Source organism: Photinus pyralis, unplaced genomic scaffold, assembly GCF_008802855.1.
Source record: "Photinus pyralis isolate 1611_PpyrPB1 unplaced genomic scaffold, Ppyr1.3 Ppyr1.4_LG9, whole genome shotgun sequence".
Classification (NCBI taxonomy): Eukaryota; Metazoa; Arthropoda; class Insecta; order Coleoptera; family Lampyridae; genus Photinus; species Photinus pyralis.
The window spans coordinates 11778482-11845450 of NW_022170878.1; the positions used below are offsets into that span (position 1 = coordinate 11778482).

A 66969-nucleotide genomic window follows, 5' to 3' on the forward strand; every position below is an offset into this window, starting at 1 on the left:
AGGATTAATCGACTGCGAAACACCAGCTATTGCTGCTCACCTTGATCAAGCTACAGTGAAACCGTCCAATACTGAAGGCCAATCTTTCCTTTGTAAATTTACGTTAATTATAAATGACCACCGGTTGGGAAAAGTTGATGTCACTTCGGAGTTTGGTAAAGGCAACGCCATTAGCGTTACCCGAACATCAATTAACGTAATGACATTTGAGCTTTTAATCCGCTTACGGATTCCGCCGTTCAAAAAACGGAATCGCGCGCGGACTTCACTGATGTGAGAAAGTGCGAAATAAGCTACAGAGAAGTAGAGCATTTAGTGCCGGTCCCTAACGACTCTTGGGGTGTTTGCGGTGCAAATAGAAATGGGCCGTGTAAAAGGGAGCCGCTGAACTCGTAGGACGTTCGGGGAATTGGGGAAATTGGAAATGTTTCCGGAGACGTCGACGTTTGGGAATAACTCGTAAGACAACACTTACCACTGATTTTCGGCCGGCACCTACCTTTTATCGCAAGTCGAGAGGCCCCCAGGACGTTAAATTTTAATTACGTAAATGAACTTGATAATTAAAATTCGCCGATTATTTTTAATTATACGCAATTATCCTTGCACGAGTGAATTGTGCGCTTAACCGAAAAAGTTTTAATTTAAGCACCTTTTGGGTTTATAATTCTGTTCTCGAGCACGAAAATTTCTAAGCCTCAATCATTGTTTGCTTCGAGTAAACCTTTCGGCCCAATTTCATTAAATCTCGACCAGTTTGGACACCTTAAAATAAATGAGTCATTTGCACGGCCGAAAGTTTGACATTATCGAAGGCCTGTCAACAATCGTTCACTAATTAAGTCCAAAGGGCTCAATTGTTTGATTAACTGAGTTTAAATACAGGGCATTCATCGCTTGGAATCTAAAACTTAAAAGATAAATTCGAATATGATTGCGATTGGGATCTAATCGAAATTTGGTTATGTATTCACCCATTAACGGCTATGTTGGAAAGTATGGAGACTAATTTTGCAACTGCGTCACCTCAACTCGCTTCTACACCAAAATTCATGAATTGGACGCTATGTATGCAGTGTAGTTCAGGATGCCCAACGGGAAATTTGCCATATTTTTTTGTAAATTCCATATCCAAAGACAAATACCACCCAGATTCAAAATTAAAACTTAACTCATAACTGTGGAGAGAGAGGAGTTCGTACGTCAACTTAGAAAGGGTACAAGATAAATGCTGAAGGTGGGAGGAGAATTATATGCAACTGGGGAGAAGAGTGCCCAGAAACCGAAGAAAAGCAGAAGGTTGCGGCAATCCTTAAGGAAAGTGTGAGAATGCTTCAGGAGAGGGGAAGTTAAGTACAAGAAACTAGAGGAGAGGGTTGGAGAAATTGACAGCTGCAGGAAGAGGAACGGACGCTGAGGATGCTGGGGAAGCTGACAAAAGTCCCTTCGGCTGGGGAAAGAACTGGAATGTGGATGTGTACGTCGGGGAAGCCCACGCAAGGAAAGGAGAGGCGGCTAAAGCAGCTAGAGTGACCTTCCCGGAATTGTCCGCGCCCGATGAGTGGGAATACTCAGGCGTGAGGTAGTGAGCCCACATCACTAGGGAACGTACATACCCAAAAATGGCATAGAGATAAAAAACAGTCATTCGGTATAAATCCGTGAGGGATGGTACGAGGCCATGAAGGAGTTTTCAGAGGTCTCCAGTACGAGTGACCGCAAGAAGATCCTGATAACAGTCTGCGACAAGGAAGACATAAATATTCTACGGAAGGCGGCGATCTATGTAATAGTGAACCGAGCCGAGATAACGATAACAGCGTTTACTGGAGGTGGAGGGCAGAGGCGAGTAGAAATCCCCCACTGAGAGACCCTCAAGGCCAGAGGATGATGTGTAATAATAATAATTATTATTAATAATTTATTAGACCTTAGCTATTTTACAATAGATAATAGTAGAATCCATAATTTGAAACAGTTCCAAGATTGGGCTACTACTTCAAAAGTTACAGCCCTTTGAATTTTTTTTCGAAATTGGTTTCCAGTCTACAAATTTAAATTGAGAAGTCTAATCGAAAAAGTACGAATTGTTTTGGATTCTACGCACCAAAATTAATCAGAAAAAGTGTTTTCCCGAGAAATTTTGGTGTAGTCGATTTTTGGTAAAAAAGGAAGGTTATACACTGCCTTTTTTTGAGGCCCGAAAAAAAAATTGTCTCAAATCGACCCGGAAAAAAATTTTTCTTATAGAATGTGGCCTGTAGTATCCATAATTTCAAATAGTTCCAAGATTGGGCTACTAGATCAAAAGTTACAGCCCTTTTAAATTTTCTTTCGAACTTGGTTTCTAGTCCATAACCTTTGATTGAGAAGTCTAATCGAAAAAGTACGAATTGTTTTGGATTCTACGCACCAAAATTAATCAGAAAAAATGTTTTCCCGAGAAATTTTGGTGTAGTCGATTTTTAGTAAAACAGGAAGGTTATACACTGCCTTTTTTGAGGCCCGAAAAAAAAATTGTCTCAAATCGACCCGGAAAGAAAATTTTCTTATAGAATGTGGCCTGTAGTATCCATAATTTCAAATAGTTCCAAGGTTGGGCTACTAGATCAAAAGTTACAGCCCTTTTAAATTTTCTTTCGAAATTGGTTTCTAGTCCATAACTATTGATTGAGAAGTCTAATCGAAAAAGTACGAATTGTTTTGGATTCTAAACACCAAAATTAATAAGAAAAAGTGTTTTCCCGAGAAATTTAGTTGTAGTCGATTTTTGGTAAAAAAGGAAGGTTATACACTGCCTTTTTTTGGGGCTCGAAAAAAAATTGTCTGAGATTGACCGGAAAACAACATTTTCTTATAGAATGTGGCCTGTAGAATCCATAATTTCAAACAGTTCCAAGATCGGGCTACTAGATCAAAAGTTACAGCCTTTTAAATTTTCTTTCAAAATTGGTTTCTAGTATAACTTTTGATTGAGAAGTGTAATCGAAAAAGTACGAATTGTTTTGGATTCTACGCACCAAAATTAATAAGAAAAAGTGTTTTCCCGAGAAATTTTGGTGCAGTCGATTTTTGGCAAAAAAGGAAGGTTGTACGCTGCCTTTTTTGAGGCCCCAAAAAAAAATTGTCTCAGAACGACCGGAAAAAAAAACATTTTCTTATAGAATGTGGCCTGTAGAATCCATAATTTCAAACAGTTTGAAGATTGGGCTACTAGTTCAAAAGTTACAGGCCCTTTGAATTTTTTTTCGAAATTGGTTTCTAGTCTATAACTTTTGATTGAGAAGTCTGATCGAGAAAGTACGAATTGTTTTGGATTCTACGCACCAAAATTAATAGGAAAAAGTGTTTTCCCGGGAAATTTTGGTGCAGACGATTTTTGGCAAAAAAGGAAGGTTATACTATGCCTTTTTTTTGAGGCCCGAAAGAAAATTGTCTCAGATCGACCCGGAAAAAAAATTTTCTTATAGAATGTGGCCTGTAGAATCCATAATTTCAAACAGTTCCAAGATTGGGCTACTAGTTCAAAAGTTACAGCCCTTTGAATTTTCTTTCGAAATTGGTTTCTAGTCTATAACTTTTGATTGAGAAGTCTATCGAAAAAGTACGAATTGTTTTGGATTCTACGCACCAAAATTAATAAGAAAAAGTGTTTTCCCGAGAAATTTTGGTGTAGTCGATTTTTGGTAAAAAAGGAAGGTTATACACTGCCTTTTTTTGAGGCCCGAAAAAAAATTGTCTCAGATCGACCCGGAAAAAAATTTTCTTATAGAATGTGGCCTGTAGAATCCATAATTTCAAACAGTTCCAAGATTGGGCTACTAGATCAAAAGTTACAGCCCTTTGAATTTTTCTTTCGAAATTGGTTTCTAGTCATAACTTTTGATTGAGAAGTCTAATCGAAAAAGTACGAATTGTTTTGGATTCTACGCACCAAAATTAATAAGAAAAAGTGTTTTCCCGAGAAATTTTGGTGCAGTCGATTTTTGGTAAAAAAGGAAGGTTATACACTGCCTTTTTTTGAGCCCCGAAAAAAAAATTGTCTCAGATCGACCCGGAAAAAAAATTTTCTTATAGAATGTGGCCTGTAGAATCCATAATTTCAAACAGTTCCAAGATTGGGCTACTAGTTCAAAAGTTACAGCCCTTTGAATTTTCTTTCGAAATTGGTTTCTAGTCTATAACTTTTGATTGAGAAGTCTGATCGAAAAAGTACGAATAGTTTTGGATTCTACGCACCAAAATTAATAAGAAAAAGTGTTTTCCCGAGAAATTTTGGTGTAGTCGATTTTTGGTAAAAAAGGAAGGTTATACATTGCCTTTTTTTGAGCCCCGAAAAAAAAATTGTCTCAGATCGACCCGGAAAAAAATTTTCTTATAGAATGTGGCCTGTAGAATCCATAATTTCAAACAGTTCCAAGTTTGGGCTACTAGTTCAAAAGTTACAGCCCTTTGAATTTTCTTTCGAAATTGGTTTCTAGTCTATAACTTTTGATTGAGAAGTCTGATCGAAAAAGTACGAATTGTTTTTGATTCTACGCACCAAAATTAATAAGAAAAAGTGTTTTCCCGAGAAATTTTGGTGTAGTCGATTTTTGGTAAAAAAGGAAGGTTATACACTGCCTTTTTTTGAGCCCCGAACAAAAAATTGTCTCAGATCGACCCGGAAAAAAATTTTCTTATAGAATGTGGCCTGTAGAATCCATAATTTCAAACAGTTCCAAGATTGGGCTACTAGTTCAAAAGTTACGCCCTTTGAATTTTTATTCGAAATTGGTTTCTAGTCTATAACTTTTGATTGAGAAGTCTGATCGAAAAAGTACGAATTGTTTTGGATTCTACGCACCAAAATTAATAAGGAAAAGTGTTTTCCCGAGAAATTTTGGTGCAGTCGATTTTTGGTAAAAAAGGAAGGTTGTACACTGCCTTTTTTTGAGGCCCCCAAAAAAAATTGTCTCAGATCGACCGGGAAAAAACATTTTCTTATAGAATGTGGCCTGTAGAATCCATAATTTCAAACAGTTCCCAGATTGGGCTACTAGTTCAAAAGTTACAGCCCTTTGAATTTTCTTTCGAAATTGGTTTCTAGTCTATAACTTTTGATTGAGAAGTCTGATCGAAAAAGTACGAATTGTTTTGGATTTTACGCACCAAAATTAATAAGAAAAAGTGTTTTCCCGAGAAATTTTGGTGCAGTCGATTTTTGGTAAAAAAGGAAGGTTATACATGCCTTTTTTTGAGCCCCGAAAAAAAAATTGTCTCAGATCGACCCGGAAAAAAAATTTTCTTATAGAATGTGGCCTGTAGAATCCATAATTTCAAACAGTTCCAAAATTGGGCTACTAGTTCAAAAGTTACAGCCCTTTGAATTTTCTTTCGAAATTGGTTTCTAGTCTATAACTTTTGATTGAGAAGTCTGATCGAAAAAATACGAATTGTTTTGGATTCTACGCACCAAAATTAATAAGAAAAAGTGTTTTCCCGAGAAATTTTGGTGTAGTCGATTTTTGGTAAAAAAGGAAGGTTAATAACTGCCTTTTTCTGAGGTCCTCAAGAAAAATTGTCTCAGATCGACCCGGAAAAATAATTTTCTTATAGAATGTGGCCTGTAGAATCCATAATTTCAAACAGTTCCAAGATTGGGCTACTAGTTCAAAAGTTACAGCATTTTGAATTTTCTTTCGAAATTGGTTTCTAGTCTATAACTTTATAATGTAATTTAATGATTGGCAAGCATAAGAGTTAGCAAAAGGCCCATCCCGAATCTCACTCTTGAAAATTCTCTAGATTGCAGATCCTTCTCACCCTTTCTCTTACTCACTTGTTTCGTTTGGTCTTGTTCTCCTTATTCCTTTTCTTGCTCTCATTGCGATGGGTCCCTCTTCTCTTCTTTTGTATCATCTTCTCGTCTTCGTCCTTATTTTCAACTTACTCCCTCCGCCCCTTCTCCCATTTTTTCATCCCATCCTTCTCCTTCGCGGCCTTTCTGCTATATATGGCGGCGGGAAGAGTATGGGACAAACGAATACGAAAACACTTCCCACGAATAGCACATTAACCCTAATCACGGTAATAATTCTGTTCCTATTCCTGTCGCTGTTCTTTTTCCTGCTCCGTTTCTCGTTCCTGTTGCTGCCCATGTTCCTATAGCGGTTTCTACTTACTTGCGTATGTTTCTGTTCCTGTTTCCATTCTCGTTCATGTACTTGCTCTTGTTCTCGAGTTCGTTCTCACTCTCGGATTTCGTCTCTGCGACTGTTGCTGATTTGTTCTTGGTCTGGTTCCGGTTCCTGTTCCTGCTTCTTCCCTTTCTCTTGTTCTGGTTCCTATTCTTGTTCATCACCTTGTTCCTGTTCCTCTACGGTTTCGGCTGGTTCGGTTTATTAACAAGTTCTTGTTGCCGCCTTTCCTGTTGCTTTTTCAAGCTGATATTCTGGGCACGTTCTCATTCCCGCCCCTCATTCCCTATCTTTCGTGCTCTGTCCTTGTTCATAATCTTCTTCTCTGTGTTTGTGTTAAAGGCCGATACTGAATATCGACTTTTATCGGTGTTTTTGTCTCCATGGCTGTCTCTGTTTCTCTTCACATTTCGTGTTCGCCACCTGCTTCTTATTTGTGCTCCAGTTGCTTCTTCTAAACTCATGTTATTCATTTTCCTATCTCTATGTTCCTGTTCCAACTCATGTTGATATTTACGTGTCTGCTCCCGAGCCTGTTCATGTTCCGGTTCCGGTTTCTGTTTCTATTACAGCTCTCATCCACAAATTTCACCCCCCGAAATACTTCCGGACTTGCAATCGAACAAATTTATAGCAGCCTCGGTTATGAAATTACGTCGCTTAGGAGAAAACATTGCCGTTTCCTGCACCCGCACTTTAATTATTCTGATGCAACAAACTTAGCCGGGTCGGCGATGACAAAGCGTTAAGAAACGAACCCTATGACTAAGACATTCCGATTGCCTCACGGAGTTACCAAGAATTGCGCCCCTGGAACGACAAGGTTTCTATAAACGATTTTTTGGACCCACAATCTTTGAATACCTAGTCCATCCGCAGACTGCTTGGTTTTAAACATTTAGAGTCATACTTTGCCTCGCGCACTCACTAAGCATTGGGGGGACATTCCTACATCAAGAACATGACCCGCACGGTTGTAAATTAAGATACGTTTATGCGGTGTCGACAACCCCTCTGGTGCATTGCACGCCCGTATAAGTTAGTGTAGTCAAAATAATGAGCTATCTTACTTTACATATGGGGAAAGTCTTGCAGACGACCCTAATAGCTAAAATTGACTGACAAACCGATAACCTCGAAACCCCCGTCATGGTAATTAATCCTCCTCAATCACATTAACCGACCTAAGGCTGATACAAAATTAAACCGGATTTATTAAAATATAGGCGCTTCCGATATTGTAATTGGAGAGTAGGGCATTGATTATGTATACGAAATATATACAGTCACGCTCCAACTTTGTTGCCGCAACGGTATTTTTGTCTTTATTTATCGGGGCGCGCGTTTGCTCGCAACCGCAGCTACTAAATCAACCCCCCGCCCCGTTCCCGAATTTCGTATTGCTATATTTGTACACCGGATAAGCAGCCAAAGTTCGGCGCTTTCCGAATAATCCAGCGAGGATGCGGGTACGAAATTATCAAATCGTCCAAGTCGACGAAAGAAATTAGGCCCGATCGGAGATTGCGAGATAAGAAAAGTTTAATGTGACAGTTTTGTTTTCGGTCCCCCGAGCGACCGACGGCAAAATATCGCCGAAACTGAAAGTAAAAAACGATGTTTTACTTGTAGCCGAAACTAAACTTTTGTTTCGTACGTTTTCTGGTGATGAACGATAACATTATCCGGAAAAAACAGCTCGGGAGAGGTTTAGCTCTATCGTATTGCACCAGGCGCATTATTACAACGGGCAACAAGAGTTGCGTCGAAAGATTACGGCCCGAGATTTATACGCCACATTTGAGCTGAATCTACCTGTACCTTCCATCACGATCTACAATTTATCTTCCAAAACTGTACGAGAAAAAGGCACATCATTTGAGGACATTTTTAAAATGGTGACCAGGACTACACCTTGTGTTCAGTAGAATCGGAAATCGCTCGCTTAAGAGAATAAAATAAGGATCAGTCTCAGTATCCGCTTTTGCAATACTTTGTTTATTGGTTTTTCAAAGATTCACAGAGCTCACCTAACTCTGAAAGGACCCGGAAACCTCTTAGAAGCTCTTCTAAACGTTTATTCACTACTTTCTTTTGTCTCGTTTCGCTTTCATCAGATTTATCAAATTAAACACATTCATTACATTAATAAGATTCGTCAAATTAATCAGATTTAATTAAATTCTCCAGTCATCAGAATCATTAGATTCATAAGCCCCATAAGATTCATAAGAATAATCAGATTAATCAAATTAAACATTCATAAAATTAATCAAATTTAATCAGACTCGTCAAATTCATAAGAATCATAAGATCCATAAGAGTCATCAGATTCATAAGCCTCATCAGATTCATAAGAAACAGCAGATTTATCAAATTAGGCACAATCATCAGATTAATGAGATTCGTCAAATTAATCAGATTTAATTAAATTCTCTAGTCATCAGAATCATTAGATTCATAAGCCCCATCAGATTCATAAGAATTATCAGATTTACCAAATTAAACCATCAAATTAATCAAATTTAATCAGATTCATCAGATTCTTCAGATTCACAAGAATCATCAGATCCATAAGAGTCATCAGATCCATAAAAATCATCAGATTCATAAGAAATTAGATTCACAAGAATCATCAGATCCATAAAAATCATCAGATTCATTAAATTAAGCATATTCATCATATTAATGAGATTCCTCAGATTCATCAAATTAATCAGATTTAATCAGATTCATGAGAATCATCACATTCATAACAATCATCGATTCATAAGAATCATCAGCTTTATAAGCCTCATCAGATTCATACGAATCAGTAGATTTATCAAATTAGGCACAATCATCAGATTAATCAAATTTAATCAGATTCATAAGAATCATCGAATTCATAAGAATCATCAGATCCATAAGAATTATCAAATCCATAAGAATCATCAGATCCATAAAAATCATCAGATTGATCAAATTAAGCATATTCATCAGATTAATGATTTCTCAGATTCATTAAATTAATCAGATTTAATTAGATTCCTAAGAATCATCAGATTCATAACAATCAATCAGATCCATGAAAATCATCAGATCGATAAGAAATTAGACCCATAAAATTCGTCATTCGTTGATTCATAAGGATCATCGATTCATAAGCCTCATCAGATTCATAAAAATCAGCAGATTTTATCAAATTAGGCACAATCATCAGATTAATGAGATTCCTCAAATGAATCAGATTTAATTAAATTCTCCAGTCATCAGAATCATTAGATTCATAAGCCTCATCAGATTCATAAGAACCATCAGATTTATCAAATTAAATATTCATCAAATTAATCAAATTTAATCAGACTCGTCAGATTCATAAGAATCATAAGATCCATAAGAGTCATAAGATCCATAAGAATCATCAGATCCATGAGAACCATCGATTCATAAGAATCTTTAGATTTATAAGAATCATTAGATTGATAAGAATCATCAGATTCATAAGCCTCATTAGATTCATAAGAATCAGCAGATTTATAAGAATCACCAGATTCATAAGAATCATCACTAGGCACCACTAAGCAGAGAAACTTCTCTCTAACAGAAGTAATAGGTGCATTAGAAAGGACCGGCAAAATATTGGGAGCAATTTCCAAACCTTCAACAATATCAGTACCGTAGAGAAAGCGAAAATAGTTTGAAAATGAAGAAGTTAAACATCAATTAAATCAATAAATCTTCCTTCTGGCTATTGCAGTATGTTTCATGATCGCGTCCGTTATAAAAATCCGCAAAAATGTATAAAAATTCAAATTAAAATCGATTAAACCTAGCAAAAATTTAAACACATCTTAAAATATGCAAAATACGCAGATTTATAATGTAAATGTAAAGAATATCAAAATATGCAAGATATGCAAAATCTCATACGAGTACAACGAAAAATAAACAATATGCATTTTTCATATATTCACAGCTTCGATTATCAAATTCATAAGAATCATCAGCTTCCTAAAAATCAGATTCCTAATCCACAGAATCATCAGATTCATATAATCATCACATCCATACAATCATCAGATTCATATAATCATCAGATTAATAAGAATCATCAGATTCGTAAGAATGATTTTTTAAATTAGATTTATCAAATTAATCAGATTCTCCATAATCAGATTCATTAGAATCATCAGATTCATTAGAAACATCAGATTCATTAGAATCATCAGATTGATAGAATCATCAGATTGATAGAATCATCAGATTCATAGAATCATCAGGTTAATAGAATCATCACTTTCATAAGAATCATCAGATTCATAAGAATAATTTTTTTAAATTAGATTTATCAAATTAATCAGATTCTCCATAATCAGATTCGTTCAATCTACAAGAACCATCAGATTCATCACATTTATCAAACCCATCAGGTTCATAAGATTATTCATCACATTTGTCAGATTTACATGAATCATCAGAATTTTTTTTTAAATTAGATTAATCAAATTAATCAGATTCGTTAAATCTACAAGAATCATCAGATTCATCAAATTAATTAATTACACTCATCAGATTCATTGGAATTACCAAAATCGTCATTATGATCTTCAGATTAAAATCAGATTCATCAGAATCATAAGAACCATCATTTTCATAAGAATCATCAGATTCACCAGATTCATAAGAATTATTTTTTTAAAATTAGATTTATCAAATTAATCAGATTCTTCACAATCACATTCATCAGATTCGTTAAATCTACAAGAATCATCAGATTCATCACATTTATCAAACCCATCAGGTTTATAAGATTATTAATCACATTCGTCAGATTTACAAGAATCATCAGATTCGTCACCTGATTTATCAATTTAAATTAATTAATTAGATTCATCAGATTATTCATCAGGGTCATGAGATTCATTGGATTTACAAAAATCGTCATTAGGATCTTCAGATTAAAATCAGATTCATCAGAATCATAAGAACCATCAGTTTCATAAGAATCATCAGATTCACCGGATTCGTCAGATTCAATGGATTGGTCAGATAATCAGATTCATCAGATTTATGAAACCCATCAGTTTCGTCAGAATTATTCAGATTCATCAGATTGGTTAAACCCATCAGGCTCATAAGAATCGTGAGATTCCGCAAAATTAATCATAATCGTCAGAATCATCAAACTAATCAGATTCACCAGATTTATCAAACCCATCCGATTCATAAGAATCGTCAGATTGAGCACACTCACCAGATTTATTAAATCTATCAGGTTAATCACAATAATCACATTTATCATATTTTTCAGTTGGATTTTAAGGTCATAATTAATCCCATCAGATTTGCGCTTAGATTCAAAATTGCGACTCAGATTAAGACCGGCTTAAATCCTGACTCCAATTCAGATCGCACTCAAATTCAGACCCAGATTCAGACTCAGATGGAGCTTCAGACTTAGATTCAGACTCAGATTCGGAAGCAATCAGGAGATTACTTTTGTACACATGCCGGAAAGATTTGCACTTTTTTTCTGAGGGGAAACGGTAAAATTGTATGGATGCAGAAGAGCGTAAGAGCGGCAGGGGAATGAAGAGAGGGTAAGAAGATGGGAGGAAGAAAGGTGAGCGAGAACGGGGAATGGAAGGGAGAATCTTAAGTCGGATTTCGGAAGGATTCCGAAGATACTTCTTAAAAGAAGTAGTTAGATTCAGGAATTACAGATACCGACTTCCACAAGAAAGGGATTTCCCACAAATTAGGAATAAGAATTTAGAAAAAGTCAATATGAAAATACAAAAAATACAGACATTTTTTAAAGCTTCCATTGAAGCCTCACCCTGAGCTTTTCCTTGAAAACCGTCTAGTTTACAATTAACAGTGTTTGATTGACAAGACCAATACTTATCTTCAAAGCTTCAAACTTTTGTGAAGGTCTGGAAATATAGGTCGCCTTCTGTACGAAAACGATGCGAGGTCTATTCACAAAGTAGCTTTGCTCAGTGGAAATAGTGTCATCGCCGACCCGGTTAGGTTAGTTGCATCAATATTCAGTCAAGCTATTAACAGGTGGCAAATGTGCGACCCTCTGTATTTTACTTTTCCTAAAAGCATCTTCAGTACACTCGATCGCGTTGCGCTTTTACGATGTGCTACGAAAGTGCCGATGCATGTATCCGCCCACTTCCTTTTAAAGCACAGCAAATAAGAGCGGAATCCTTCGCTCTCACACAGGACACGTTCCGAACGAAATAAATGAATTTATCAATTTTCCGACAACAAAAGCCCTAAGAGAAGTAAGTCTTACAAACAAGTTATTTACCCTTACACACGACCGGAAAATTTCATCATTGTCCGCGGAATGCGACTTCTTTGTTTGGACCCCCGAAAACTTTTCCAACGCGAGAATTCAATTTCCTAACCGGCTCGAATAAAACAGTCCGCTCGTGGTAGTATTGCGTTTTTTTTTCTGCAAGTTTCCTCGAAGTTTTCAAATATTTGCGCTCACGATGAAACCGGCACGCCGTTTGGCATAAATTATATTCGGAATCACAGAACTTATCCCCGTTAAGCCCTTGTATTTCTGCAAATTAATATTACAAGATTACGCGTAAGATACCCGGGCAAACAAACAAGCGTATACCAAAGCACATTATAGGGAAACGCAATACGAAACCCGGGAACGTTTCGGATATCTACGCGCGTTAATCTCTCTTAATTCACAATCAAACGGCAAAAGCGAGTTACTTAATTCCCCTTTAACCTGTAAACGTGTGTTTTTTAAAAGCGGGGCGGTTGAGAGCACACCCCCCCCCCTCCCCCGACCTCCCGCCCCTTCGCCAAATTGCCAAAGGGAATTTGCAGTAACTTATGCCATCAAGTAACTTCTGGTTATAATGATATCCCGCGGGATTCCGTTCCTTGTTTTCGGCGCGTTTGTGCGAAAGCATTCAACAAGTACAATAGATTTATATTCAAATTGGGCCAGTAAAATTTAAATTCAATTAAATTGAATAATTACGCTGATAAACGGGCGCGAGGGCGCGCTTCAAATAAAGTTTTTAGGGGGATCGTGGATTTCTTTTGTTACGAATCGGGCGATTTTTGTTTCTCGTTAAGGGGATGGAAAAATATTTTTATCGATTACGAGGAAACAGATGGCTCAAAGCTTTTCCACTTTGGAAAATTCACCTTTGAGGGGCTCGCGCCGCTTTCACGAAACGGTAGTATATGTCGTTGTGAATAATTCCCTTTTAATTTCGGGAAACCGAATTTTTCGCGTATTGCGCGGTTTTTTTTTGTAGAAATAAGGCTCTGTTATTTAATTATCTACATCAGTTATTTATTTTGTATTTTATTCATTTATTTATGTAGTCACTTATTCATTTATTCGTTTATTCACTTATTCATTTACACTTGCTCAGCGAGACAGGTGGACAGATAGATGGTCCAAAATGGCTGATTTAGTGACTAATAAAATGGCGACCGATCCAAGATGGCGGCTATAGTTACTAGATCCAAGATGACGGATCCAGTGAATAATAAAATGGCGACCGATCCAAGATAGAGGATTTAGTGACTAATAAAATGGCGACTGATCCAAGATGGCGGCTATAGTTACTAGATCCAAGATGGCGGATCCAGTGAATAATAAAATGGCGACCGATCCAAAATGACGCCTAAAAAAATGGCTGAATTAGAGACTAATAAAATGGCGACCGATCCAAGATGGAGGGTTTAATGACTAATAAAATGGCGACCGATCCAAGATGGCGGCTTTAGTGACTAATAAAATGGCTCCCAACAAACTGGCGGAATTAAAGACTAATAAAATGGCGACGATCCAAGATGGCGGATCCAGTGACTAATAAAATGGCGACGATCCAAGATGGCGGATCCAGTGAATAATAAAATGGCGACCGATCCAATATGGCGCCCAACAAAATGGCTGAATTAGAGACTAATAAAATGGCGACCGATCCAAGATGGTGGATCTAGTGACTAATAAAATGGCGCTCGATCCAAAATGGCGTCCAACAAAATGGCAAATTACTTATTGGCTGTGCGGACTTTAATGTTCAAAAGTTACAGCCCTTTCAATTTTCTTTCGAAATTGGTTTCTAGTCTATAACTTTGGATTGAGAAGTCTAATCGAAAAAGTACGAATTGTTTTGGATTCTACGCACCAAAATTAATTAGAAAAAGTGTTTTCCCGAGACATTTTGGTGCAGTCGATTTTTGGTAAAAAAGGAAGGTTATACACTGCCTTTTTTGAGCCGCGAATAAAAAATTGTCTCAGATCGACGCGGAAAAATTTTTTCTTATAGAATGTGGCCTGTAGAATCCACAAATTCAAACAGTTCCAAGATTGGGCTACTAGTTCAAAAGTTACAGCCCTTTGAATTTTCTTTCGAAATTGATTTCTAGTCTATAACTTTTGATTGAAAAATCTAATCGAAAAAGTACGAATTGTTTTGGATTCTACGCACCAAAATTAATAAAAAAAAGTGTTTTCCCGAGAAATTTTGGTGTAGTCGATTTTTGGTAAAAAAGGAAGGTTATACACTGCCTTTTTTTGAGGCTCGAAAAAAAAATTGTCTCAGATCGACCCGGAAAAAAAATTTTCTTATAGAATGTGGCCTGTAGAATCCATAATTTCAAACAGTTCCAAGATTGGGCTACTAGTTCAAAAGTTACAGCCCTTTGAATTTTTTTTCGAAATTGGTTTCTAGTCTATAACTTTTGATTGAGAAGTCTAATCGAAAAAGTACGAATTGTTTTGGATTCTACGCCCCAAAATTAATAAAAAAAAGTGTTTTCCCGAGAAATTTTGGTGTAGTCGATTTTTGGTAAAAAAGGAAGGTTATACTCTGATTTTTTTGAGGCTCGAAAATTTCTGATAGAATGTGGCCTGCAGAATCCACAATTTCAAACAGTTCCAAGATTGGGCCACTAGTTCAAAAGTTACAGCCCTTTGAATTTTCTTTCGAAATTGGTTTCTAAGGGGGGTACAGAATACCCCCCAGTAGCACGTTGGTTACATTGCTATTTCCGTAGTCACATTCATTTATTCGTTTATTCACTTATTCATTTACACTTGCTCAGCGAGACAGGTAGACAGATAGATGGTCCAAAATGGCTGATTTAGTGACTAATAAAATGGCGACCGATCCAAGATGGCGGCTATAGTTACTAGATCCAAGATGGCGGATCCAGTGAATAATAAAATGGCGACCGATCCAATATGGCGCCCAACAAAATGACTGAATTAGAGACTAATAAAATGGCGACCGATCCAAGATGGTGGATCTAGTGACTAATAAAATGGCGCCGTTCGATCCAAAATGGCGCCCAACAAAATGGCGAATTACTTATTGGCTGTGCGGACTTTAAAGGTCACGCCTGCTGTATCCCATTGGCCAAGCGGGGGGGATAGGGGAGCGTGCTCGTCCCTGGTTGGCTGTGACGTCACGTGCTCGTCTCTGATTGGTGTGACGTCACTTCCTGCACCAGAACGAATATAGGTCTTCTACTCTTCGGTTACCTATAATTCTTTAGATTAATCTAATTATCTGGTTCTTTGGATTTTTCAAATTCTTCCGATTAATATCTTAAGTTTAATTTCATTTAATTTGGTTTTTAGTAAGGCAGCGGTTAAGGTATTAGTATATTTAGTTAATGTGGTTTCCTAGATTATTAATAATTGTCCTATAATTATTTTGAGCAATCGGACCTAAAAAATCTAGGGCATTTTTTTTGAAAAAACTGAAGAAATTGAAGAATCTCAAGAATCTGAAGAATCCCAAGTTTCGAAAGAATTGCAAATGTCTCAAGATTCTCACGAATTTCATGAATCTCAAACCCCAAGAAGCTCAACAATCTCAAGAACCTCCAAAATTTCAAGAATCTAAAAGATCTCAAAAACCTCAAGATCCTCAGGAATTTCAAGAATCTCAAGAACCCCAAACTCAAAAATCTCAAGATCCCCAAGAACAAAAACCTAAAAATCTCATAATTCTCAGAATCTCCACAATCTCAAGAATATCAAGAACCCCAAAAACCTCAAGAGTCTCTAAAACCTCAAGAATTTCAAGAACCTCAATAATCTCATGTATCTAAAGGACTTCACGAACCACAAGAACATCAAGAAAATCAAGAATCTGAAGAATCTAAAAAATCTCAAGAATGTGAAGAATTTCAATAATCCCGATTCGCAAGAATCTCAGGGGACCCAAAAATCTCAAGATTCTGAAAAATGTTAAGGATCTCCCAAATCTCAAGAACGTCAAGAATCTCCAGAATCCCAAGATTTGCAAGAATCTTAAGAATCTGAATAATTTAAAAAATCTAATCCATTTGCAAAAATAATCGGAAGAATGCGAAGAATCTGAAGAATCAGATAATTATAATAATTTGAAAAATCTTAGGTAACTGAAGAATTCTAAAGAATTTGAAGAGCCTTGAAGAAGCTGAAGAATCTGCAAAAATAATCGATGTTCTTGCGGTTCATGAGATTCTCAGGATTCTTGAGGTTCATGGGATTCTTGAGGTTCTTGAGATTTGTAAGATCTTTAAGATTCTTCAGAATCTTGAGATTATTGCGAATGTTGAGAATACTTGAGGTTGTTGAGGTTCTTGTAGGTCGAAAGATTTTTGAAGTTCTTGAGATTATTGAGCTTCTTGAGGTTGTAGAGAATTGTTGAGGTTTTTGGAGTTCTTGAGGTTTGGGAGTTTTTGAGATTGAGAAGATCATGAGAATGATGAGATTCTTGAAATTCCTGAGGATCTTGAGGTTTTAAAGATCTGTTCGATTCTTGAGACTTTTGGGGCTTTTGAAATTTTTGAGGTTCTCGGGGTCCTTGAGATTCTTGAGAATCGGGAGACCCTTGAGATTCTTACGAATCTTCGGGTTCTTGAAATTCTTGAGATTCTTGAGATCGTTGCAATTCTTTCGAATATTGGGATTCTTCAGATTCTTGAAATTCTTCAATTTCTTCAGTTTCTTCAAATTACTGAGATGCCGTAGATTTTTTAGTTTCTTCAAATTCTTCATATTCCGAAGAATTCGATAAATCGAAAGAACCAGATAATTAGATTAATCTGAAGTAGCTTAGGTAATTGAAGAATTGGTAGAATCTGCAGAATCCTCAAGAATTTGAAGAGTCTTGAAGAATCTGAAGAGTCTGAGGAATCTTCAAATTCTTCATAATCCGAAAAATTTGAAAAATCCAAAGAATCAGATAACTAGATTACTTTGAAGTATCTTAGGTAACTGTTTGTAACATCAGTGAGGGATTATCATACTGATGTTACTAACCTATACGGTGTAGCTATGAATCCGAATAAATGACTGTTATACTGATGTTACGAATCCGTACGGTGCAGTATATTTTTTGTAACATAATTAGCGAAACGTGTCGGACCCGGAGCAGTCTTTAATGCTCCAGATAAACGAACATCCCCCCGCCGCCTTGTTACACTTTTAATTTCCACGAAAGCATTCGACGAAAATAAATCGGAGAGCAATTATAAAAATACAGTTCGATCTCGGCGAAGCATAAAAACGCGCTTACAAAATTAATTACTACCTTTGATCATTAATTAAAAAATATCGCGCTCCAGCTGATAACGCCGCTTGATAAAGCAAATTTTAGCTAAATATTAATACGCAATTCCGTTTCGGGAAATTGCCTTTAGCATTTTGCTCTTTGACGATGATTATTACGTTACGGAGTTGTTTCAGACTATCACCAAGCGAGATCGATAGGATAGCACCTCCTCTTTGTCTTTAAGCGAAGAGGATAACGCGGGCGGCTTTTAACGGTGATTAGATTTTAAAAGCGCACGTCCTCTCTCGCGAATTATAAAGGTTAATTACATTAATTGATCGCGTAATTGCCTTGTATTGTGAATAAATTGTCGGGAGAAATCCGAGCGAATCCTAATCGCTAGCGACTTTTGTTGTTCATCCGTTTTGAAGCGTTTGGGCTCTAGGTAAATATAATAACGCGATCTTCCTCGAGTAGAACAAAGCGAAACTTCTAAGCGCGAGTAATGTACGGGAATTGTATTGAACATTTCAAATTCCATAGGCGAGATTCCGCAGCTGTTCGTTTATGTAACCCAGAAACGGGCCGCTGTCTATCAGATTCAGACGTAGCGGCGAGTTAATTGAATTTGCCGGGCGGAGAGGCACTCGAGTCTTAATGACTTCGGTCGGCAATTAAGGTGACGTGTGCCCCGAAATAATAATTTCGACGACCCGCTCTACGCAAAAATAACACACCCTTATGAGTGACGCGCTAACAAAAACAGGAAAGAGAACCGTTGACGTTGAAACTTACGGCATTCTAATTGCGAGGCATAGTTCAAGTAACTAGAAAGCAAATTCATCTCTATGCAGTTTGTATGAAGTTACAGACTTGTCAGTCACGAACATGGGGCCGGCTACCTATTTCAGGGGTGGTAACTTTTTTGTTGCGTCATAGTTTTTAAGTTGCCCTAGACGCGCCTTAGTTTTCTAGTGCATTATTCACCAAGCACCTGCTCACGTGCCTCCAATGACCCGTTTTTCGGTATGTTTTCAATTTTTCTGCATCGCTCCTAAACTTTTCTGTTTACGTGCGACAATTTTTATTTATTTTGGAATTTTTCGATATTTCGTTAATGTTCCTACTTCACGTTCAAGAATAGGGGAGTGGGTAGGAAGATGGATGGAGGTAAGGTGAGCGGTAGCGGAGAATACTAAGATTGAGATTACTAAGATCTTTGAGACTCTTTAAATCCTTGAGCTCTTAAGATCCTTGTGAATCTTGAGATCCTTGAAGTTCTTGAGACTTTTAAGGTTCTTGAGATCCTTGAGAATCCTGAGACTTTTGACATTCTTGTGATTCTTGAGATTCTCTAAATTCATAATATTCATGGGATGCATCAAATTCTTCAGATTCCTCAGATTCTTTAGAAATTGATAAAATTTCGGACATATTTTCATAAGAATATACGAAAAAATTCAAGAATTGTTTGAGGGCGTTTAAGAAGAAAAACGTTTCGCGAGTAAGAGGATTTCTAGAGTTCTTCCGATTTATCAGATTCTCCGGATTCTTCAGATTCGGCAAAAATTTGAAGAATCTAAAAAACCTAAAAAATCAGACCCTGAAGAATCTAAAAAATCTGTGGAATCGAAAGAATCAAAGGAATCTGAGGAATCTGAAGAACCTAAAGAACCTGAAGAATATGAAGTCTCAAGATTTTCAAGAATATAAAGGACTTACAGCATCTGAAGAAGCTGAAGAAACTGAATAAATTGAAAAAAAGAAGAATTTAAAGAATCCGTAGAATTTAAAGAATCTGGACCATAAGAATTTGAAGACTCGGAAAAACCTCGAGAATCTGAATAATCTCAAGAATCTAAAGAACCTGAAGAATATGAAGAATCTCAAGATTTTCAAGAATCTGAAGAACATCAAAGCTCTCAGAATCTGAGGAACCTGAAGGACCTGAAGAATTTGAAGAATCTCAAGAATGTGAAGAATCTGAAAATTTTCAAGAATCTGAAGAATCACAAGGGTCTCAAAAATATGAATAATCTGAGAAACTTGAAAGATCTGAAGAATTTGAGGAGTCCGCAGAATTTAGAGAACCTGAATAATCTCCAGAATCTGAAGGACCTGAAATCCCAAGAATCTTATGAATCTCGAAAGTCTCACTAATATCAAAAGTTCAAGAATCGCGAGAATCTCAAGACTCCGGAAAATCTGAGGAATTGGAAGATTCTCAAGAATCTTATGAATCTCAAGACTTTCAAGAATCTCCGGAATTTCAGGAACCTCAAGAATCTCAAGAATTTTAAGAATATCAAAAATCTCTAGGATCTGTTTCAAGAATCTCAAGCTCAAAAATCTTAAGAATCTCAAAAATGCCAAGAATCTCCAGAAACTCAAGATTATCAAGAATTTCGAGAAACTCGAGAACCTTAAGAGCCTCAAGAACCCCAAGAACCTCAAGAATCGCAAAAATCCAAAAAATTTCAAAAACCTTAAGGATAATCCCAACAGTCCCAAGAATTTTAACAATTTTAAGGAATCCGAGAACTGTATGAATCTCAAGAATCTCTAGAATTTCAAATAACCTTCAGGATCTCTAGAATTTCAAGAACCCCAAGAACTTTACGATCATCAAGAAACTCAAGAATCTCAATGATCTGAAGAATCTTAAAAGTATCAAAAACCACAAGAATAATGACAACCGCGAGAACCTTCTACAGATTCTTGAACTGAGATCCTTGATATTCATGAGAATTTTGAAATTCTTGCGATTCTTGACACTCTTGAGAGCCGTGTGAGATTTTCCAGATTTTTTAGATTCTTCGAATTCCTCAAATTTCTCAGATTCTTCAGGTTCTTGTTGAGATTCTAGAGATGTTTAGGGTTCTTGAGGTCTTGTGGTTCTTCGGTTACTTAAGGGATCTCGCGGTTGTCGATATTCTTGAAGTTCTTAATATTTTTGAGATTCTTGAGATCATTGAAATTTTCGAGTTTCTTGAAATTGTAGAGATTCTCAAGATTTTTGAAATTCGGAAGATGTTTGATATTCTAGAGATTCTTTAGATTCATACAATTCTTGGATTCCTCAAAATTGTTAAATTTCTTGGGACTGTCAAGATTACTCTTGAAGTTTTTAAGATTCTAGAGATTTTCTTAAGCTTCTTGGGGTTCTTAAGGTTTCCTTGGGGTTCTTGAAGTTCCTAAGTTTCTTGAGGCTTTTAAGGTTCTCGAGGTTGTCGAGATTCTTGAGTATGTGGAGGCTCTCCATAATATTGAGATCCTAGATATCCCTGAGTTTCTTGAAGTTCTTGAGATTCTAGAAATTCTTGAGATTTTCGAGATTCTTGATATTCTTGAAACAAATCCTTGAGATTGTTGATATTCATGAAATTCTTGAGATTTTTCAGATTCTTCAAATTCCTAACATTTCTCAGATTCTTCAAATTCTTCAGGTTCTTGTTGAGATTCTTGAAGTTCTTGAGTTTCTAGAGATTTTTAGGGTTCTTGCGGTCTTAAGGTTCTTCGGGTTCTTAAGGGTTCTCGCTGTTGTCGATATTCTTGAAGTTCTTGATATTTTTGAGATTCTTGAGATCATTGAAATTTTTGAGTTTCTTGAAATTCTAGAGATTCTAAAGATTTTTGAAATTCTGGCGATTTTTGATATTCTGGAGATTCTTTAGATTCATACAATTCTTGGATTCCTTAAAATTGTTAAATTTCTTGGGACTGTCGAGATGATTCTTGGAGTTCTTAAGATTCTAGAGATTTTTTAAATTCTTGAGATTTTCGAGATTCTTCTAAGATTGTTGATATTCTTGAAACAAATCCTTGAGACTGTTTATATTCATGAACTTGAGATTCTTGAGATTTATCAGATTCTTCAAATTCCTAAAATTTCTCAGATTCTTCAAATTCTTCAGGTTCTTGTTGAGATTCTTGAAGTTCTTGAGTTTCTAGAGATTTTTAGGCTTTTTGCGGTCTTAAGGTTCTTCGGGTTCTTAAGGGTTCTCGCGGTTGTCGATATTCTTGAAGTTCTTGATATTTTTGAGATTCTTGAGATCATTGAAATTCTTGAGTTTCTTGAAATTCTAGAGATTCTAAAGATTTTTGAAATTCTGGAGATTTTTGATATTCTGGAGATTCTTTAGATTCATACAATTCTCGGATTCCTTAAAATTGTTAAATTTCTTGGGACTGTCGAGATTGTGCTTGATGTTTTTAAGATTCTAGAGATTTTTGAAATTCTTGAGATTTTTGAGAATCTGAAGGTTCTTGAGGTTCTTAAATTTCTTGCGGTTCTTGAGGCTTTTAAGGTTCACAAGGTTGTCGAGATTCTTGGGTTTCTTGAAGTTCTTTGAGATTCTTGATATTTTTAAAACAAATCCTTGACATTTTTGATATTCTTGAAATTCTACTAAGATTTGTGAGACCCGTGATCTCTTGAGATTCATAAGAATCTTTAAATTCGTCAGATTTCCCAGATTCTTGAGATTCTTCACATTCCTCAGGTTCTTGAGTCTTGAAATTATTCAGATTCTCGAAATTCTTCAGATTTTTCAAGTTTGTCAGATTATTCAGCTTCTTCCAGTTCTCAAGATTATGAGAAACTTGAAATTCTTCAGATTCTTGAAAACCTGGAAATTCGTCATATTCATCAAGAGTATTCAAACAGTTCGGATTCTTTGTATTCTTATGAATCTTAAAATTGTTTATATTTTTCCGATTCTTCTGTTTCTTCAGATTTTGAAATTCTTCAGATTCTTCAAATTCTTCAGGTTCTTGTTGTGATTCTTGAAGTTCTTGAGTTTCTAGAAATTTTTAAGGTTCCTGAGGTCTTGAGGTTCTTCGGGTTCTTAAGGGTTCTCGCGGTTGTCGATATTCTTGAAGTTCTTGATATTTTTGAGATTCTTGAGATCATTGAAATTCTTGAGTTTCTTGAAATTCTAGAGATTCTAAAGATTTTTGAAATTCTGGCGATTTTTGATATTCTAGATTTTTTAGATTCATACAATTCTTGGATTCCTTAAAATTGTTAAATTTCTTGGGACTGTCGAGATTATTCTTGAAGTTTTTAAAATTCTAGAGATTTTTGAGATTCTTAAGGTTCTTGGGGTTCTTGAGGTTCTTAAGTGTCATGGGGTTCTTGAGGCTTTCAAGGTTCTCGAGGTTGTCGAGATTCTTGAGTTTGTTGAGGTTCTTGATAATCTTGAGATCCTTGATATTCTTGAGTTTCTTGAAGTTCTTGAGATTCTAGAAATTTTTGAGATTCTTTTAAGATTCTTGAGGATTCTTGAAATTCTTGAAACAAATCTTTGAGATTTTTGATATTCTTGAGATTCTTTAGAGTCTTGGGAGTCGTGAGATTCTTGCGATTTTTCAGATGCTTTAGATTCTTCGAATTCCTCAAATTTCTCAGATTCTTTAGGTTCTTCAAATTCTTCAGGTTCTTGTTGAGATTCTTAAAGTTCTTGAGTTCCTAGAGATTTTCACGGTTTTTGAAGTCTTGAGGTTGTTCAGATTCGCTAGGGTTCTGGCGGTTGTCGATATTCTTGAAGTTCTTGATATTTTTGAGATTCTTGAAATCATTGAAATTCTTATTTCTTGAAATTCTAGAGATTTTTGATATTCTAGAGATTCTTTAGATTCATACAATTCTTGGACACCTTAAAATTGTTAAATTTCTTGGGGCTGCCGAGATTATTCTTGAAGTTTATAAGATTCTAGAGATTTTTGCAATTTTTGAGATTTTTGAGATTCTCAAGGTTCTTGAGGTTATTAAATTTCTCGGGTTCTTGAGGCTTTCAAGGTTCTCGAGATCTTGAGATGCTTGATATTGAATTCTTGAGGTTCTTGAAGTTCTTGAGATTCTAGGAATTCTTGAGATTTTTGAGATTCTTTTAAGATTCTTGAGATTCTTGATATTCTTGAAACAAATCCTTGAGATTTTTGATATTCTTGAAATTCTTGAGATTGTTGAGATTCTTCAGACTCTTAAGATTACTAAGATTTTGTGAGACCCTTGAGCTCTTGAGGTTCTTCAATTTCTTCAGATTTCCCAGATTCTTCACATTCCTCAGATTCTTCAGATACTTCAAATTCTGGAGAATCTTCAAATTTCTCATATTATTTAGGTTGTTCAAATTCGTCAGGTTCTTGAGACCATTCAGATTCTTCGGATTCCTCAAATTCTTCAGTTTTTTTAAGTTTCTCAGATTACTCAGATTCTTGAGAGCGTTGAGATTCTTCGGATTCTTGAAAATCTTGAAATTTTTTATATTTTTCAGATTCTTCAAATTTCTTAAGGTTCTTCAGATTCTTTAAATTCTTTGGATTCCTCAAATTCTTCAAGTTGCTCAGATTATTCAGATTCTTCAGGACCTTCACACTGTTCAGATCCCTCAGATTCTTCGGATAGTTCGTATTCTTGGAATTCTTCACTACTTCGCGTTTTTCAGATTGTATTGTTCTCTCTTTTGGCACCTCGACCTCGACCATCTGTTGGTATTTCTCTAACCCTTCACTTTTTTCGTTTCGTTTTTGAAAATCCATCAAATCTTCTAACTCATCTCATTTCTCAGTTTCAGATTCGTCAAATTTTTACGAAACGAACTTAATCGGATTCTTCCCATGTTCGGAATTCTTACCATTCGGTTTCTTTTACCAAAATTCTCCCTTCGGATTCTTTTTCTTCTTCGAATCTTCCGATTCTTCAAATTCACCAGATCCATAACATTCTTCAGATTCTTAACACATTCAGATTTCGGGTTCGAATTTAAAAACATCTTCATTTCTTCGGATTCGGTCGCTTTTGTTGTAAGTCTTTTTGAAGAGGTGTCGGTTGGGTTCCAAATGAATCTTGGTGTTCTGAAAGAATTGCAAGAATTGGAAGAACTCGAGGAAACGAAAGACTTCGAAGAAGCCGAAACCTTATGCATTTAAAGTGACGTGAGTAATCCATACGGCACAACTATGCTATTTCATGAAACTCTGACCCTTTCAAGGAAATTGTCTCGTCCATCGCTACGTGGCCGACGAATTAATCACTCACTAAATGTGACTCGGTTACGTTGCGATGGCATAGATTTTAATTGCATTAAACGAGATGAGCGCAACGAAAGTGATTTTAATTATTAGCGTTTTAACGTTTAATTGGCATTGTTTAATCAATCCGACAACAGGTGGTCATTATCTAAACTAGTTCGCTTTCAATACTCGATTGTGATATCCTTGCAAAATCCATTGTTACGGTAAGTAAAGTAGAGGTTGGCTAGACACACGGACGCACTCCTCTTTGACAAGATAATTCCGTGGACTGTATAGCATTAGTTACGTCACATCAGATTTAATTGCAATTTAGCTTTTGCAAGTTTTGACCGTATAAAGGCGACTTTAATTATTAGCGCTTTAACACGAAATTGCCAGCGTCCAATCAAGCGAACAGGTGGTAATTACTTGGGATACTTAGACGTAAGTAACCTCTACGGTACGGCTATGCTCTTGCAACTTCTTATTTAAGCCACTCCCGGTAATTACAGCCGTCTCTCAGTTATGAAACTTTAAAAGTGGAAGTTGAAGTTAAATCTCCTCCGGCCTTAGTTATTTCAAGTATAATGCGCCCCGATAAGGGAAAGTTTCCGCGAGAACTTCCAAACCTTGTCACGCCCTCGAAGATGATATTAAGTTCGTCCGACCTTTCTCGATTATTAGCATTGATGGACTTCCGATTCGGTGCTATCGATTGCTCGGCCAGAGCTTTGATCTCAAAATAAATACCCCCGTCGACATTTTACGGCGTCAAAACGATTTGCTCACGGAAAAGGTCGACACGGTCTCGCGGAATTTCGAATGAGAAAAGTTGCGGAGTTTAATTACGTAAAACTTCGGGACGAACCTTTTGCCACTTTATTCCTTTACGACCTCTAATCGCGCCCGCTTTGCTAAACTTCCACCTAATTAATTACAAATTTGTTAATCCAACGAAACGGCTTACTCGGCAAACGCGGAGCGGAAAAAAATGATGTACTAACAGCGCCCGTTTTATCGGTCGTGTTGCCGTCGCGGCGCGCTTTAAAAAGTGTTTTTATTGAGGACGGCCCCGGTGCCAGAGGAGGAAACGGGCAATGAAGGCAGAATATAAAAAGCCAAGTGCGACGAATGACTGTCATTAACCAACAATGCCACTAAATAAAGCTCTCTGTGTGTCTAATAATGGTGATTCTGTATCGTAATTCGGCTTGATGGGTTATTTTATATTCTCTGTTGCGTTCTGAGCTAAAATTTCTTAATTTTAGCCACCCGTTTTCGTCGTATTTCCTGATTATCAACTACCCCTAACTTTTGGCGTTCTCTTCCCTTAGGAAGGAACTTTTTCTAGAAACTCCCTTTTCCTTTTCGTCTAATCCTGCTTTCCCAGTGCCGATATGTCCACTGGAGATCAGTACAGGACAATATCCCTCGACCACAACCAGAAACACCGGAAGACCCCCCCCAGAAAAACCCCTGAGGCAAGAAAGCTCTAATTGCCGTTTACAAGTGTTGATTACAATTTCAGTATTTTTCCCGCACGTTATATACCTTGCAGTATGAACCCTCTCCCTGTCTCACTGTTTGCGTTTTATCTGATTGTAGATTATTGGCAGACAGCACCCTTCCGAGTCACTCTCATCTTTTTCCGTTCACATTCACTCATACCGCGTTCTTCTTCTCTGTTTCTTTCCCTCGGCCAATAATCGACTTATAACCATAATCCGCTCTTCCTTTTTTCTTTCTCTGTTTGATCATTCGGCACCCTATTCTTCATTTCCTTTCCAATCCATATTTCCACCGACCACAGAAACCCTTGCTAACAACCCCCGCCACGTTCCAGGCTTTCCAAGTCCTCGTCACGACTAATTACGTTTCCAACTAAACAAGTTCCGACTGTCCAAAATAATCGCGTAACAAATATCACGCACTCCAACCGTCACCAAATTAAAACAAACACCGTTTAAACCCGTATTTAAAGAATCTACCACTTCCACCATAAAATAATCTGCTTCTTTATGAATTTTCACATGAATCGCCAATCGCATTTAGACTTGAATAACGCCAGCTTCGACATAACGTGTCCCAAGAGATAAACGTGTTTGCTGGGGATTACCCCCCAGACCCCCCGGATATACACATTCCTCCTCGAAACGTATAGTGGACATACCTTTTCTGAATGACATCGTGGAGTATGGAATACTTGTCAGAAGGGGAAGATTCTGTTGTCCTTTATGGAAAACTACCATAACAGTCCTTAGGAGTACATTTGATAAGTGAGAAAGCATACCGGGGGGTCTGGGGAGGTATGGAATACCCCCCAGCATACGAAGACCAATCACAATTAGACTTGAATAATGTTTACACGTGCTATCTGGGGGGTATTCCATACCCTCCAGACCCCCCGGTTCTACATACCTCCTCAAAACGTATAGAACACTTGTAAAGGGAGAAGGATTCTAATGTCCTTTATGAAAAATTACCATAACAGTCCGTAGGACTACATGTGATGTGAGAAAGCATACCGGGGGGTCTAGGGGGGTATGGAATCCCCCCCAGCATACGAAGACCAATCACAATTAGACTTGAATAATGTATACATGTGCTTTGTGGGGGGTATTCCATACCCCCCAGACCCCCCGGTTCTACATTCCTCCTCAAAACGTATAGAACACTTGTAAAAGGAGAAGGATTCTAATGTCCTTTATGAAAAATTACCATAACAGTCCTTAGGACTACATGTGATAAGTGAGAGAGAGCATACCGGGGGGTCTGGGGGGTATGGAATAACACCCAGCATAAGAAGACCAATCACAATTTGACTTGAATAATGTTTACACGTGCTTTCTGGGGGGTATTCCATACCCCCCAGACCCCCCCGTTCTACATTCCTCCTCAAAACGTATAGAACACTTGTAAAAGGAGAAGGATTCTAATGTCCTTTATGAAAAATTACCATAACAGTCCTTAGGACTACATGTGATGTGAGAAAGCATACCGGGGGGTCTAGGGGGGTATGGAATACCCCCCAGCATACGAAGATCAATCACAATTAGACTTGAATAATGTTTACACGTGCTTTCTGAGGGGTATTCCATACCCCCCAGACCCCCCGGTTCTACATTCCTCCTCAAAACGTATAGAACACTTGTAAAGAGAGAAGGATTCTATAGTCCTTTATGAAAAACTACCATAACAGTCCTTAGGACTACATGTGATAAGTGAGAGAGCATACCGGGGGGTCTGGGGGGTATGGAGTAACCCCCAGCATAAGAAGACCAATCACAATTAGACTTGAATAATGTTTACACGTGCTTTCTGAGGGGTATTCCATACCCCCAGACCCCCCCGGTTCTACATTCCTCCTCAAAACGTATAGAACACTTGTAAAAGGAGAAGGATTCTAATGTCCTTTATGAAAAATTACCATAACAGTCCTTAGGACTACATGTGATAAGTGAGAGAGCATACCGGGGGGTCTGGGGGGTATGGAATAACCCCCAGCATAAGAAGACCAATCACAATTAGACTTGAATAATGTTTACACGTGCTTTCTGAGGGGTATTCCATACCCCCAGACCCCCCCGGTTCTACATTCCTCCTCAAAACGTATAGAACACTTGTAAAAGGAGAAGAATTCTAATGTCCTTTATGAAAAATTACTATAACAGTCCTTAGGACTACATGTGATAAGTGAGAGAGCATACCGGGGGGTCTGGGGGGTATGGAATAACCCCCAGCATAAGAAGACCAATCACAATTAGACTTGAATAATGTTTACACGTGCTTTCTGAGGGGTATTCCATACCCCCAGACCCCCCCGGTTCTACATTCCTCCTCAAAACGTATAGAACACTTGTAAAAGGAGAAGGATTCTAATGTCCTTTATGAAAAATTACCATAACAGTCCTTAGGACTACATGTGATAAGTGAGAGAGCATACCGGGGGGTCTGGGGGGGGGTATGGAATACCCCTCAGCATACGAAAACCAATCACAATTAGACTTGAATAATGTTTACACGTGCTATCTGGGGGGTATTCCATACCCTCCAGACCCCCCGGTTCTACATTCCTCCTCAAAACGTATAGAACACTTGTAAAGAGAGAAGGATTCTATAGTCCTTTATGAAAAACTACCATAACAGTCCTTAGGAGTACATTTGATAAGTGAGAAAGCATACCGGGGGGTCTGGGGGGGTATGGAATACCTCCCAGCATACGAAGACCAATCACAATTAGACTTGAATAATGTTTACACGTGCTTTCTGGGGGGTATTCCATACCCCCCAGACCCCCCGGTTCTACATTCCTCCTCAAAACGTATAGAACACTTGTAAAGAGAGAAGGATTCTAATGTCCTTTATGAAAAATTACCATAACAGTCCTTAGGACTACATGTGATAAGTGAGAGAGCATACCGGGGGGTCTGGGGGGTATGGAATAACCCCCAGCATAAGAAGACCAATCACAATTAGACTTGAATAATGTATACATGTGCTTTGTGGGGGGTATTCCATACCCCCCAGACCCACCGGTTCCACATTCCTCCTCCTTAGGACTACATGTGATAACTGAGAAAGCATATCGGGGGGTCTGGGGGGGGGGGGGGTATGGAATAATACCCCTCAGCATACGAAAACCAATCACAATTAGACTTGAATAATGTTTACACGTGCTTTCTGGGGGGTATTCCATCCCCCCCAGACCCCCCGGTTCTACATTCCTCCTCAAAACGTATAGAACACTTGTAAAAGGAGAAGGATTCTAATGTCCTTTATGAAAAATTACCATAACAGTCCTTAGGACTACATGTGATGTGAGAAAGCATACCGGGGGGTCTAGGGGGGTATGGAATACCCCCCAGCATACGAAGACCAATCACAATTAGACTTGAATAATGTATACATGTGCTTTGTGGGGGTATTCCATACCCCCCAGACCCACCGGTTCCACATTCCTCCTCAAAACGTATAGAACACTTGTAAAGAGAGAAGGATTCTATAGTCCTTTATGAAAAACTACCGTAACAGTCCTTAGGACTACATGTGATAACTGAGAAAGCATACCGGGGGGTCTAGGGGGGTATGGAATACCCCCCAGCATACGAAGACCAATCACAATTAGACTTGAATAATGTTTACACGTGCTTTCTGGGGGTATTCCATACCCCCCAGACCCCCCCGGTTCTACATTCCTCCTCAAAACGTATAGAACACTTGTAAAGAGAGAAGGATTCTAATGTCCTTTATGAAAAATTACCGTAACAGTCCTTAGGACTACATGTGATAAGTGAGAAAGCATACCGGGGGGTCTGGGGGGTATGGAATACCCCCAGCATACGAAGACCAATCACAATTAGACTTGAATAATGTTTACACGTGCTTTCTGGGGGGTATTCCATACCCCCAGACCCCCCGGTTCTACATTCCTCCTCAAAACGTATAGAACACTTGTAAAAGGAGAAGGATTCTAATGTCCTTTATGAAAAATTACCATAACAGTCCTTAGGACTACATGTGATAAGTGAGAGAGCATACCGGGGGGTCTGGGGGGGTATGGAATACCCCCCAGCATACGAAGACCAATCACAATTAGACTTGATTAATGGTTACCATGTGCTATCTGGGGGGTATTCCATACCCTCCAGACCCCCCGGTTCTACATACCTCCTCAAAACGTATAGAACACTTGTATAGAGAGAAGGATTCTATAGTCCTTTATGAAAAACTACCATGACAGTCCTTAGGAGTACATTTGATAAGTGAGAAAGCATACCGGGGGGTCTGGAATACCCCCCAGCATACGACGACCAATCACAATTAGACTTGAATAATGTTTACACGTGCTTTCTGGGGGGTATTCCATACCCTCCAGACTCCCCGGTTCTACATTCCTCCTCAAAACGTATAGAACACTTGTAAAAGGAGAAGGATTCTAATGTCCTTTATGAAAAATTACCATAACAGTCCTTAGGGATGAATGTGGTGCGGAAGAAAGTAGCACCGGGGGGTATAGAATACTCCCATGGGATGCATTTGGGGGAGGGTCTAAGACCGGGAGGTCTGGGCCAGCTACAGAAATATTTCGTTGCTCCACAGCCTGAACATAATTTTCGCGTCCTTTGTCCTATTCTTCATATCCTATTTCCCTTCTTCCCCTTCATGAACATCATTTGGTACTGAACGTGAGTACCTGATGTAGTAAACGCGAATGGTTTGAAAAAAAAGTGTCGATCGTCGGGGTTTGAACATGGATAAATAAGTCACGTCTACAAAACCTTTGCTAACCATGCAACAACTTATTTTACCCCTTAAAATTGATCCTTTACACTTGATATAATAGACTGCATTAATTTAAAGATAAAGTTTAGTAGAAAGTGTCCTTAGCCGGTTTAAAGTGAATCCCCCGATAAATTACGTCGAGGACTGGGCCTTTTTATCCCGAATCCGCTGCGAACTTTCGATCAAGCGATCAGTTTAGTTTGAAGACAGATTGCGATGAATTTTTCGGCAAGCCGTCTCCACGCGATCGAATCGAAAGTAATTTTTCGTTCTCGTTTATTAAAAAATCCCCCCTCCCCTCCTCAGTTCCGTTCGGGCGACGTTTGACAAATTCGCAAAAAATTGCCGCGCGTAAAAACGTCTAATCGAGACAAATATACGACGTGTAAATGCAGATCGCGCCGTTGTTGTTAAGCAACACTGAATAATTACGACGTCGACTGAAACCCTCAATTTTAAACTTTTTGGGCCTTTGCACGTGGCGCCCTAAAATTACCTCCGCCCCTATCACCCTACCTTACGGCCTTTGTCCCTTTGTATACGGCGTACTTTATTTATTTAAATTTCCTCAACTTGTTTCATCGATCCCGAATAAAGTTACGAGCTCTCGCCCCTAACGCGATTTCGCTGTAAACGAAATCTCATTTTGGAAATCTTGATTAAAACTATTTGTCGGCGTAATTAAATAAACAAATGGCGTACAAGTTGCATTTACTCCCGCTTAAATGGAGACGATCGCTTTTGTGTCGACGGAACTTAATTTTAAACGCGCGTTGACAACCGCCTGCCTCTTTGTCTTTTGTATGAAACAATCTCTCATAAGTTTGATTAATATTTGTAGTAGTTTATCAAATACAAATGTTACATGCGGTAAAGGATAGGCATCATTTTTCTTACGGTTCGAGAAGATAAAAAGATGACGAGTGAATTTGGAGAAAGATCGAGAAAATATCAACACGTAGAAGAGATTTCGGAGAGATAATGGACCTGTGGGGGGGGGGGGGGGGATAAAAAATTATAGTAGGCAAGAAGAGAGATCGAAAAGAGAATGTATGTTGGAGTGAATGAGGAGAATGGAAGAGCAATAGGAAAATTGAAATAGAAGGGAGAGAGTATAGGAGATCAAACTGATAAATAGAGTTGAAGATGGAACAATGTAAAAGACTAAATTAAAGAAATAAATTAACAGGAGAAAAGAAGGAAAATATGAGGAGCAAGGAGGGTAGCGTTGTTTTGTAAACTACCACACGCAGACGTTATTTTGGTTTCAACACCTTCGACTAGGATGGGCCACCCTATATGCGAAGTATCTCAAATTTTTTAGTGTGAAGTTTCGTTAGAATTTGTATTTCAGTATTTGTTTTTCCATTTAGAAGTTTGTGCATATGCACAAGTTTCGTTTTAATTTTGCAGTGATATCTGCAGGTATTTTACGTTGGGGAACCTAACCTATGGAATACCCCCCAGCCACACACAGGTATACATTCCAGAAAAGAGGAACTGTTGGAATTCCAATAACAATTCGTGAGGGAGCATTTCTTTTCTGGAATGCATACCTGTGTGTAGCTGGGGGGTATTCCATACCCCCAGGGCCCCCGGTCTTAAGACTCCCCACCAAATTGTTAAACTTTCAGCACTTTTATGTTCATTTTCAGGGAGGGCTGTCAAACTTTCTTTTCCTAAAAGTGGGGAGTCTAAGACCGGGGGGTCTGGGGGGTATGGAATACCCCCCAGCCACACACAGGTGTACATTCCAGGATAGAGGAACTGTCGGAATTCCAATAACAATTCGTGAGGAAGCATTTCTTCTCTGGAATGATCTGTGTCTGGCTGGGGGGTATTCCATACCCCCCAGCCCCCCCGGTCTTAAGACTCCCCACCTAATTGTTAAACTTTCAGCACTTTCATGTTCATTTTCAGGGAGGGCTGTCAAACTTTCTTTGCCTAAAAGTGGGGAGTCTAAGATCGGGGGGTATGGAATACCCCCCAGCCACTACACACAGGTATACATTCCAGGAAAGAGGAACTGTCGGAATTCCAATAACAATTCGTGAGGGAGCATTTCTTTTCTGGAATGCATACCTGTGTGTAGCTGGGGGGTATTCCATACCCCCCCAGGTCCCCCCGGTTTAAGGACTCACACACCTATTGTTAAACTGTTCAGCACTTTTCATGTGTCATTTTTCAGGAGGCGTCCAAACTTTCTTTGCCTTAAAAGTGGAGTCTAAGACCGGGGGGTCTGGAATTACCCCCAGCCACTACACACAGGTGGGTACATTCTCAGGAAAAGATGAACTGTCGGGAATTCAATAACAATTCGTGAGGGAGCATTTTCTTTTCGGGAATGCATACCTGTGTGTAGCCTGGTAGGGGTATTCCATACCCCCCAGGCCCCCCGGTTTCTTTAAAACTCCCCACCTAATTGTTTAAACTTTTCAGTAACTTTTATGTTTCATTTCAGGGAGGGCTGTCAAACTTTTCATTGTTCCTAAATGTGGGGAGTCTAAGACCGGGGGGTCTGGGGGGTATTGAATACCCCCCAGGCCCCCTGCGTCTATAAGACTCCCCACCCAAATTGTTAAACTTTCAGCAACTTTTATGTTCATTTTCAGGTGAGGTCTGTCAAACTTTCTTTGGCCTAAAAAGTTGGTGAGTCTAAGATACGGGGGCCTGAGCGGGTATTGAATACCCCCCAGCCACACACAGTATTACATTCCAGGAAAGACGGAATTGTGGAAATACAATATCAATTTCGTGAGGAGCATTGTTCTTTTCTGGGAATTCATACCTGTGTGTAGCTGGGGGGTATTCCATACCCCCCAGGCCCCCCGGTCTTAAGACTCCACACCAAATTGTTAAACTTTCAGCACTTTTATGTTCATCTTCAGGGAGGGCTGTCAAACTTTCTTTGCCTAAAAGTGGGGAGTCTAAGATCGGGGGGTCTGGGGGGTATAGAATACCCCCCAGCCACACAGGTATGCATTCCACGAAAGAAATGCTCCCTCACGAATTGATATTGTAATTCCAACAATTCCTCTTTTCTGGAATGTATACCTGTGTGTGGCTGGGGGGTATTCCATACCGCCCATACCCCCGGTCTTGAGACTCCCCACCAAATTGTTAAACTTTCAGCCCTTTTATGTTCATTTTCAGGGAGGGCTGTCAAACTTTCTTTTCCTAAAAGTGGTGAGTCTAAGACCGGGGGGTCTGAGGGGTATGGAATACCCCCCAGCCACACACAGGTATACATTCCAGGAAAGAGGAATTGTTGGAATTACAATATCAATTCGTGAGGGAGCATTTCTTTCCTGGAATGCATACCTGTGTGGCTGGGGGGTATTCTATACCCCAAGGCCCCCCGGTCTTAAGACTCCCCACCAAATTGTTAAACTTTCAGCACTTTTATGTTCATTTTCAGGGAGGGCTGTCAAACTTTCTTTGCCTAAAAGTGGGGAGTCTAAGATCGGGGGGTATGGAATACCCCCAGCCACACACAGGTATACATTCCAGGAAAGAGGAATTGTCGGAATTCCAATAACAATTCGTGAGGGAGCATTTCTTTTCTGGAATGCATACCTGTGTGTAGCTGGGGGGTATTCCATATCCCCCAGGCCCCCCGGTCTTAAGACTCCCCACCAGATTGTTAAACTTTCAGCACTTTTGTGTTCATTTTCAGGGAGGGCTATCAAACTTTCTTTTCCTAAAAGTGGTGAGTCTAAGACCGGGAGGTCTGGGGGGTATTGAATACCCCCCAGGCCCCCTGGTCTTAAGACTCCCCACCAAATTGTTAAACTTTCAGCACTTTTATGTTCATTTTCAGGGAGGACTGACTGTCAAACTTTCTTTTCCTAAAAGTGGGGAGTCTAAAACCGGGGGGTCTGGGGGGTATTGAATACCCCCCAGGCCCCCTGGTCTTAAGACTCCCCACCAAATTGTTAAACTTTCAGCACTTTTATGTTCATTTTCAGGGAGGACTGACTGTCAAACTTTCTTTTCCTAAAAGTGGGGAGTCTAAAACCGGGGGGTCTGGGGGGTATTGAATACCCCCCAGGCCCCCTGGTCTTAAGACTCCCCACCAAATTGTTAAACTTTCAGCACTTTTATGTTCATTTTCAGGGAGGCCTGTCAAACTTTCTTTGCCTAAAAGTGGTGAGTCTAAGATCGGGGGGCCTGAGGGGTATGGAATACCCCCCAGCCACACACAGGTATACATTCCAGGATAGAGGAACTGTCGGAATTCCAATAACAATTCGTGAGGGAGCATTTCTTTCCTGGAATGCATATCTGTGTCTGGTTGGGGGGTATTCCATACCCCCAGGCCCCCCGGTCTTAAGACTCCCCATCAAATTGTTAAACTTTTAGCGCTGTTATGTTCATTTTCAGGGAGATCTGTCAAACTTTCTTTTCCCAAAAGTGGGGAGTCTAAGACCGGGAGGGACTGGGGGGTATGGAATACCTCCCAGCCACACACAGGTAATTCCAGGAAAGAAGAACTGTTGGAATTCCAATATCAATTCGTGATGGAGCATTTTTGATTATCTGTGTGTGGCTGGGGGGTATGGAATACGTGCACACGGACAGACTGACAGCAATACAAAGTTATAAACGATCGCGAGGATCGTTAATAGCAAGAATTCGATGGTCCTCTTTGAAAAAGAACTGAAATATTCCACGCAATTCTTTTATTAATTCCGCAGGTAGTTTACATTTTCTGTGTCGTCGCAGAAATTTGTTCCAACTCGAGTCCTTTGATCTTTTTCGTTGTGTTAGTTTTTCGATCATCTCGCCTTCAGCGAATTTTTTCATCCCGCATACATTTCGCATAATTATCGTCGGATTTCTTCATTTTCATAAATTAATAAGCGTTTCGTTGAAAAAACTCGTCCAAATCTCGACATCAGAGTCTCGCGTTCACTTAATGTGTTGTTTACTAACGAGGCGAGCAAGTTTTTGTTGTAATTATACAGCCGAAATTAATTAGTCAATGGCCGTCTCGCGATGGGGAAGGGTTAATAAAAGGCGTCGGAACGCTTCGCCGCTGAAGATTTTTGCGAATTTTTTCGCGGTTCTGCTCGCATTCATTAAGCGATCAAACAAACAGAAAATGAAGTACTTCGCGTTGCTTTTATTAGCGTCGTTATGCAGTGCATTAGCCAGAAAATTACGTAAGTGGGACGGAATGACTGAAAAGAGGTTGATGCAATTAATTTTAGCTTCAAGTTTTACAATTTGTAAACTCAATGATCCCAAGCTGAACGAGTGCTATTCCAGAGCGACCGAAAGGGCATTAAAAATATTGAGGGAGCGTAAGTATCGTCCCCTGTTTGTTACACGCCGTCCTCAGTGGAGTCGTAAATTTTTTTAGCAATTCCCGAGCTTTCGCTTCCGTCGATAGAGCCCTTAAAAATTGACAGAGTGGATGTACCTGCGGACTCGAACAGCATCAACTTTCGTCAAACCTTACTAAATATCGAGGTGTACAACCTGACGAACTCGATGGTGAACCGCAGTCAGTGAGTACCATCACCTCTTGGGATTCTCACCCCCACTCCGTTTCAGACTCACCTTCGGCGACGACACCTACCACATGAAGTCAATACTGTACAATCCACTAGTGACCATCAAGGGGATCGCCGAGCTTGACGGCAAAATTCTGGTGCTACAAATTAAGGACAAGGGACCCTTCGAGATTACCCTAGGTGAGTCCCACCCCCGCACCTCTCCCAACACCCACACCTAACCGATTGCAGAGAGAAGTACCGGAGTCTTCGAAATGAGCGGCCGAATCGTCGACAAGGGCGGCAAGAGGTACCTGACGGTCGAGCGGACCGCCTGCAAGCTTAAGCCCGACAACGCGATCATCAAGTTCGAGAACCTCTTCGAGGGGAATCGAGAGCTAGGCGAGATCGTCAACGCCGCTCTAAATGAACACTGGAGGGAGATCCTCGACGAGCTCGGATCGGCGTACGAGGAGGCGCTCGCTGCAATGTTGAAGGGATATGGCCAGCGTATAGTAAACAAGGTTCCGTTCGAAAATCTCTTCGCTCAATAATTTTTGGAGCTTAAGACAATAATAAATAAAAAGAATCATTGTTTTACTTAAGACGTGCATTTTTGGTCGGGGGGTGTGGGTGTGTAATACTCATTTATCTCCCCTTTCTTTTTTCTCGCCAGTTCTGTGTCTATTTTCCCTGGAGGGCAAAACAGTATTTCCAAAGTTGGACGACTAGAGGGTAGTTTAGGCTTCTGACAAATAACGTAATGCGTATTCTTATAATCAATGAATATCGCGTTTTATTGCTGAAGTTCGGAACCGGGTTATATACCAGCGCCCCTAATCACATAACACGCCACCGGAGGGATTCCATTCCACATTGATAAAACTGGAAGAACCTCCAAGTTGCAGCTTTCTCGCAATTTATTTTTTTTCGCTAATTTTGGTTTTGTTTTCTATTTCCGGTAAATATCTTTATTTTTTTAAGAGGTAAATTTTTAGTGAGTGAAGAAATAATAAAAACTTGACCAATAAAGGTCTAATATATAAAATCAAAGATCTAAATAAAACTGGTGCCTCTATTAATAAAATAAGGCAAATGACCATAGTAGTCGACGCCTCAGGATTTTCAGGGGTTTTAGTGGGTATACCCGGTATCCGGGGGAGCCCCCACACTCAGTGCGTTATTGCATTTCCTCTCCTGAAGAAAAAAAATTCGAGAAAGAGAACTGAGATTTCATTTAAAAAAAAAGTGTAGAACAAAAAATTCAGAACATTCCAGACACTAGAAAAATTCAGAAAATTTAAAAAAAACCTGCAAATGTCTATATAAAAATAAGTAAAATTCAAAAACGGGAAGCAATAAATTTCCAAAGTTTAAGGGAATTATAAAAAGAAAAATAGGAATTACGTTTTAAAACAAACGCAAAAAAATTTCTGGAATTTCTGGCTTCCCGCTTTTGTATAATACTTTTTTTTTTGTATAAACATTTGCAGTTTTTTTTTAAATTTTCTAAACTTTTAGTCTTTCTAGAAGTCGTTCTGGAATTTTCTGAATTTTTTTCTGAAATCTCAGTTGCCTTTCTCGAATTTTGGCTCCAATTTATATATCAGTTTATTTCATTTTTATACATTTTTGAATATTCGGAGTATTTTAAAAATTGCCAATTTTTTAGAATTGTTTAATTAAAAAAAATGATTTTCTCGAATTTGGATACTATACTTACTTTAAAAACATTTTGTATTATGGGGAATTTTTTCGTTTTCCGAAATTTTCTGGAGTTTTTAACTTTTTTACGTTTGTTTTGTAAATGTCCAATTCCTTTTTTTGTTTTTTTTGTAATTCCCTTAAATTTATGGAACTTGTTGCTTCTCGGAATTTTTCTGGAATGCTGATGACTCGTTCTGCAATTTACTGAATTTTTGTTATACACGTTTTTTTGTGAAAATTCGGTTCTCTTTCTCGAATTCGTGTATCAGCTTATTTCTTTTTTTATACATTTTTGAATATTTGGAGTATTTTCAAAATTGAATCTTATACTATACAAACATTTTGCAATAGGGGGAATTTTTTTGTTTTACAAATTTCTAGAAATATATATATATATATATATATATATATATTGTCGAAATTTTTATTTAGTCCATAACTTTTGATTGAGAGGTCTGATCGAAAAAGTACGAATCGAATTGTTTTGGATTCTATGCACCAAAATTAATAAGAAAAAGTGTTTTCTCGATAAATTTTGGTGCAGTCGATTTTTGGTAAAAAAGGAAGGTTATACACTGCCTTTTTTGAGCCCCGAGAAAAATATTGTCTCAGATCGACTCGAAAAAAAATTTCTTATAGAATGTGGCCTGTAGAATCCATAATTTCAAACAGTTCCAAGATTGGGCTACTAGTTCAAAAGTTACAGCCCTTTGAATTTTTTTTTCGAAATTGGTTTCTAGTCTATAACTTTTGATTGCCTGATCGAAAAAGTACGATTTGATTTGGATTCTACGCACCCAAATTAATAAGAAAAAGTGTTTTCCCGAGAAATTTTGGTGTAGTCGATTTTTGGTAAAAAGGAAGGTTATACACTGCCTTTTTTTGAGCCCCGAAAAAAAATTGTCTCAGATCGACCCGGAAAAAAAATTTTCTTATAGAATGTGGCTTGTAGAATCCATAATTTCAAACAGTTCCAAGATTGGGCTACTAGTTCAAAAGTTACAGCCCTTTGAATTTTTTTTCGAAATTGGTTTCTAGTCTATAACTTTTGATTGAGAAGTCTGATCGAAAAAGTACGAATTGGTTTGGATTCTACGCACCCAAATTAATAAGAAAAAGTGTTTTCCCGAGAAATTTTGGTGTAGTCGATTTTTGGTAAAAAAGGAAGGTTATACACTGCCTTTTTTTGAGCCCCGAAAAAAAAATTGGTCTCAGATCGACCCGGAAAAAAATTTTCTTATAGAATGTGGCCTGTAGAATCCATAATTTCAAACAGTTCCAAGATTGGGCTACTAGTTCAAATGTTCCAGCCCTTTGAATTTTTTTTCGAAATTGGTTTCTAGTCTATAACTTTTGATTGAGAAGTCTGATCGAAAAAGTACGAATCGTTTTGGATTCTACGCACCAAAATTAGTGAGAAAAAGTGTTTTCCCGAGAAATTTTGGTGCAGTCGATTTTTGGTAAAAAAGGAAGGTGCCTTTTTTGAGGTCGGAAAAAAAAATTGTCTGAGATCGACCGGGAAAAAACATTTTCTTATAGAGTATGGCCCGTAAAATCCATAATTTCCAACTGTTCCAAGATTGGACTACTAGATCAAAAGTTACAGCCTTTGAACTTTATATATATATTCCAAGAGCTCTTCTTTTCTGGAACCTGTATGTGGCTGGTGGAGGGTATTCCATACCCCACAGACCTCCCGGTGTAAGTACTCTTGTGGTCATTTTTTAAGGGAGTCCAACACCGCGGGACCTGGGGAGAATACCCCCTAGCCACACACAGATAAATATTTCAGGAAGGAAATATTCACGAATTTGGTTGAAATTGCGAGAGGTCATCTTTCCAGGAATGTATTCGATGATTTTCCAAGGAGGGCCGTCGATACAGCGACAAGGAATTTGGGAGATATAGAATACCTCAGGCAAAGAAAGTTCGATATTTCTCTTTAAAAAATTGTCGCGAAAGTGCTTTTGGGTTAACAATTTGGTGGAGACCGGCGGTATGGAAAATTTGTTTCATTGCATTTAGCTAGCCGACCGTAATAATGTTTTCAAGAACACTTCTTTAAAATCAAAATTATTAGTACGATCGGATATTTCGGTCCTGACTACAAATTACAATTTTGGCGCCCAACGTGGGGGCGAAACACTCCTGAAATTAGTTTGTTTTTTCTATGTTTTTTGTTACTGTTCCGATTTAGCTCCTTTGGTCACGTAAAAGACATTAAGATTGTGTTATCGCCCGTCAGACTGTCTCCACTAAATTTTCTGAGGCAATTAACCGATCTGGTGGCAAATGACACACATTTTTACGCCCCTTTAATAGAAACACTCATAATGCTGAAACCTAAAACTGGGCCACGTAAACGAAGACAAGAGTCGCATTGAATTGATGTATCTAAACTTGCCGAAATATAGGGTAATGGATTTGCGTCGTCCATCGGAAAATACTTACCTAATGAATGTACCCTCAGATACTTTCGATTTATATCGGATTAATCTCGAGAGTGGCCTTTCATTGTCTAACTGTTATTATTACGGTTTCGACCAATTAAACCGCACAGAAAACAAAACTGAAGTGGCGGTTTGGAAGCGTAAAAAATAAAGAGAAATGGGACAGTGCGGAGAGAGAGCCCGGCTATTTATTCGAAAGGGGCGCTTAATTCTCTCCACTTTATTTGTACTTCTTTTTATTTGACACAGCAGATACATCCTAATTCACTCCGTCCACGTACGATCACGTAGCACGTGTGACGGAAATTTTTTAACGAAAACTTCACCAGCGCTCGGGATTATCAAGCGATGCGACAGAAAAACAAAAAGTCAAATAAAAAAGAAGTTAATGCTTAAATGTGGAAAGTAGGGTGGAAATAAAAAGTAATTTTGTGTTCGTAACCGTTTTTTATGGTGTTCTCAGAAGTGTATATAAATACGGACGTTTTCGGAAGGTAGGGACTTCGAAAAGGAAAACGCGAGACAGGCGCGGCGCGTTGCGAAAATCGATACCGTCTTATCTCGCTAACGAAGTTTTATGGCTATTACTACAAAGAGCGCTGTTTTGCCTTTTTAACCCAAAAACTGAAATCGCGATCCACTTCGAAGTCGATTTACATCTCATATTCACTTCTAACTTTATATAACTCGATTTCGTTTGCCAACTCGAGTTTTTGTTCACATTTGCCTCGTTGACAGATTCGTAGATTGCCAGTGATGCATTTGATTAGATTAAGGAATTAATCGGACTTTTGCTATTGATTCATCGCATTTTTTTTCTTTTAGAAAATGTCGGCATTGTCACATTGTCCGCCTGTACCTTGGCGATTGTCGTTCTCTGCGAGGATTATCTGTTTTTGGTGCCGGGTGGAGTCGTCGGTAGTTCTTAATTCCCGTCCGAAAGTGATGTATTTTTTGGCGGGTAATTTTTCTGACCACTGGCTATGGTCTCCTTTTACTAATATAGCTAGATGACCTTTGACGTCCCTGTCTTTCCTCACCACTGGATTTTCTTGAGGGGTGGTATACAGGACTTGGCGCCTGGTGGATGTTCAGATAAAAGGTGACGTGTTACTTGACCCTGGCGTTTTTAGTGCACTTCGGGCAGTCACTACGAGTTTCTCCTGGTCCTCCACAGCAGTAACAATGCGGTTGGGGGCGGAAGCTATAGTGGCCTTTTTGTCCTCCCTCTTTCGTTTGCGGCACTCTTCTTGGATATGTCCGGTGAAACGGTAGTAGGCACACCGAGAGCACTTGTCCTGTTTGGTGGTTGTTTATTTTGACGGGTCTTCTATCCTGGTGGCCTCTTCCATCTCTCGGACTTCCCCAACGAGGTCTTTTTACCGCTGTTGCTAAAAGAAACTTTAAATATGCAGAAATATGCTAGTGCTCGGCTAGAATATGCTAGAGTGGTACAATCAAAGAACCTAATTTCCTCAAGTAAATTTTGCTACGGTATGCTATTGTTGTGCTACAATATGCTAAATTTGTACAAGTCACTAAGTTTGTGCGTAAATCGTAAAAGCAAGTTTTAATTATGTAACGACAACGATAACGTAATATTTGCTCGTGCCCGAAGTGACCTGAAGAGCCCATTAAAAATTTTCATCCGACTGTCATAGCCGTTCCGGATAAATTACTTACATCAAGATACAACATTGGACATGTAATTTTCTTTTCGTCATTTTCGAATTTAAAAATAGACTAAGGAGGAAATACGAAATCCCTTCCCGAAAAAAATGGAATTTCCTCGAAATAAATTCTTATGACAAGTTTCTTTTAGTTTCGATAAGATTTACAACATGTCATGTTTCCTTTCTTGCCTCTCTCTCTCTCTCTCTCGGAAACTCCGGAAAAACTCGACGCGGCATTAACCGCAAATATAAATAAAACGCCCCCAACTTTCGCCTTTATTAACCGTACGCCTATTAACAAAATTTTCCGCACCGCGGAAGGTACCTTTCTTTTGTGTGCGTGTGTATATAATTGAATCACGAGACGTATCGAAAAAAACTTTCCCTCGCGAATTTAATAAGCATTTTTCTCCTCCTTTCAGTTAAAGAAAGTGCGCCTAATTACGTAGATCGCGAATTTCTCGCAAATTGCGAAATATTGTTTACGATCTTATTATGGGAACAGGATAACAAAATTTAATTCCGCATTACTGTAGATGCCTTCGCTGTAATTGCCTTTTCGCTCGACAATCAAAACAGTCATAATTACGTTTCACTCTCTCTCGCGCTCGCGTCCCGTCAATTAGGCGTTAACTCGCGCTCGCGGAGATGATTTTTGTCGTCGACAAGCGCCATAAATTGAATCGGGAAATGAAGGGAGATTAGTCCTATAGGGGCGCGATGGAGCGTTTCGGTGTTTTTGCGAACTAATTCGCTTTTATGGAGTTTCTATGATAATTTAGGTCGAATTTTTTGCGCCTAGACGCTTAAATTCAACTGACAGTTTACGCTTTTGCCGCAATTGGCGTCGCATTTAAGGGAATGTAACATAGTGGCCAAAACGTGATGACAATCGAAAATGAAAAATAAAAAGTAATGACTAAACGTATCGGGGTTTGAAGGCCGAAGACTGAAAATTGAGTCAATATGTAGCACTGAAACTTGCAGATTACATCGAAAAAATAAGATCGAAAACTGAAGATTGAAGACTGAATATTCAAGAATGAAGATTAAAGATTGTGAAGCCCGAAGATTGAAGGCTGAAGATGGAAAGACTGGAAATTGAAGACCCAAGAAGCAAAAGATGCTAACGCACAATAACACCCCCCTCCCCCTCGCTCCCTTCACGGGGTACACCTTGTCAGGGTTGTGGGGTTTAGTAGTCGCTATTTTCAATGTCGAAATTAAGGGGAATGGAATACAAACGAAAAGCGACTATTTCCTAAAAATAATGTTAAAACCTCAGTATTCTATGGTAGTGTTCTAGAAATGCCCCCCCCCCCTCGGTATTCTAGAAATGGCCATGGAACTATCGTGTACTGGGGGGTATTCCAGACCCCCCGGTAATACTTTATTTTTCAGACCCTTCAAGCTTCAGGCCTTATTACTGACATGACTCATTTTTTCCGCACCAAAGGGACCATAGATTTGGGGGGTACTATATCCCCAAGTCAACGAGAGGTCGGACGATTCTTTCTGAAACATGTTAAATCCTCCGCACTCTTAAGATGGTATTCTAGGAATGGTAATGGAACTGTCGTCTACTGGGGAGTATTCCATACTCCCCATACCCCCTGGTAATACCTTTTTTTTCAGGCCGTTTCGAATTCAACCCTCATGACTGACATGATTCATTTCTTCTGAACCGAAGGGAATATAGACCTGGGGGTATCATACCCCCCAGCCAACGAGAGATCGGACAATTATTTTTGAACCATTATGTTAAAACTCCAACACTTTTATGGTGGTATTCTAGAAATGACAATGGAGAGGTATTCCATACACCCCGGACCCCCTCGTAATACCTTTTTTTTTCAGACCCCCCAGGCCTTATGATTGTTATTGGGAAAGGTTATGCACCGAAGGGAATATAGACCTGGGGGTCCCATACCTCCCAGCCAACAAGTGATGGGACGATTATTTTTGAAACATTATGTTAAATCCTCAGCACTCTCATGGTGATGTTCTGGAAATGGCAATGAAATTGTCGTCTTTTGGGAGGTATTCCATACACCCCCGACCCCCTGGTAATACCTTTTTTTCAGACCGTTTAGGATTCAGGCCCCATGTGGGGCTTATTACGTCACAGAGCCCGCCACAATACTGTGAGATCCTTTTTTCCTTATAGTGGTATTGAAAAGGCAATGGAACTGTTGTCTTTTCTCGGGAAAACACTTTTTCGTATTAATTTTGGTGCGTAGAATCCAAAACAATTCGTACTTTTTCGATTAGACCTCTCAATCAAAAGTTATAGACTAGAAACCAATTTCGAAAGAAAATTCAAAGGGCTGTAACTTTTGAACTAGTAGCCCAATCTTGGAACTTTTTGAAATTATGGATTCTACAGGCAACATTCTATAAGAAAAGAAAATTTTTTTTCCGGGTCGATCTGAGACAATTTTTTTTTCGGGCCTCAAAAAAAGGCATAGTATAACCTTCCTTTTTTACCAAAAATCGACTACACCAAAATTTCTCGGGAAAACACTTTTTCTTATTAATTTTGGTGCGTAGAATCCAAATCATTTCGTACTTTTTCGATCAGACTTCTCAATCAAAAGTTATGGACTAGAAATCAATTTCGAAAGAAAATTCAAAGGGCTGTAACTTTTGAACTAGTAGCCCAATCTTGGAACTGTCTGAAATTATGGATTCTACAGGCCACATTCTATAAGCAAATTTGTTTTCCGGATCGATCTGAGACAATTTTTTTCCGGGGCTCAAAAAAAGGCAAGTTTATTACCTTCCTTTTTTACCAAAAATCGACTGCACCAAAATTTCTCGGGAAAACACTTTTTCTTATTAATTTTGGTGCGTAGAATCGAAAACAATTCGTACTTTTTCGATTAGACTTCTCAATCAAAAGTTATAGACTAGAAACCAATTTCGAAAGAAAATTCAAAGGGCTGTAACTTTTGAACCAGTAGCCCAATCTTGGAACTGTTTGAAATTATGGATTCTACAGGCCACATTCTATAAGAAATTTTTTTTCCGGATCGATCTGAGACAATTTTTTTTTCGGGGCTCAAAAAAAGGCAGTGTAATACCTTCCTTTTTCACCAAAAATCGACTGCACCAAAATTTCTCGGGAAAACACTTTTTCTTATTAATTTTGGTGCGTAGAATCCAAAACATTTCGTACTTTTTCGATCAGACTTCTCAATCAAAAGTTATAGACTAGAAACCAATTTCGAAAAAAAATTCAAAGGGCTGTAACTTTTGAACTAGTAGCCCAATCTTGGAACTGTCTGAAATTATGGATTCTACAGGCCACATTCTATAAGCAAATTTTTTTTCCGGATCGATCTGAGACAATTTTTTTCCGGGGCTCAAAAAAAGGCAAGTTTATTACCTTCCTTTTTTACCAAAAATCGACTGCACCAAAATTTCTCGGGAAAACATTTTTTCTTATTAATTTTGGTGCGTAGAATCCAAAACAATTCGTACTTTTTCGATTAGACTTCTCAATCAAAAGTTATAGACTAGAAACCAATTTCGAAAGAAAATTCAAAGGGCTGTACTTTTGAACTAGTAGCCCAATCTTGGAACTGTTTGAAATTATGGATTCTACAGGCCACATTCTATAAGAAAATTTTTTTCCGGGTCGATCTGAGACAATTTTTTTTTCGGGGCTCAAAAAAAGGCAGTGTATAACCTTCCTTTTTTACCAAAAATTGACTGCACCAAAATTTCTCGGGAAAACACTTTTTCTTATTAATTTTGGTGCGTAGAATCCAAAACAATTCGTACCTTTTCGATCAGACTTCTCAATCAAAAGTTATAGACTAGAAACCAATTTCGAAAGAAAATTCAAAGGGCTGTAACTTTTGAACTAGTACCCCAATCTTGGAACTGTTTGAAATTATGGATTCTACAGGCCACATTCTATAAGAAAATTTTTTTCCGGGTCGATCCGAGACAATTTTTTTTTCGGGGCTCAAAAAAAGGCAGTGTATAACCTTCCTTTTTTACCAAAAATCGACTGCACCAACATTTCTCGGGAAAACACTTTTTCTTATTAATTTTGGTGCGTAGAATCCAAAACAATTCGTACTTTTTCGATCAGACCTCTCAATCAAAAGTTATAGACCAGAAACCAATTTCGAAAAAAAATTCAAAGGGCTGTAACTTTTGAACTAGTAGCCCAATCTTGGAACTGTTTGAAATTATGGATTCTACAGGTCACATTTAGAGAATGCAATACCGGGATCGCGGGATCCCGAAATACCGCGATAAGTTAGTTAGACGGTACTAACTTGTACGATTACTCAATGCAGCATGATCGTTTTGCTGCCAGATGCACTTTCGCCTTCCCCGTAAGTGTATATTATACATATTCCACACGGTAGTTTATCGTTTGATTAGAATAATAAAACGACATGTAACAATAAAGAGGCTGCGATGAATTCGTAAAAAAAAACGCTTCAAACTGTAAAATTACCCCAAAAGTTAATGACTCAATTAACTACACCGGCAAAACAAATAGCGCGTTTAATTTCAGCTAATTAAAGCTTGAAATACTGCCCGCCGTAGATTTTTTGCCGGCGGTTTGTCTCGGTCGCAATGCGAAAAAATCGACAGTCAATTTCGAAACGTAACTAATTAAATATAGGCCACCTCGAGATCGCGAACGCAATTTATCATCTCCAACATATCACGGTTTTCTTAGCGCGCTTCCTCCGGAAAAAAATAAATAGAATGATTGGGGAAAAAGCGATTACGATTCGAGGATGTTTATTTTTTTCTAATCTCAGTTAACACCGAGCCGAACGGGATATAATCTTGAGTTGCACGCGTGCGGAGATAAAGGCGGGCGTCGCTTGCATTTCAAATTGACTCTTTGCACATCAGATCTTGTACAGCGCGCCCTACGTAATGAATAAATTTGGGAAGTTTGAATTATATCTACATCTCGGCACGTTGGCTTCCCGTGAGCCCATGTCTGTCATAAGTGGGTCGCTGAGAAGACAATTCAGTACCTGCCTTTTGATTACATTCGTATACAAACGCTCGGCATAAATTCTCTTAAAATATGACGGGGTAGAGAAGATACAATGTATGATTTATGTAGAACTCGCTGTTTGCTTCTTAATGAGGCAGAAGTCAAAGTAGGGGATGAAAGTACTAAGGGGTTGAAAGACAGTTTTTATTGACCCTTCCTTAGAAGACTCACAGGAGTTTCGGGAGCCCTTTGGTTCTAATAGTCTTTAAGACGGGGGTACTCAAAGATCTGGGTTTTTAGGGTCCGATTCTTAGAGATCATGTTTCCGAGCTCTCATTGATCTTAGAATTCGTTTCTGGTGAAAAAATAAGCAATTATGACTAGACCATATTCTTCCCGGCATTCTGCCAATGAGGTTGCGTTCAAATGTCGCAATCAATGCTGATATTCTACACCTTAAATTAGATGATATCGAAAGGGGAAAAATGCTCGTCGAGTAAGCAGATACCTCCTTAATAATAAATGGTTTCCCATTGTTGTTTTATTTAAAACTCGGCGGTAAACACACTTGTAAGCGCCTTACGAAACGACGGGGGAGGAATTCATTTGTCGGCGCAATGCAGTCGCGAGAAGAGGGTTAAAGACGCCATTTAAATAATGTATAAACTCTGAAATTACCCTTTTTTGTCTCGTGCGCGTACTTTTCTCTCATTGCGCCCCCCCCCCCCCCCCCCCCGATTGGATCTGCACAAGGTGGAAACTATCGCAAATGGAATCTCCGAACTTTGCGGCCACAATGAAACGACGACGTAGCAACACAATCTTATCAATTGATTTAAAGGGATTCTATTTGAGTAAACCTATCCCATTATTGCGAAGTGGGATAATGAGATTATGAGGGAGTGGTAATCTGGCGCCCTAGAAGATTAATTAAAGCGTATTTAAATTAGGAACGCGGTTCGGGGGAGATTTAAATCGAGAGGCGAGGAGGCGGGTAACGGCATTCCTTGGCTTTTTAACTGTTTCCGGATCGTTGCCCTGCGAGTATTTTTTCGAGTGGAAAAGGTAGTATCAATGCGTGTGGTAATTAGTGTAGTCGCGCCAGTCAAAAGGCGAACGAAAACGTGTAAAGTTCACAAACAAAGCTGCCAATGAATGAATGTTCACGTTAATGTTACATAAATCTTTTACTATAGAATCACGCAAGTATCAGAAATTTTGTTAACGCTAGCGCCGTTTTGTACGAAAGTGGTATTAAAGGCACTTTGGCAATCTGCCCTATCTAGGTTTAACTTGCTACATTCATCTCCTGATGTGTATGGTAGGGCGACCAACGGGATATTTTCCGTATTTATTAACATAGGATTATGGTCACCCATGAAAATAAATCAGGAACTTATTGTTACACTTTGGAGAGTATAAAAGGACTACTTTCAGTTGTCGAGGTGAGTTCAGCATAAGCCACAGATTACAGATGACCACTGTTTCACATTCTAGCAACAAAGAATACCGTACAAGTTAGTACCATCCAACTACACTAGCACCTTATGGTCTATTACTGTCTTTTACACTTTGCAGAACATAAAAGGACTATTTTCAAGTACCGAGGCGAGTTCAGCATAAGCCACAAATTACAGAAGACTACTTTCTCCGGCATAAAAGCAGACGCAAATCTATAATAATACAGACCGACAGACACGTCAACCCTTCAACAAATTGAAACACCTGTTTCGCAATTTCCTTTCACCCGCCGTTTTTTTTTATTAGGGAATCCGTTTGAATTATAAACGCCACTAAACTCTCGGCGTGTGTTTCTGACAGCGCGTATTTCTTTAATTAACGCCCGTATCGGTTTTAGCGTTTTTAATGCTCCGTAAATTAAATTTAGCCGCGCGGCGCTTGTTTCCTATCGAACACGTCAATGAGATATTCAGGCTTAATGTAATCCGGTTATGGAATTCATAACTATGTTGGAGCACGTTCTCGCTTTGATACCCAATCAATTATTAAAATAGACACGACAGCTTAATTAGGCGCGGTTTGGTTGGCGAATAGAAAACCGTACAGAATTATAGCAACAAAATAACCATCTTCGGGACGAATACTTTTTTGTCGCAGCGAAGTTTTGCGGAATAAGCGGTTTTAGTGGTAACTTAAGCCGTAACATCAACTTTGCAACCTCCAAAAACCACTCGCTTCATAAAGCAGCTCAAGACTTTAAATTCTAACTGTTGTAAAAGTTTTAGGAAGAAAACAATGACAGTATTGTGTTCTGTAATTGAGTGTTATTTAACAATTGCAACAAACCGAGAACCTGATTTTCACTATTTTTCGATTGGCCATTTTGCTTCGCCCTAAAGAATTTGTTTGACTCGAAGAGAACGATTTGTGGATTCGGATTGGCAGACTGAAAGATACGGAAAAAGATTTGGTACCGGAGAAGACTCAAAGAAAACGACTCGAGGAAAAGAATACTCGAGGGGGGGGGGGGAATATTGAATACCATCCAGACTCCCCAGTTCCAGGCTCTACCCCAAATTGATAAGCCATTAGTACGTCTGTGATCAATTTTCAGGGAGGGCTTTAGTAAAGATTTAACAATTTGTGGGTCAGTAAAAACCGGGGGGTCTGGGGGGTATGGAATACCCCCCAGCCACACAGGTATGCGTTCCAGGAAGCAAGAGCTTTTGGAACTTCAATAACAATTTACGGAATATTTCCTTCCTGGAATGTATTTACCTGGGGGGTACCATACCATACCCCCCAGACCCCCCGGTGTTAGACTCTCGCCCAAATTAATAAACCATTAGTACTTCTGTGTACAATTTTCAAGGAGGACTAAAGGTTTAACGATCTGGGGGTGAGTAAAAACCGGGGGGGGGCCACACAGGTATGCGTTCCAGGAAGCAAGAGCTTTTGGAACTTCAATAACAATTTACGGAATATTTCCTTCCTGGAATGTATTTACCTGGGGGGTATTCCATACCCCCCAGACCCCCCGGTGTTAGACTCTCGCCCAAATTAATAAACCATTAGTACTTCTGTGTACAATTTTCAAGGAGGACTAAAGGTTTAACGATCTGGGGGTGAGTAAAAACCGGGGCCACACAGGTATGCGTTCCAGGAAGCAAGAGCTTTTGGAACTTCAATAACAATTTACGGAATATTTCCTTCCTGGAATGTATTTACCTGGGGGGTATTCCATACCCCCCGGTGTTAGACTCTCGCCCAAATTAATAAACCATTAGTACTTCTGTGTACAATTTTCAAGGAGGACTAAAGGTTTAACGATCTGGGGGTGAGTAAAAACCGGGGGGTCTGGGGGGGATGGAATACCCCCCAGCCACACAGGTATGCGTTCCAGGAAGCAAGAGCTTTTGGAACTTCAATAACAATTTACGGAATATTTCCTTCCTGGAATGTATTTACCTGGGGGGTATTCCATACCCCCCGGTGTTAGACTCTCGCCCAAATTAATAAACCATTAGTACTTCTGTGTACAATTTTCAAGGAGGACTAAAGGTTTAGCGATCTGGGGGTGAGTAAAAACCGGGGGGTCTGGGGGGTATGGAATACCCCCCAGCCACATAGGTATGCGTTCCAGGAAGCAAGAGCTTTTGGAACTTCAATAACAATTTACGGAATATTTCCTTCCTGGAATGTATTTACCTGGGGGGTATTCCATACCCCCCGGTGTTAGACTCTCGCCCAAATTAATAAACCATTAGTACTTCTGTGTACAATTTTCAAGGAGGACTAAAGGTTTAACGATTTGGGGGTGAGTAAAAACCGGGGGGTCTGGAATACCCCCCAGCCACACAGGTATGCGTTCCAGGAAGCAAGAGCTTTTGGAACTTCAATAACAATTTACGGAATATTTCCTTCCTGGAATGTATTTACCTGGGGGGTATTCCATACCCCCCAGACCCCCCGGTGTTAGACTCACGCCCAAATTAATAAACCATTAGTACTTCTGTGTACAATTTTCAAGGAGGACTAAAGGTTTAGCGATCTGGGGGTGAGTAAAAACCGGGGGGTCTGGGGGGTATGGAATACCCCCCAGCCACATAGGTATGCGTTCCAGGAAGCAAGAGCTTTTGGAACTTCAATAACAATTTACGGAATATTTCCTTCCTGGAATGTATTTACCTGGGGGGTATTCCATACCCCCCAGACCCCCCGGTGTTAGACTCTCGCCCAAATTAATAAACCATTAGTACTTCTGTGTACAATTTTCAAGGAGGACTACAGGTTTAACGATCTGGGGGTGAGTAAAAACCGGGGGGTCTGGGGGGTATGGAATACCCCCCAGCCACATAGGTATGCGTTCCAGGAAGCAAAAGCTTTTGGAACTTTAATAACAATTTACGGAATATTTCCTTCCTGGAATTTATTTACCTGGGGGTATTCCATGCCCCCTCAGACCCCCCGGTGTTAGACTCTCGCCCAAATTAATAAACCATTAGTACTTCTGTGTACAATTTTCAAGGAGGACTAAAGGTTTAACGATCTGGGGGTGAGTAAAAACCGGGGGGTCTGGGGGGGATGGAATACCCCCCAGCCACACAGGTATGCGTTCCAGGAAGCAAGAGCTTTTGGAACTTCAATAACAATTTACGGAATATTTCCTTCCTGGAATGTATTTACCTGGGGGGTATTCCATACCCCCCAGACCCCCCGGTGTTAGACTCTCGCCCAAATTAATAAACCATTAGTACTTCTGTGATCAATTTTCAGGGAGGGTTTTACTAAAGATTTGACAGTCTGGGGGTGAGTAAAGACCGGGGGGTATGGAATACCCCCCAGCCACACAGGTATTCGTTCCAGGAAGCAAGAGCTTTTGGATCTTCAATAACAATTAGCAGAATATTTCCTTCCTGGAATGTATTTACCTGTGGGGTACTCCATACCACCCGGTGTTAGATTCTCCCCCAAATTGATAAATCGTTATTGCTTCTGTGATCATATTTCAAGGAGGGCCAACGAATTCTTATTACTTTTTTAACGTTTAGGTGGACAACACAGCAACCGGGAATTTGGGAGATATGGGGTACCCTTCAGGCAAAGAAAGTTCCGTAGCTCTCTCTGAAAAATTACTAAGTGTTTAACAATCTGGGGGGTATGGAACTTTTTTCACCCCCTCCCCCCCCCCCCCAAGTATGGTCATTAAATTTTGAATATCTTTGGTAAACAACTCAGAACAGGTATTTTGGGCCATTTGGAATACTGTTCGTCACATGGCGTTGGGTGAAAACAGATATGACATAAGCAAGAGTGGAAAGTGCTTGAAGTAGGCGTAAAGAAGACATAAGCAAAGGAAGAAAGGGTCGCAAATCGATTTACAGAAGCCCCGAAGAAGATTTGAAAAACGTTTTATGAAAATCTAATGAAGATTTGATGAAAATTGGAGGATGGTATCATGCAGATTCGAAGAAAATTTTAACGTGTGTCCCGCTGCCTGCCACACGAATATCCATGGAAGTGTTTCGAGAAATGTTTACAAGTTTGGTTGATTTTGGTTTAATGCGGCTGACAGCCCCCAGGCTATTTCGGCCCTAATAGCAGTCCGCGCTGCCGTGGCCAATCGGTGCCGATTACTGTCATTTACGAAGATTTGAAGAAAATTTTACTATTTGTCCCCTTGCCTACCACATGACACTATGGACGGTCTTCACACATATCGACACGTGCTGTTTAAGTGAAAGTGGAACGAATTTAGGTCAACCACAAGTTATTACACAGAAAGCTCTAAAATCTATTCGCAAATTATTGCGGGGAAAAACGTCAGCCTCTCAAGTGCGCTCGGTAACTCCAAGATTCAAGGGCCCTTCTCGCGCAATCAATAACCCACTTTGCCCTTCGGTCGAATTCCCAACCGAAAAGATTTCACGTCTGTTTAATTCACCTCGCGAATTAGGCACGCGAAACAACTCTAACCCACTGTCTCTGTAAAAAAAAAACAACCAGCTTATCGAGCTCCGAATTAATTAGATCTCTCCGAGTTAATTAAGGGCGGCATCGATTTTTAAATTGGCGCCTCGCGACCGAAAAAAAATACGCACACACACACACACAACTGGAAGTTACGCGTAATCTGATTATTCAAATACCTCAACAACCCACAAATCGGAGTTATTAATTACCTTTTTGTAAGCTTATCGCGGCTTTCTCTTCAATTTCGCTTAATATGAAAGGGACGAGGGTTTGACGGGGCGAAATGAACGATATGACGCAATTAGAGCCGGCGAATTGTTTTTATTTGGGCGAGGGGGGCGTCGATAATAATTCAAGCGAAACGCGTGACTCGCTGTTCCCGCTAATAGTAATATAAATAGGTGAATAAATAAAAGAATGGAAAGTACCTTTGGGAATATTGCCCTGCGGTTAGCATTTAATAAACGGGTCTACTTTTGTATTTTTCAGAGCGGGCGAATTTACGTTTTTATTATTTTGGTTTTGGTTAATTAGATTTTCGAACGGAAAGCCAAAGGTTTGTGTTGTTTTTGCTAGAGCTGCGAACGTTTGTTTATTTGATACTTCTGTCCACTGCCATGCCATAGTTGTAAAATTGGACGCTTATCCTCTCCCGTCTACATCTTGAACGTTGGATCACCACGTTTAATTAATTCACCTACTTTGAGTCGCTATTTTACTGGTAGGATGCGATAGCAAAAAAGATACTTTTATCCAGTAAACCCCCCCCCCCTCTCCACCCCCAAATATGCGTCACTGAAAATTATTTTCAAACTCGGCTTACCTAAATTATACAAAACTCTACATTTACTGGGTTAAAAAACAACTGCAAACACCATAAATAAGTTAGTCAACGCGGCTCGTCCAATCCAACGCCATGGCGAGCTTTCCGCAGTAAATATAGCAGCGCCAAGCACCAGCTGCGGCGCCGTTAGTGAACAAAAGGGGATTATACTTAATTGTTGAAATACATAACTTTCTAAAGCCCGTGAATGACGAACGTCCCTGGTTTTTAGATGCTTGCAATTCATGAACACAAATATAGCTATCTACACTTTCTCCAGTAAAATCGGTCCAATTTGGTTTGAAAATTTAAAAAAAACTAACCCTTCCGCTTCCGGCCACCCCGATAGCAAATATTTATACCGAATCAAAATTGGGACATAACTTTGAAATTGGCGGCGACGCGAGTAACGAAACATCGGCTCCGTCACGCAGTGAAGTTTTACGGAATTTAATAGTGTAAAATTGTGTAAAAATTGGTGAAAAGTGTACAGAGGGTCCATACCAAAGGCAGGCAGCTCTACCTACAATTATAAGGTTAGTAAATAGGAAATAAGCGCAATAAACTTAATTAAAGGACGGCGAAAGTGAATAAACTGCTCGAGCGATTGTGCATGTGCAGTGCTGGCGCTATCGCCTCCGAGGGGTCGACCCCGGGCGATAAGCGCGCGTAATCGTCGTTAGAGACAAATACAGAAGATTGTACATCCTTTATCTAGTGAGAAGGTAAAACCAGAACTTTATCAAGGGACTAAAACGGGTGCGAATATTTACGTATAGGTAAAAGCGGATAAACTAAAAAGACTCAAAGGTTAAAGGGAGGGCACAAGTAGATAACTACAGTAGGTAAACAAATAAAGTGGAGCCCTGGTGAAAGCGCAGTCAAAACTCGAGTGCAGGGTAAAGACGAAACGATTAGCAACAAAGAGACAGGTTAGTGCGGGACGTAAGAAATACAGGAGAAGCGTAGAGCGTGAAGAATTTAAAATGCCGTTGCCGCGAACGCCAACGAAATACGATAACGAAGATTCGTCAACAGACGAGGGCAAAAGAAAGCGGTCGAAGGATGAAGAAGAAGGGAGTGAGGATTCATCAATAAGTAGGAAAGAAACCAGTTCCCCAGATAAAAAGAAAATCCACAGATCACCAGAAAAAATGGAACAAAAGGAAAATGCAAAAATTGACCAAATTCTAGGCATACTGCAAAATCTGTCAATAGAGGTAAACCAAATCCGTACAGATCAACGAGAATACAACAAGGAGTTAAAGAAGTTAAAGGAGGAAAATGAGATGATAAGGAAGGAAAACAACAGCATTAAAAAGGAATTCAAAGAGATGAAAGAACAGTTAGACGAGACCAACAAGAGACTAGAACGACTTGAAAGAGAGAGGAGGAGAAATAACGTTGTAGTATCAGGATTAGAACTAGATAACGATCCATCGTCCCTAAAAGAAGACATAGGAAACTTCATACAACAAGAATTGGGAGTGGGGGTGAACATTAAAACAGCCTTTAAAATAGGACCAAAACTTTGTTTAATACAACTAGAGACCTTTGAGGATAAAATAAAGATATTGCAAAATAAGATGAAGCTAAGAAATATGGGAGAGGAGAAGGTATTCATAAATAACGACCTAACAAGAAAAGAAAGAGACATAGACAATCAAATCAACAATCATAGCAAATCAGGAAAAGAGCGGAAGAAGAAAGGAAACTAGGAAAAACTGTCAAAATTGGATACCAGAAGATCACCATAGAAGGAAGGGAATGGAGGTGGAATAGAAGAAAGAATGCAGTAGAGGAAGTGGCAAGTAATGGAAATCCAGTAGGCAACCCAAAAAACTGATTAAGAGATGGACTGGACACGAGATGACGAAAACCGCAACGAAAATGGACATGCACAAAAGAAATAGCAAAAGTAAGCACAGTAGAGAGAAGGGTGGAACAACTTTAAGAATAGGCACTTGGAACATTAGAAGCTTGAACGGCAAAGAGCACGAACTGGTAGAAGAATTTGAAAACGCAAAACTAGATTTCTTAGCAATTACAGAAACGAAGAAGAAAGGCCAAGGAATAATACAGCTCGAAAGAGGACACACACTACTATACAGTGGAGTAAAACCGGAAGTAAGAGCAGCAGAAGGAGTGGGCTGTATAATAAGAAAAGAACATGTAAAATGTTTGAAGAAATGGGAATTTATATCAGGGAAGGTTTTAAAAGTGGAACTACAACAAAACCAACAAAACACAATGACTCTGGTTATAACCTACGGCCCTAGCGAGGACGAAATAGCTAGCAAAAAAGACAAATTCTGGGAAGATTTGACAGCAATCACAGAAAGTATAAGCGGCAGATTAAGAGCATTTGTAACGTTAGCGTACAAGTCGGCTGGTCAGACTCGAAAGGGGAAATTCCAGTACCTTCTCCCGCCACATTTTTAGAGGAAAGTCAAATTTGGGAAGGGGATCATGCACTCGTGTCGCGTTATCGCGTATACTGATACTGATGTACTGCATTATACAATATTGAATATGCATTCACGATGCAATAATCTTCTATACCGCTGACCGTAAAGGACAATATTTCTCTTTTCCCTTTGTAAGTATGTAATTACTAATTAGAATTACAAATACAAAGAGAAAAGCAAAGACAACTCAACGCTTATTAAAATAAAAATTGGTATAATCAATGACTTGTGTGATATGTATATAAATATCCTATATGTAAGAACATGCCATTCATTCAAAAATGGTGCTATTTTCTATATAATAAACTTTCTATATTAGTCCAGTCAAATTACCGTTTGGGCTGGATGTTCTCATTTCACTCAACGAAACCAATTGTACTGTATGTAAAAAAATCCGCTGAATCTGAAAATCATAGTCCCCCTGGCCGGAAACTCCCGGAACATATTGTTATAAACAAAGAACGAAGAAAAAATGGCAAAATGTCGTTTCTTTTCGCATTTTACTTCAATTATCTCGTTAACTAAATTGCTCTGAGGGAAAAAATGAATAGAAATGAATTTGTTTATACTCGAATTGTCTATACGATACAGTTGGTATGGAACGTTCATTTTTAAAAGTTATTGTTTTTTATGGCAAAATATAAAAAAGTAATCCCGAAAATTAAGAATCTACGAGCCCTAACAACTAATTGTTAAGACAAACCATTTACCGTTATTATCGAGCTCCTAGCGAGTTTATAATTTTGCGGTGTCTGTCAGTCCGTCCGTTAGCGCGATATTTCGATAACGGATGGATGGATTACGATGAAATTTTGTAGGTGGTTTCTTTATCAAATTTGTAGATCGGAGTTCGTGAGTTAGTAATGTACCTATGTCAAAAAATAAGGAAGGCCCTTTTGACATCTCCGTTAGTTATTAACCGAATGGTATGAAATTTAATATGGGCATAGCTCTAGCCATATAATATGCAATTCCAAAATTTGAGTCTAATCGATGCAACACTCACAGTGCCCTTTTCACATCTCGACCATTTATGAAACGAATTGCAAACTTTTTTATTTATGAAGGTATTTATATGAAATTTGATACATATAGGCACTTGGAATAAACTAAAATCTAATGTCAGTTTCAACATTTGGTTTTGCGCATTATTTAAGAAAGCATTTAACTGAAATTGGATACTTAGGCACCTGGAATAAAAGCAAATGTAACGCCAGTTTTGGTTTTGCACATGCGCAGTGCCAACTTTCGTATTTATGAAAGTATTTAAATGATATTTGAAACTTGGGCATTTGGAATAAAATCAAATCTAATGCCGGTTCAAAATTCGGTTTTACGCATGCCAACTTTCTTATTTATGAAAGCATTTAAATGAAGTTTGATACTTAGACAATTGGAATAAAAGGAAATGTAGCTCCAGTTTAAAAATTTAGTTTTGAGCATGCTAGAGCCCTACCCAGGAGCTCGTTTGCTGTATTTGTTTACACGTTTATTTACATCAACAAATTAAAAAAACGATGCTTTGTCTTTCACACTGGGCGACTCCCAAATCGTTCTCAATTTTTTTTTACAGTTACTGTACAGGTGACAATTTAGTCCACATATCTGCCAGTTTTGACTTTAAATCTGGAACTGTTCTTTGGGGATTATTTAGTAACTGCGCTTCATCTTATGCCAAAGGGTTTCAATAATATTTAGGTGTGGGCTACTAGAAAGTAGAAGGCCATGACAGAGCTGTTATCCCATTCTCAGAGAGCCATTTTGAGTTGATTTGGTTGTATGACAAGAGGCTCCGTCTTGCTGATGGAAAACAAAATCTTTTTCGCCATACAGCTTATCCACACTCGGGAGAAGCTTATTCCTTAATATTTTTTGATATTTCTCTGCGTTTACAGTACAGTCGATAACTTCAAAGTGCCTCAAACCTTTTGCTGACATACATCCCCATATCATAACGCCTTTTGGGAATTTCACGGTATGTTTAATGCAACATTGTTTTGTTTATTGTTTTTTATCGAAAAATATAAGAAATAAATTCGCATTTTGTTATTACTAAGTAAAATTCATCCCATCTTTTTGAAAATCCGTATTTGGTCATTTCTTTTGATAACAAAAAATATGACAAACCCAATCACCATAATTTTCATACGAGGTTTCATAGTCATTGCATGATTGAATAAACAAATTAAAAAAAAAGATGCTTTGTCTTTCAAACTGGGTAACTCCCAGAGCGTTTTTAATGTTGTTACAGATAGTGGAACCCTAAGACAACCATTTACAAAAATTGTCCCGATGATTCTTGCAAGAAGACAGGGTGTGGAATTTTTTTAGTTAACTAACAAATGGAATAACTCCCGAAATATAACAAGAACGGTAACTCTATAATAGGCCCTTGGTACTCTCATTAATAGAAATCGTACATTTTGCTCCAATAGAAGCATAAAAAAGTTCACGTTTTAAAGAATCGCTTGATGCGACCCAGGCATGCGACAAAGCATCGTTTTTTTAAATTTGTTTATTTAAATAAACTAAACAAATATAAAAATCGAGCTCTTGGGTATGGCTATAGCATGTGCAAAACCAAATTTTAAACCCGATGTCAGTTTTGCTTTTATTTAAAGTGTATTATGTGTTATGTATGTATGAAATTTCATTTAATTGCTTCCATAAATAAGAAAGTTAGCACTGCGCATGCGCAAACCGAAATTTTGAAACTGGCGGTAAATTTGGTTTTATTTCAAGTGCCTGCAATTCGGATTATAAATGGTCGAGATGCGAAAAAGGCACTGTGAATGTTGATCGGTTAGGCTCAATTTTTGGAATTGCGTTTTATATGGCTAAACCTATACGCATATTGAATTTCATGCAATTCGGTTCATCACTAACAGAGATGTCAAAAGGGCCTTCCTTATTTTTTGACCTATATTACCAATTCACGAACTCAGATCTACAAACTTGATAATGAATCCACCTACAAAATTTCATTGTAATCGGTCCATTCGTTATCAAGAAATCGTGGTAACGGACGGACAGACGGACAGGCACACCAAAATTATAAACTCGCTAGGAGCTCGTTCAGTGACTATGGCACCTACGGTGATCGGGGTTTGTCTTATTGTTTTGTCTTCATAAGAACTGACCAAATACGGATTTTCAATTGATTGGATGAATTTTACTAGTAAAAACAGATTGTTAATTTTCGAGTTTTCTTTTTTTTATATTTTTCCGTAAACACAATGCGGGCGCTTTTGTTTAAATTCATAATTCCAGGATGGCATTACCGACTTTCTAAACGCGACGGTTTTTAATTTTTAAATTTTTACTGTTTCTGAATTTATAAAATAGGAAACAATAGTATGTACGGATTCGTAATTTTTTTCTCTACAAAAAACCTAAATAGACTTTATTTCTAAAATAATTAGGGAAGCCAAATCGGAAATTAAAAAATTACTATTGAAATTCCTATGGTACGTTCGTCAAGTCACAACTCCGTACGTACCTCGTAACGCAAAAATGTTATAATAATAAGTAATAAGAAGAATAATAACTACAGTACAGTAGTACACTTCTAATTCTTCGTGATATTTCCTTCCTTTTTGAATTGTCAGTCGTTGTGTCGCTTTTAATATTATAAACGCCCATAATAACCGTACGATCGCGGGTATAACCGAATGATTACACACCAAACTGTTGCGAATGTAAGGTGGGAGAAACTAATACTGGATCACGGAAAAATTATGACGAAAACATACTTTTTACCCGATCCTAGAACTATTTTATTATCAACTGTAATGGCTCCCAATTTTTTTTAAAGGTAAATAACAGTCTAAACTCCATTATGACTGAATTGTTTTTCCACTTTTATTATTCTAACCCTCTAAAAAATATGTCAAACATTGACTATATTTCTCATTAACGTCATACTTCAAGGGTAGTTTTTGCAAAAACACTTCCGATTTTTAATATTCTAATTCAGACATATTCTACCAAAAGATTTGAAGGTACTCTATTCCAAATTTGAGCTATGTATCTTGAAAAATGCCCTGTCTACAGCCAGCGGCGCCGGGACAAGGGGCGGGTAAGGGGCGGCTAAGGCCATCGGGGATACTTTAGGCTGGCGCGCTTGATAGGCCTCGCACCGGTGTCTGAAATACCATTGAGAAGATGTAATGACATCCATAAATACCAGTAATAATTTAATAAAGTTTCACGACTGCCAGAAAATGTTTTTGTGTACATTGCAATTTGCAAGGTGAATGTTCTTTGTATTCGCTTAACACTTTCTGTTACAGCCACAGCGGAAGTTTGAATGACCCTTAGCATATCATAATTCATTGAATGAAAGAAAATTGCTGAAACGCCAGAAATTGCACCATTTAGTTCCTCTTTTTGTTTTCACATTCCCACTCAGTCGTCAGCTATATCAAGTTTCCTATATAATGTGGTCTTTATTTAAACAAATATTTTATGCCAATTTATATCATATTCGCATGGGGCGAGATTCAGCTCAAGTTAAACGCGCGTGCTGTAAAGAGATAAAGATATTTTTATACCTTACTACCAGTGTATAATGATCTTTGCTACCAGTAGACTGGTACGTACCTACCTACAAAGATTATACATTTGTGATTGTGATTATTTAATTAATATTGTTTTCAATTTTCCATTCGACGGATTTTACTTCATTTATTGACCAATTTCCCTACATTAATGTAAGTACTTTTAACTTTACCTACTTGTTTGTACCTAATTTGTAATAAGCGCTTAGTAACGTTCTTACTATCCTATTTTTATTATCTAATAGACACCCTCAGCCCTCTTACATGGCAACGTGAAGTTGTGATGATATGAATGACTAATACTAATAACTAACAACACTATTATATAACTTTTATAATTATAATAATAATGTTTATTTGTGCTCATTGTGCAGCTATGGGCCGCTATGGCTTTACACTAGTCAATAGGTATAGAAAAACGGGCATCTTATGCGTATGTGTCGCATACCTAACATTATGCATAATTTCAGTTTACATCCACAAATTTACCTTTATGTTATCACATCTGTGTTTACCATATTTTCCCGAGAACTACCCTACCTAGCATAAGCCTCTTCGGCGCATTTTGCCTTAGGCCTCCTAAAGCCTAGCGGCGGCGCTGNAATCACAGAAAGTATAAGCGGCAGATTAATAATACTAGGAGATTTTAACGGACGAGTCGGAAAAAGGAAAAATGAGGGAGCAGACGTAATCGGAAACCAAGGGGAAGATCATAAAAACAATAACGGAGTGAGATTAATAAACTTTTGTGTAGACAACAACCTAATAATAACAAACACATTCTACAAACACAAAGAGATACACAAGTTTACGAGAGAAGTTGAGAGCAGAAACGAAAAATCCATAATAGATTATATTCTTATTAATAGAGAATACAGAAAAGAAATTATAGACGTCAAAGTAAAAAGGGGACCAGAAATTTACAGCGACCACTACTTAGTAGTTGCAAAGTCTCGTTTAGCTACAGAAATGCAAACAAATTGCGTGGAAAAATCACACCTGACAAAAGTTAACGAAGCCATTAGGACATATAAATTACAAGAACCGGAAATATTTATGAAATTTACAAAAGAAATAGAAAAAAAGGCAGAAAAAGATTCAGCACAATGGGAAACCATGAATTTGGAGCAACTATGGCTGCTCTTCAAAGAAAGCGTAATATCAACAGCGAAAGAAACGTGTGGTGTAATAGGCATAAATAAAAACAAAAAACAAACGAAATGGTGGAATTAAGAATTAAAAGAACAAGTAAAAATCAAGAAAGAAAAATGGAAACTATACCTAAGTCTGAAATCGGAAGCCAGCTACCAAGTATACAAGCAACAGCGAATAAACGTAAAAGCAATGGTACTACAATCCAAACAGCAAACATGGGAAGAGTTCGGAAGAAAAATAGAGGCAGATAGCAAAACAAACCAAAAACTATTTTATAAACTTAAGGAATGTGCCTTTGCGGACGACGTAATGATTTGTGCGGCAAAGGAGAAGGACCTGCAAACTGCAAGATAACCTACAGATATGGGAAGAAGAATTAACAAAGAGAAACATGATAATAAACACGAATAAAAGAAAAGTAATGGTGATAAGTAAGGAGAACAAGAACATTAACATAGTAATAAATCAAAACAAGATAGAACAAGTCGAAGCATTCAAGTATTTAGGGGTATTGATAGACAGAGAGGCAACAAGATTATACCACAGCCTAAACAAGTCGTTTATAAGCAGAAAGGAAATTAGTACAAAAACAAAAATGACAGTATACAAAACGGTATTTAGACCAATCCTAACATACGGAAGTGAGAGCTGGGTGCTGACGAATACTATGAAAAGGCCACCGACATGAAATACTTAAGAAGAGTTAAAGGAATCACCAGAATGGACAGAATAAGAAATGAGGCGGTGCGAGAAGAACTGGAAATTGAGTCAATTATTGACATGACAGAGAAACAAAAACTGAAGTGGTTTGGGCATATATGCAGAATGGACAACGACAGACAAGTTAAAAGGATATGGGAATCAGGCGTGCAAAAGAAAAGAACAAGAGGACGACCCAAAAAAACGTGGAACGATGAAGTGGCCGCAATACTGAAAAGAAAAGGAAGAACGTGGGCAGAAGCGAGAAAACTGGCAAGAGATAAGAAACAATGGACAAAATTTGTACACGAAATTGAAATGTAAATTAAAATTATGTACCTTACACCTTAGGGTAAAAGGTTTCTTTGATTATATATATATAATGCAAATTTCGAAGGATGGACGTGATGACTTGGTATCTCCTTGGTCTCTCAGTTTGTTACCTAAAGGAATTTGCTTTGTTTGTGAAATCCCCTTTCTAATTATAGTAAATCTAATTTGTCCCAAATTTAGTAATTGCTGTAATATGTTCAAATAAGTGAAACGCGAGAAAGTTTGATGAAGTTTGTAGTTAAAACGCTACGAGCTAAATGCTCGCAGGAGTCGCAGGATTATAATCTTACAATGCGACACCTATAAAAATTGAATGGGCGTTTTCCAAATATACGAAAGTTTAGTAAGGGAAATTGAGGATCAGAGAAATGAGAAACTCTTTTCTATAAAACTCGCAATGAATTCTATGGATAACGTGACGTGATCTTTCGGATAGACGCAAATCTCCTTGCTTGCGGATCCCCTCCGTATGGAGGTTCCATATTATACAGACGAAATAGAATATCGATATAAATATATTTTGGAGAGAACGGAGGGAAATATTGTCAAATGAAAGGTGGGCGTTAAACTTTAAAGTAAGTTTTCAATTTAGGTAGGCGAATTCGCAGATAATGTGTACAACGATTACCGCTTCCATAATCCTTTCAATATACGGAATATTACCCGCACATTAATAACTTTGGCTATAAAGTTTTCATCTCGAGGGAAATATAGACCGCTGCTGCAGTCACTTGGTTCATGTTATTGACTACTACAGAGAGGCAATTCAATTATGGCATAAAACAAAATTTTGTTATTTACAGATTCCTTTTTGAATTACCTACCATCACCGGGTGCTATATGACAAAAACCAATTTTAAAATTTCGGTTAGACCCTTCTAACTTATTTAGCTTCATAACCTATTTTCACAAAGAAAAATAAAAGGAGCATTGTGGTGTTGCAATTAGATTTCGGAAATGCCTTTGATCAAAACAGTTCCATGGTAAGTATAAATGATTCTCTGCACTTCTATGCTATTTGTCTCAAACAAGCCTGGATTGCTTTCAACATTATTTGTGGTAGTAGGATGTAAAATAAGATCATTTGTACACCGTCTTACATACGTAGTCTATAAATTCTTGTATTGAGTACCTACCAGTTTTTTTTGCTTTTCCTTTATATTCGATCAATTACTCGAAAATTATTTTAGAGCACGCGCTGGTGTTAAAAGTGGTAGGAAGGGCAGGAACTTTTGTTCATTGGGGAAATTTTTTTTTGTTTCCCTAACCAAATGAAAATTTTGTGTAATATCATAGTCTATAGATCCCATCATCGCATAAGATAATACGTCCCCACCCTTTCTCTACAAAACAGAAACGTAATGCATTTTATCGCTTCCTTAATGTAAGTTGTACCTATTGCTGTGCCCCACATTGGGCGCCAAATAAATGTGTGCAATACCGCGCGGTCAACTACACCACCTACAAAAAATCTAGATTCTAGATCAACCAAATCAAAATTGACACTTATTACGGTGGGTTTCTACATTATCATTAGTTCACTATCATTAAATATTATGAGAAATAGCCCTGGAAATAGCCGATAGAAACAAATGTATGGTTTCGTTGGTTAGCGACACACAATATAAACTTTTGTTTCTGATCTAATATGAGAATTGTATAAAAATAAAAAATAATAAAATTTAAAAAAAATTCCTGGTAGAAAATAAAGGTTACACAACCTGTTTGGAGTTATAGTGCCCCCCAAGCAGACGATCAATAATTAAAGATAAGAAAATCTTAAAATTACTTTTTTCTTTTAATAATCTTAATAAGCTAGTCGTGAATGGTTTGCGATATTCAGGCAGACAAATACACTCGTTGACGGCTTCAGGAATTTTCACCTTGTCGTTAAAAATACTTTGTTGACTCCCACTTCTTCTATAATAGGACAAACCGTTTAAACCAACCTTTCCACAAACTTTTACAACTCCACTGGGCGATATTTAAATCTTTTATTAACGATAATTAAATTCTTTTACACACTTTATTTCGCAACTGACGAACTGCGTCCTCAACAAAATTAAATTGTACCAAATGCTAAATTAGCGTAAACAAATGTACACACTGGTTTCACCGTAGCGAACTAACCTTCCTTTTTAACTTGTCTCACGTATTTAAGGAATTCCATTGTGGTTCCCCCGGTATTTAAAAATAATGCGGTCATTACAATTACGTTAGACAACGCTGCCTGCGAAGGAATGCGTACCCACGCCGAAAAAAATACTCATATCCCTGACAACCTGCATCTCTTTCTATCATCACCAGAAAACGCGCGTTAATTTCCTTACGTCCGATAACAACACCTCTTATCGCAAACAATCAGATGTGCTTACATTTTAACACGCAATTTTACGGTTCACAATTAAATATAACAAATCTAAATCTACAATTTAGACAATCGATACAATTGAATCAAATATTATGCAATTACAAACAAAACCCAAAGGAAAAATAACAATGAGGCACAAATTCAAGTTAAACAAACCAACTCTGTGTTTATTTTCGTTAATAAGTAAATAACCTCCCCTCCCTTCCCTGATTTACTTTACTAAAATTGAAATATTTCTCATATACACATATCTCCCTTCATCATCTTTGGTGTTTAAACCGAAGTAACGTCTACATGACGCTGTTTACACAATATAATATATATAAATACGTGTTTGTGACTTGCCAAGAATAATACAAATTATAATTGGCAGTAATAATATAAATAAGAATTGATGAGCTTATCTTACACAGAAAATTTTGAAGTGGTAGATGTAGCTTCTGAAGGAGGCAATGAAGGAATTTGATCAAAATACAGTGGTCACCAAAAATGGATGAAATACACCTAAAAACTCCGATAAGGATTGCATTGCCCTATGTTTCTTGTACTGTAAAGTCAAGGTGCGACGGACTATAGATTGGTGTTTTTATAGTAGGTAAAGATGTCCACGCAACAGTAATGAAAAAAATTGTAATTTTGTAGCGAACTGTATTTAGACAATTGCGCAAACAATATACACACCAATGCTCATCCACTTACTTGTTTCTGGATGTTTGGTGGGTGCGGAGATCCCCTTTATCAGCTTCAGTTAGCACCTACCTAGTAGCTTAGTGTAAAGAATAGACACTATGCTAGTAGTAACCGGTACTAGCCACTTAACAGAAAAACTTCGGTAAATTTTAGCTCGCAGTTTACGTGTCTGCATTCGTAACGCCAACTCTTGTCTACCTTTTCGTCGGCGCAGGTTTGCAGATAAACACTCGTGTGTTTAAGATAAAATTTTGAATAAAGGAAAATTTATCCAATGAACTAAATTAAAAAGTATTAGAAAAATTAAATATGGTTAATGTTGCGTCAACAAAAGAGATTCCTAATAAATAGTTTAACAAAAAATTATGAAAGATCATTTTGCCATGGAAAATTTAAATCTCCACCTCTCTCCACTAATTATTATGTATGGCTCATTATATTTTAGACCTCCAGTAGGTACGAAGTTTTTATTAGTGACGTGTAATATTTTTCCATTTATAATTAGTAATTTCTATTATTAAGATTGTTTCCGAACAAAGTTTATGAACAAATGTAAATGTAGAACGACATGCCCTTGTTAAAGTGCTGGTTTGTTCGTAAAAGGATTTTGTTAGTAATGATA

At 38.4% G+C, this 66969-nt stretch overlaps 1 protein-coding gene across 1 annotated transcript; it reads left to right on the forward strand.

Annotated features, from left to right (window-relative positions):
* The first annotated feature begins 36002 nt into the window (after positions 1-36002).
* Positions 36003-37112, forward strand: LOC116181135 (protein takeout-like). The gene is made up of 5 exons (XM_031501412.1): positions 36003-36174; positions 36223-36315; positions 36375-36522; positions 36569-36708; positions 36760-37112. The coding sequence occupies exons 1-5, from the start codon at positions 36114-36116 to the stop codon at positions 37059-37061; spliced, it is 744 nt and encodes a 247-aa protein (XP_031357272.1). The 5' UTR covers positions 36003-36113; the 3' UTR covers positions 37062-37112.
* Positions 37113-66969: the final 29857 nt, after the last annotated feature.

Bases quoted from the DNA above. Each gene is read 5' to 3' on its own strand.
- LOC116181135 (XM_031501412.1), top strand. From the start codon at position 36,114: ATGAAGTACTTCGCGTTGCTTTTATTAGCGTCGTTATGCAGTGCATTA. The intron at 36,175-36,222 runs GTAAGTGGGACG...AATTAATTTTAG, and splicing joins TGCATTAGCCAGAAAATTAC to CTTCAAGTTTTACAATTTGT. The intron at 36,709-36,759 runs GTGAGTCCCACC...AACCGATTGCAG, and splicing joins ACCCTTCGAGATTACCCTAG to AGAGAAGTACCGGAGTCTTC.